Here is a 63,500-nt window from a genome sequence, read left to right as displayed (position 1 = left end):
AAATGTTTAGAAAATGGAAAGAGGGAGGCATATCTAAAGAAGAATATAATGCTGTCTGCAGAACCTGCAGGGCACAAATCAGATTATCTAAAGCTGAAAATGAATTGAGGCTTGCAAGAGATGTCAAAAGCAATAATAAAGGATTTTGGGGATATGTCAAAAGTAAAAGAAAAGTCAAAGATGCTATAGGATTTTTACAGGATGAAAATGATGAAATGGTAAGACAGGATGTTGAGAAGGCTGAACTTTTAAATTCCTATTTTGCATCTGTTTTCTCTCAGAAAGGAAATGTAACATCAACTGTTATTCACTGTCCTATTAAGGGAATAGAAGAATCCAGGATATCTATAAACAGAAAGATAGTGAGGAAACACTTAGCTAACCTAAATGAATTCAAGTCTCCAGGTCCAGATGAATTACACCCCAGAGTACTGAAGGAGATAGCAGAAGAAATTTTTGAACCCCTCTCCATAATCTTTGAAAATTCTTGGAGAACAGGAGAAGTGCCAGAAGACTGGAGAAGAGCAAATGTTGTTCCTATCTTCAAAAAGGGGAAGAAGGTGGACCCAGGCAACTATAGGCCGGTGAGTCTGACTTCTATACCAGGAAAGATCTTTGAACAAATTATTAAACAACATGTATGTCAATACCTGGATAAGAATGAAGTGATTAAACAGAGTCAGCATGGGTTTGTAACTAATAAGTCATGTCAGACTAATTTAATTTCCTATGACGGTATTACTGATTGGGTGGATCAAGGAAATGCTGTAGATATAGTATATCTTGACTTCAGCAAAGCATTTGACAAAGTCTCTCATACAATCCTTATTGAAAAAATGACTAAGTATGGAATGGACAAGGCAACTGTTAGGTGGATTCATAACTGGCTTAGTGATCGGACCCAAAGAGTGGTCGTAAATGGCTGCACATCCAGTTGGAAGAATGTCTCAAGTGGGGTACCACAGGGCTCTGTCCTGGGCCCTGTATTGTTCAACATCTTTATCAACGATTTAGATGAAGGAATTGAGGGTAAACTGATTAAATTTGCTGATGACACAAAGCTAGGAGGGATAGCTAATACTAGAGAAGAGAGAGAGGATTCAAAAAGATTTAAATAAACTGGAGAAGTGGGCAGCAACTAACATAATGGTTTTTAACAGGGAGAAATGCAAAGTACTACATCTGTGCAATAAAAATGAAAAAAGCATATATAGAATGGGAGGAATAGGGCTAAGTGACAGCACATGTGAAAAAGACTTGGGTATACTAATAGATCACAGACTGCATATGAGTCAACAGTGTGATGCAGCAGCAAAAAAGGCAAATGCAATTCTAGGATGTATTAACAGAAGCATACAGTCTAGATCACGTGAAGTAATTATTTCCCTCTACTCCTCTTTGGTCAGACCTCATCTGGAATATTGTGTCCAATTTTGGGCACCACATTTTAAAAAAGACATCAACAAACTGGAGCAAGTTCAGAAAAGAGCGACCAGAATGGTGACCGGTCTGCAAACCCTGTCTTATGAGGAAAGGTTGCAGGATTTGGGAATGTTTAGTTTGCAAAAGAGAAGACTGAGAGGAGACTTAATAGCTGTCTACAAATATCTAAAGGGCTGTCACATTGTAGAAGGATCAACTTTATTCTCATTTGCACAAGGAAAGACTAGAAGCAATGGGATGAAGCTGAATGGGAGGAGACACAGATTAGATATTAGAAAAAACTTTTTGACAGTTAGAGTGATCAATGAGTGGAACAGGCTGCCACGAGAAGTGGTGAGTTCTCCTTCAATGGAAGTCTTCAAACAGAGGCTGGACAGACATCTAACTGGGATGATTTAGCGAATCCTGCTTTGAGCAGGGGGTTGGACCAGATGGCCCAGGAGGTCCCTTCCAACTCTACGATTCTATGATTCTATCCAGACAATTTATTCTACAATCAGTCTTCTCTTGTTGGGACTGTTCCTGTATATATTATACAATTTTTTTTTATCCTTATATATTTTATTCATGTTTTGTTACATTTTTTTGTACACAGTTTTTTTGCTATGTCACTATCATGTTTGAGTGAGTATTATCACTTGTCACTTTCACTCCATCAGGGGTTAGTTCCCCACTTATATCACATTGTAACTGGCGCTCCCAAGTAGTGTCTATCTTAATAGTGTGACACCCCTCAGTTTATATTCTTCTAGGATCTGCACTCTTATTATGATTATCACATTCCCTTTTTACACCATTTAGTATAAGGATATTTTCCCATTTGCATCTTCACTTAAGTATAGCACTGCCTTATATATTATAGGACTTTCCCTTACTTGTGCCCACACTTAACAGGACGTTTCTCAGCGTGTGCGCATGCCTAGTGCAGCAGTTTCCCTGTGTATTTCACCCGTGGCTGCCATGAGTGACGCAGAGGGATAGTGACGTCACAAGGGATTTCCCTCCTTCTGGCTCACGTGAGAGATCCATGAGAGGGACCTGTGATGCAGTACACATGTGCCGCAATGGCTCTGATGAATTTTTACCAGCTGTGGCTTTAATATAAAAGATGCTCTTCTACCACACACAGGCACATGAAGTGTGAATTATATCCAACTCAGTCCAATCAACAAGTGAACCCTTACATCCACGTAACAATAGAACAGAATAATGATGTCACACCCTTGCAGAGTTTGATGGTGATTTTTTTTTTTTTTTTTTTTTTTTTTTAAACAAAGTGGTATTAAGTTAATCCAGGCTTAATTAGTGCAGTGTTAACCAATACCTTGTTTTAGTGCCTCACTATAACACTGAAAAAACAGTGACAGGAAACTTTGAAATGCATAGTTTATTGGTATAAATTACATGATCCCTAGATCCACTGTTCAGATGCTGTCAGTGAAGTTCAGTCTCCTTCCACAGGTGCACGCCAACACACCTTCAGATCTGCCTCCCCCTCACGGTTTTGAAGCATACCATCATTATCGGGAACGAAGACTGCAATCAACTGGCAAACCCTGTGAGTACGGAACATCTTAAATATAATCTGGAAGATCCTTTTCTATCACCTAAAGGAAAATGAACATTTCAGATTCTTGATGCCTGGTCATTATTAAACAAAAAATAAAGACATCTTAGATGCAGACTTACAACTGGATCATCCATGGGGCTATATCTCTTAACAACTTGACCCTCTTTGTTAATAAGGAACTGTAAGAATATTCATTCATAAATTGAAAGGAGCAGAAAGCAAGAATATTTGTAAGCAACATTAATTTAAGGGCCTTACCTTGGTAAAATTCCACTTAATTGCACTGGGGAAAGGGAAGAGAAAAAAAAAAAAAAAATTAAGTATATAATACTATGGAAAAAAAAAAAAAAAAAAAAAAAGCACTCATCTTGCCCAGATTATCCACCGCTAAAGCATGAAACAGATGCAAATTTTATGGAAAAGCTGTGGTTGCCTTGAATTGGTGAACAAACAGCATTTACTAAGTACAGGAGGAGTTTGCCTGCTGAGAACCCAAAAAGGTAATATAAGGGTATGCACACTCTGCGGATCCGCAGCAGATTTGGCCCTGCAGATGCGCAGCAGTTTCTGCTGCGGTGTACAGTACCATTATTCCCTATGGGAAATGGAAACTGCAGTGCAGATGCAACGGAATTTTCCGTGCGGATTTTCTGCGGTTTACCATCTCCTCCATTGAGGAGATGGTAAAACCACAGGATAATTGGCAGATTTTGAAAATCCACGCTGATCAATCCGCAGCAGATTCCGCAGTGTGTGCACAGCCTTAGACTTAGAGACGAGCGACTTTGCTTTTTTTTAGGGTCGAGTCAGGTTTCATGAAGCACGACTTTCTCAAAGTCGAGTCGAATGAAATCGGGTGACTATTGGAAAAAGTCGAAGGTCTGACTGAAACCCAATGCAAGTCAATGGGGAAGCAAAGTAAGCAGGGAGTGGAGGACAGTAAACACACCTACATACCGGACCGTTTTTTTTTTTTTTGTTTTTTTTAAAGTGCATGGCCGGCTTCACGCTGTGGTCGGGTTTCAGTTGGCTAAACGCAACTTTGCCATAAGTCGGCGACTTATGAATCTGGCCGACCTGTTTCGCTCAATTCTAGTTAGACTTGCACTGTAAAGATTCAGTTGGATTTTAAAGCTAAACATTGAAAATATTTGTACTTAGGTCTTACTGCCTGTGTAAGTTGGTGGTTTGAAAAAAAAAAAAAAAAAATCCTGGAGTGGAAAGTAAAGGTTTTAAACCAAAGAATTTTATTATATTCAAATGTCGTTATAATTACATTCAAGCACATCTTACAAATCATTTCCATTGCATATAGAGATTTACACGACATTCAATTTCCTCCCCGTCAAGAAGATAAACTAACCCAACCACCTCCCTCCTCCCCCCCTTCCCAGCTGCAATACAGACTCTCAATGTGATTGTCTCCACTGTAACCACATGGCCCAGAGTTTCTCAAAGTGAACTTCCGTATGTCGCCTTCTGTAAATTCTCTCCTCCAATCTAATTACATTATTCACACGAGTAACAAACTCCCCAACCGTTGGGGGTTCAGCATCGATCCATTTTTGAGCTATCAGCTTACGGGCAATATATAAGAGTTTTGCTATGATGGACTTATAGGCATTCCCCACCGACACCTCCTCCACATACCCCACACACGTTACCGGGTCCCTTCCTATAACACATCGATATATCTTCTCAACAAGCCCTATAACCTCCTCCCAGTATGATGATAGTTGTGGACAAGACCAAAGCATATGAAGCATTCCCGCAGGTTCAAATCCACATCTTGGACATTCCACGTTTTCCCTCAAGCCCATTTTCCTCATAAGTTCTGGAGTCTTATATGTTCTATGTACAATATATAGTTGCGATATCCTACCTGGCTCACTCAAAGAGAGTTTAGGTATATACTCTAAAATATACTCCCATGTGTCATCTACTATTTCCCCCCACTTCTCTCTCCCATTTAGATTTTACTGTTAAGGGAGACCCAGCCAAGTAAGAGTATAATAAGTCTCTATAGATGGTAGAACACCTCTCGTACCCCCAGACGCACACACAAAATCCAATACCACATCTCTCTGTACCGTCATATTCATTATCCGTTTCTGCGCTTGAAATGCATGCCTGAGACCAAAATATCGAAGTTCCCCACATGGGAGTCCAAACTCTTCTTTTAAAACAGTAAAAGACTTGATCTCAGACCCTTCCAATAGTTGCCACACATATTGCAAACCTCTCCTCTCCCAATCAATAAAGTCCCGCAGTTTGTATAGTTCAGAAAGGTTCACATTATCCCAGATAGGTGTGTATGTCATCAATTCCTCAACTCTAAGAATTTTGATATGCTGCCATATTTTGTGCATTAGTCCAAATGTGGGCATGTCCTTCCCTAATCTCCCGAAGTTTCCTGCTTCTAGACTCTGTACCAGTGTTCTCTTGTTGGTCATTTGGGCCAAAACTCTCCCCATAACGCTCAAATTCCCCTCTTCTCTCCAGCCCCTAAAGTGCTGCCCCTGGTTGCTACAAAGTATACCCATGGATTTGGCGCTGCCAACCCACCCTCTTCCTTCCCCCTTTGCAGTATTTCCAATTTAATTTTTGCTTGCTTTTTCCCCCAAATCAATTCCCTAAAAATGGTGTTAATTTTGTAAAATTTTTTCTTTGGGATCCAAACTGGGGCATTATGAAGGACGTACATCAACTGAAGCATCATAATCATTTTAATTAAATTTGTCCTCCCCACTATTGATAGTACTAGCTTACACCATGCTGTCATCTTAACTTTAAATTTAACTAGTAATGGGTCCAAGTTTAGTTCGAGAAATCTAGACACAGGCATAGATACCCATATTCCGAGGTATTTAAATTCCTTAACTACTTTCAAGTGTCCAGCTATCCCCCCTCATCTCGAACTCCCAGCTCTCTATCAACCCCCATGATACATGACTTGTCCCAATTAATTCTCAATCCGGAAGTGTCCAAATTTCCCTATAAGGTCCATGACCTCAGTCAGTGCTTTTCCGCCGTCTTTCAAGAACAGGAGTATATCGTCCGCGTATAGGGCGATCTTTTCCTCCAATTCCCCATATCTAAAGCCTTGTATTTCCTTGGAATTACGAATTTTAGCCGCTAACGGTTCCATCGCTACAGCAAACAATAACGGCGACAATGGACATCCCTGGCGAGTTCCTCTGAACAACCCAAATGCCTCTGAAGTCTCCCCATTAATCCTAATAAATCCTTTGGGGTCTACATACAGTAACTTAACCCAGGAGATAAATCTATGCCCAAATCCCATGCATTTTAGTACTGCCCATAAATACTTCCACTCTACCCTATCAAATGCCTTTCGTGCATCCAATGAGACCACCACCCTTTCCCCCCCGTTATCTGCTTGGATTTGAATATTTAAAAAAAGTCTTCGCAGGTTAATGGCGGTGGATCTATATTGTAAGAACCCTGATTGGTCTGGATGTATCAATTTTGGGACAACTCTAGACATTCTTATCGCCAACATTTTGGCTAGTATTTTAACATCTGATGTCAATAATGAGATTGGTCTATAGGATTCTACGGATGAGGCATCCTTCCCTTCCTTAGGAATCACCACGATTACAGCCTCCCTCATAGATCCTGGCAATACCCCTTTCTCCACTGCTACCTCAAATACATGCTTAAGTTTGGGTGCTACAATTCCTATTAACTCTTTGTACACTTCTCCTGGGATCCCATCAGATCCAGGTGATCTGTCATTTGTTAATGGATAGCCTTCTCTACCTCTTCCACAGTAAATAATTCTTCCAAGTTTTGTTTATCAATATCATCCAACTTAGGTAATTCTATCTCTTGTAAATATCTATCCATCTCCAGATCCGAGGCCCTCAATTCCGAAGTATACAGTTCTACATAGTATTCCTTAAAACAATCCAAAATCTCAGTAGTATCCTTATGGACTGCCCCATCTCTAGTGACAATTTTGTATATTTGTGAGGGTTGTTTCTGCGCTGTAGTAATCACTGATAAGTGTCCCACCTTTTCCCCCCTCTTCATAGAACAATGCTTTTTGGAATGCCCTTTTCTTATCTATCCCCTGTAGGTACAACTTATTTACTTCCTCTTGTGCTTCTTTTAATGCGTTTTGGGTGTCGGTATTAGGTCTATCATTTCCTCCTCTGCTCAGCCTATCTGCTGCCTCCTGATTTACTTGCCTCGAAATATCTCGTATGAATAATCCCCGCAAGTAAGCTTTCATGGTATCCCATACTATAAGTGGATCCGCAGTACCTTCGTTTAACTGAAAAAAACTCAATATCATTTTTAATAGTTCCCATGTTTAAACATTTGAGCCATTCCGGGTGGATTGTCCCCCCTGCTCTCTTCCCTTTCCCTATTCCCACTCTCAGACTAACCACAACTGCCCTGTGATCGGAGATAAGTCTCTGTAAGTATTCCACCGTCCCAACCATTCTGTCCATGCCCCTATTACCCAGTGCTAAGTCTATTCGTGATAAAGTGTGATACGAGGTCGAATAACACGAAAAGCATTTTTTCCCCTCATTGCGTACTCTCCATAAGTCTATCATGTCCATTTCGCTAACATATATCCCAAATGGAGTCATCTTGTCTTTCCTAGAGCAATTTCCCGCGGTACCCGCCCGGTCCCAAAACTCATTCATAACATTAACGTCTCCTAATATTAGCACTGGACAATCCCCTCTCCCCCCAATCCATTCAAAGCTCTCCTGCAGTTTCTTTTTCGAATATGGGGGTGGAATATAGAGGGCCACCACAATTATGCATATTCCAGAAATTAGACAGTGCAAAGAGACAAACTGTCCGTCTTTATCTATGCAAGAATCAATTTCTTCATAATGAGTACTATAGTGTATCAGTACAGATACTCCCCTTGCGTAAGCCGAGTACATAGAGTGATAGGCCCGAGCGATCCATTTTTTCCCCTCCCAACCAGTTTTCCTTTCCTTTAATCAAGTGGGTTTCCAATAAACATGTGATAGCTGGACTATGCCTCCTAATTTCTGCCATAACTGCCGCTCTTTTATTTGGATCAGACACTCCCCGTATGTTCCAACTTAGGATTTTTGCATCACCACTCATTATGTCCTAAAGATATAAAATATAACCGAGCTCCTATGGTCACTATATTATATTGCAGTATATGAACTACCCCATAACAAGGCCCTCCCTGTCTCCCTCCACTCCCCCCTCCCTCCCCTCTATCCCAATCTAGCTGATTCTCTTTCCAACGAGAGAGGGTACAGCCAGCACCCAGTTATTGCAAACCCATACAAAGCCACTGAATCTCCTCCACTCCTTTGGCGTCCATCGCTCCCACCATCAAAAACAAGAATGCTCAACAGTACTCATCAGGCCGCATAACATTTTCAAACAAGGATATTGCAATAATAATCAAAAACGTCCGGGGATCAATACCCCTAAAAAAATAGTTCTGAAAAAACCAGGTACCTCGGGGCACCACATCAAAAAGAGAAGAGGATATATGTCCGGGAGTCTCTACTTCATCCTTCTCTGTCTCTCTGCTCCCAGCTTGGAGCGATTGTTCTCCATCCATTTGACGGCTTCTTCTGGGGTCGGGAAGAACTGAACAGACCCCAACGCTGCAACTCTCAATTTGGCAGGATACATCATAGAATACTTTACTCCCAGCGCTCTCATTCCTCTCTTGACCTCTGCTGAATAGTCCGGATATATTTCTATACGGCTTCCATTAAACATGAGGTCCTGCAGCTTCCTGGCTTCCCGGAGGATAGTCTCTGTCCCTGCAATTTAGTATCCTAGCCAGCATAGTATGGGGAGCACTACCCGGTGGGAGGGGTCGTAGGGGGACACGTGCGCTCTCTCCACTGCGAACACCCCGGAGAGCGTGTCTGCCGATCTTGGATAAGATCCATTGCTCAATAAAGTCGGTGGGGTCGCTGCCCTCTGCTTTTTCTGGAAAGCCCACAAATCTAAGGTTGTTCCTCCTTGATCTATTTTCTAAGTCGTCCTGTTTTAAGTGCACTTCTGATATCTTTTGAGCATGCTGAGTCTGAGTTTTCTGCATTTTGTTTACAGAGTCTTCAGTGGTGCTAACCCTCTCTTCCACAGCACCCATCCTAGTATCAGCCTTATTCAGTGCCTCCTTAATGCCAGTGATTTCTTCTTTAATCTTATCAACCCGACTATTCAATCTAGTCAGTGTCCTTTTGCAAAACGACACCACCATAAAGACATCTTTCAGGGTCGGCTCTCTCTCAGGGGTCTCATCATCAGCTCCACTGTCTTCCTCCTCAGACATACACTCAGGGCCAGTGACTTCCCCTCCCCCTCTCCTCCTGTTATCAGCATCTCCTGTGGCTGCATCGCTCACTCCTCCCTCCAGCACAATACCTTCTCCGGTGTCCCCCTCCTCCTCCCTTGCAAAGCGCTGCAGCTTCTGGAGGATCTGTGACCGTTTACCACAGCTTTCAGACTGTCTCCGCGCCTCCTCCACTTTCCCGGCGCCATCTTGTGCAGTCACGCTGCCGACCTCCCCGATGTCTTTCTGCCTCCTCCTTCCCATCTCAGCGCTCCTCTGTACTCCCGGCGTCTCCCGACTCTTATGCACTTACTGTGCCAATAGATGTGCCCAGATCAGTGCTAAAGCGGCCTGATGAAGGATTTTTCATAAAGCTGATGGCAGAGCTCCTCTGCCTAGCGTCTGCTCACATCAGTGCTAGGCCATGCCCCCTGGAAAGTAAAGGTTTAATACTCATATTTAGTATCATGTTAACACAGCCTTTGGCCTGTTTCACATGTCCTGATAGTTACAGTACTGGGAAAAACAATACTGGAGATAGTGTGTAATACATGTGGCACTCGTGTGGCAACAGTTTGCCGATTCAATACCACACGTACCGGCACCTTAAGCGCTGTTCCCCTGATGCTGAAGCCTGCTATTCTACCCTGCTCAATCAGTGATCAGCATGATTTGGGGAGAATGATTAGCATTCAATTCAAGTGATAACAGTGAGAACAGGCAACAGCTGATGGGACTACTACTCCCATCAGCTACCACCTGCTCTTGCTGTTATGAGTTGATTATAACTTAACATTCTCCCCTGCTCACGCTGATCGCCAGCAGACCAGTGGAGAATGATGAGCCATCTTCAGTACCAGACACTGGGTAACAGCGCTTACTGTACCACTGTCTCAGACGCCAGTACGTGTCACAGTCATGACATCCCCGTGTGGGAATTTTTGCTACCCGTGCTGCTGTTAAAAAAAAAAAAAAAAAACAAAAAAAAAAAAAAACACAACATATTTTGCCCATGGAAACACACTGACATGTCCACAGACATTCACTTGAATGTGTCTATGTGTGTAAGTGTCTCCAGTACATTTGAAAACTGCCACCACATACTGGAGACCGGGACCTGTGAAAGGCCTTGGACTGAATTTGTGTGATAGTTTGCTCTTGGCATGGCTAGAGGGAGTGGCTGACTGCAGCTCCTGCCATGCCAACTGGTACTATTAGATATTTGAGGTCATTTTGTCTATATCAACTAAAAGCCACCCATGTAAACTATACCACTATGAAGCCATAAAAAATAAAAAGTGAAGTAGGCTTGGATGACATGCATGATGTAAAAGCATGTTCACACTGGCCATAAAAGCAGACAAAAAAGAAAACAAAAAAAAAAAAAGCATAAAGCTGTTCCACCAACAGCAAGGTGTACCTATTTGGGATAGTAACTACACTAACCAGAGTTAAGCACCTTGCCGTTTGTGAGATAGCTTTATGCTTTTTTGATCAGAACAGTGTTTACCAAGTACCCCATGTTCATTTAATGCACTTGCTTTACTTATTTTCATTAGTGTATATGTACACTGTTTTTCCCCCCCCCCCCCCACTGGTTTTGTTCACTATAAAGTCTTGTGCACTAGGAACAGCACACTACCCAAAGCTGGGAATAAGCCCTTAGGATTCCTGGAGCACTGCATTCGCCATCTTAACAGGGACTTAGAGTATGCCACTCACAAGTGACTGAATCCAAGGAGCTAGTCCACTGGCACAAGTTACAGTAGCCCCCCCCCCCCCCCCCCCGACTGACTGAGAAGGGTGGGTGGGGCAAACAATGCAGTTAGCCCAAGTCATTAAGAGTCTAGTACACAACCTTCAGCCTGAAGTGTACATGTTATTAATCTTCTCAGGTTAGTCTGTTACACAAGCCTATAATTTACAGTATGTTGTGAACAACTGACACTTACTCCCCAAGAGTGCCCCTCCCTTTGGGTTGAGCCTTCATCCATTTCCACAAAGGGTGTGCACCATCACCGTTGACATCGATCTTACTAAACATGTCAAATTTCACGTGGTAGGAAGCAGCAAAGTCCTTTATTTGAGCTTCATCCCCAGGTTCCTTACATGGGAGAGAAGAAAAATTTGCAGCTACACATTAATAACCATTTTCTATGACTATAGAATATGCCTCCATACTAAGACTTAATTGGTTATTAAGGAACAATTAATATAAGTCACCCACTTCAGCTGTATGCACACACTGACCATTTAGTAGAAAGTGGTTAAAGTATACAAGCTGCTCTGGGTCAGGGTTTTAGGACAAGTTCAAATGTCCAGTAGTGAAGAGTTAGACAAGATATATACAGTATATCCAAACAGAAAGTTGTGACTACAAAACTTTGCCAACTGACTGCTGCTGAATCTGTTTTTAACTATCACTACAAGCCATGTGAGTAGTACACAAACAAGGCTAGTACCACAGCCATATTATGTAATCCCATGCTAATCACTGAAAGCCTCATTCCCTAATCTCCAACATATCTGATCTAGAAGCTAGCGCACTGAAGTCTTAAGGGCACACCCTGAAGATTATAGCTCCTTTGCAATAGATGTGTACACTGTGCAAGTGTTTAGATTCTCTTCTGCACCGCAAATCAAAGCAGCCAGAACAGTGTGTGCACTAGAAGTAGTCGCTGAGGTAGAGAGGCAGATTTTTTTTTTTTTGGGGGGGGGGGGGGGGGGGAACGACTGCAGTCCATCAGCCAGGAGATTAGACAGACGAAATGTTTGAAGATCCCTTACCTTCTGGGATCCCCAGGGCTGGCATGACATTATGTGTTGAAGGTGGGAAGGCAGCATTACAGAGAGCAAGCCACTTCTGATGTACACAGACTCATACAATGTGTGAAGGTGATGATAGTACATATGAACCCATACTTTTTGTAAACCAACTATTGCAATGGGGCTAGAAAATATATTACTCACAGTGCTTCTTTCCCATTATATGCAAGCTTCTCTAGCAGGTTCCTTCCATATAATGTATTAAAAGAAAAGACAGTCTGTACCTGTTTCCCAAACTGGTTGCAAGGAAACCCAAGGATGCGTAAACCACTCTCAGCATATTTGGCGTGAAGGTTAACAAGCTGAGTGTAGTTTACTGGAGTTTTTCCTCATTTCGATGCTACATTTACAATGACGCAGACAAAGCCCCTGTGAAAAAGCATTACATAATTATTTGTGACAAGAGCACCATTGTTCATCAAGCACAAGTGACCACTAATCCCCAGCTCTGACTTAACCAATGGGAGGCTGGGCACATCTACAGCAAAACACAGGAGATAGTAAGCGACAGGTACCTGTATTTCTCCAGGGACACTGCATTGCCATCAATGTCTGTAGCAGAGAACTCGTAGATGCTTTTGGCATTCTTCCAGTCATCCACCCGAGCACACTGCAACACAAGCAAATATAAAGCCCACATTATTGTGTTACATAATGTTATCTGCCCTAGTTCTGAAAGTTCAGAATACCCCCACCTACGATCACTGCTCAAGTCTGCCAGCCATACATTTGGGGATTGTCCTAAAGGGATTTGCCAGTAGAAAAAAGTTTATTTTGGAACGTTACCAGACACTGCTTTATTAACCCTCCTGGAATCTCTTCACTGCTCCTGATGTGTTATTGTCTGCACTGTTGAGGTCAGATCAATGATACTGCAGCCAATCAGCAGCTCTATCCAAGTAGACAACAAAGTGGTTCAGAGCCACTGAGCTCGCAGATTGGCTGCAGCGCCATGGCAGTGACTGCAGACAGTAACACTAGAAGCAGCAGCGGGGACTTGGAGATAGGCACAAGGTGGGTAAATAAAGCAGTTTTTAAACAAAACCATTTTGTTTTGAGACATGGGTTTTGCTGAGATTACAGCAAGGATGAATGGGCAATACAGTACTATTGGCCTCAGTCATGGACCATATTATGGGTCACATACCGCTACTGTCAAATGGTTGCACAAAGCATTATATCTTGTGGATTCATGGCATGTATTGTGAAGGCAAGGCGACACACGCAGCTCCACAACACTCTGGGCTATCATGAGTCCCCGGTTTACTAAAGTTCAGGCGAATCCTACACGATTCATATAGAAAGGGAGGCGGCAGACAGACTTCCAGCTACACAGGTCTCACCTTTGGTACATCAAAGAGCCACAGAGCTATTAGACAGGCTTGTAGGATACTCTGGAAGGGAATGGAGAGGTGTGTTGTACAAGAGACGGTACTATCACATGGAAACAGTCCAGCCATGAAACGTTAGTAGGCAGCTATAACCAGTGTGCTACGTTCATATGACCCAAATAAGTGGATCCAGGATGAAAGACACTTATTTTCCTCAGCTGTGTTACATGGGACCATTAATGACAGACTGTTTAAGCCATGGGAAGATCCATCAAAACATAGCAAAGTGTGGAGCAATGTATGCAGTGTAACCACATTCTGCCTTCCCCAATGGGCAATGACCAGCAGAACGATCATATACAAATTAATGCTGAAAACAAAAGATGTTGGCCAGATGATCAGATCCTCATGAAGTGTCAGCCTTGTGTACACAAGTGTCGGTTGACTTCCTTTACTGATAATCGATGTTATTGCTATGAAAAGAGCTGCGTTGGAGGACCCATATGTCAGTGTCACTCAGCATTTGTAAGCCACAACCAGGATTTGTGGATGGGGAATATACAGTATATCCCTATGTGACCAGTCAACTGGAGAAGTCCATTGGTACACAATACATCCTATATTAAAGACCAGTGTATTGAGCAGGCTCAGCAGCCATAACCGGCAGACATCACACTAGAGCTGCTGTCATTTGTGACATGATCATGGGGTGCCAGTGGATTGACACTGCAGACAGGGGACTTTCTAAAGGCCACCATGGCTTCCATTTTAATCCTCCTGTGGTTGGGCTTCACAATGGCAGGCTATAGATGATGAAATTAAGCATCCACACACTGCAGAGCACACGGTCAGGGAGCGGATACAACACAAAGCTACCGGGGGGGGGCTAAGAAACCGTGTTTACTACCACAGCAAGGCTGAGAGTGGGCGTGGAGACTGCACAGCAGCCCAGCAAGGCCTCACAGCCCACCAGGGGGACACTCGGGTTACAGCGGAGGTATACCCCAGCCATGTGCAGCACTCAGCCCCCACCTCTAACCTCCGTGCACACCCCCTCCCCTATCACCTCACTGGCCCCTCAGACCGGGCGGGAGGGGCAGGTAACACGGGCTCTGGCTGCTCGGACTTTACCCTTCGCTCCCACACGAGGCCCGCAGACAGCAGGGCTGCACACCGTGCACGAGCAGCAGTCGGCCCACGCTGTAGCCGGCCAGAGCTGACAGAAACCTGCAGGAACCGCACTCCCCTAGACGGCGACCTCTACACAGCGCCAGGCGCAGCGTGCCACAATGGCGGTTACACCGGGAGGCACGCAGCCAGTACCGCCTTACCATGGCTCTTCTGCCGAGCACTCCGCTCACCGCGCCGAGCAGGACTGACCGCCCAGCGCCACCAAACAGCGTTTTCAACATTGTACCAACACGTTCCGCCCTTCCATGCTACATACAGACCAATCGCTGTGAGGGGCGTGGTCTCTGCGCATGAAGAACTCTAGTGGCGGCCAATCAGAGGTCACCGTCTGTTGTGTGGGAGTGGTCGCGCTGGCTGCGCGTGACGCTGCAGTTTCCCGACCCGTCAGCTGATCTCCCGTTATGTGTCTGGCTCAGCACTGGCGTCACGGGGAGGCCTCGTCTAGCTGACGCCATATTCTACTCACTGCAGCAGCACACCCACCTTATACAAGGCAGCTGGGGTCCGGACCCCTCAGCCTACGGTTACGGTCACACCGGCCATTCTTCCAAACAGATTTTGTCAGGCAGGAATCTTGCTGGCGGCTTCTAATTCCTCCGGTTTCTTATTTGTAATTTTTTTAAATAGTTTTATAACAGAAACAATCACAATAATAAGATACAACTCCGTGTGATGCCCGGATGAGACCCTCTCGAAAAGCAGCTACAAAAATGGGCATCAAAGGGAGTTTTCGAAAGGGTTAAATGACTTTGTGCCACTGATCCCACACCACCTATCCACAGATCGTGATACCGTGCATCCAACTCCGGTCACTCCAGCCTGACCCAAATGGGTTCTGGACATCAAACGGGGGAGAACGACAAATTTCATGGATTAAGTAACTGGTGTTTTTAAAGGGTTAAATGATTTGGGCCACCATGACATCACCGCTAGCACCGTGCGTCAATTCGTCATGGTGCGAGCAGTGGCATCAGTAAGTTACCGCAGTTAATCGGCCAGTTCACACAACGCTGCCCGTGGGAACAGCTGACTGTGACCGGCGGTAACCTCTATGACGTTACTGCTCATCACTGAAGCTGCGTCCTGGATTCGTGGCTGAGCGGTCACATCACGCCACCGCCCAGCCATGTAATCCAGATATAGCACAGCTGGAGCTCTTCATGGGACAAATGGATTATCATCCGACAGGAGAGGAATATGGTGTTTTATTATTTTTAATTTTACAGTAATAAATGGGAAAAAGGTGGGGAGTTTTTATTTCAAATAAACAACTTTATTCTGTGTATTTTTAACAATCTTACCATGGGGTTAGTAATGTGGGCCTTTTATAGACACCTCTCCTTTACTAACCCCTGGGCTTCATGTCAGCTGACATTACAAAGCTGACATCAACCCCACAAATAATACCCCACTTGCCATTGCCGCAGGGCAGGTGGGAAAAGTGGAGGCTAAGCACCAGATTTTGCAAATCTTATGGATGCTCCCTCCTCGCCACTACCGGAGCTACTGCCTCACCAACACCGGAGCTGCTGCAACCCCCCAACCTACTGTCTCCTTCCCCACCATCCTGTAGCATGTAAGCCCGAAAGGGCGGGATCCTCTCTCCCCTCTGTATCAGTGTGTGATTGTTAGTTTGTTTACTGTAAAGGCCCCGTCACACTAAGCGATATCGCTAGCAATATCGCCATAACGTCACTGGTTTTGTGACGCAGCAGCGATATTGCTAGCGACATCGCTATGTCTGATACTTACCTCCGACTGGCTCCCCGCTGGTTATCGCTGATCGCTCGAGAACGTCCTGGGCCGTTTCTCGTTGCCCGCTTCCTGCTGGGCTTCCTGTGGCGACGAGCGACGTGTGGACGCGGGCGGGAGGACGTCTTCATTGCCTCGTCTGACAGGTAAGTAGCGACCCCCGACCGCTGCTATGTCACTGATGAGATCTGCCTGTGTGGCAGCTCACTAGCGACCACTTAGTTGCACCAGCGATCCTGACCGCGTCATATCGCTGGTCGGGATCGCTGGTGCATCGCTATGTGTAATGGTACCCTAAGTGATCTGTAATTTGTATGTAACCGCTTCTCATGTATAGCACCATGGTGCTATATAAATAAATAATTTCTGGGGTGGCTGAGGAATGAAGTTCTTATCTTGGCAGGGGGCCAATATCCCAGGCCCCTTCCCACGCTATTAACCCCTTCACCCCTCAAGCCTGTTTTCACCTTCCTGACCAGGCCAAATTTTACAACTCTGACCAGTGTGACTTTATGACGTCATAACTGGAACATTTCAATGGATCCCACTGATTCTGAGATTGCTTTCTCATGACATATTGTACTTCATGACAGTGGTAACATTTGTTCGATATGACTCGTGTTTATTTGTGAAAAGAAACAAAAAAATTGAGAACATTTTGCAATATTCAAAGTTTTAATTTTTATGCTTTTCAATCACAAAGTTATGTCACACAAAATAGTAAATTACATTTCCCACATTTCTACTTTACATGAAACATATTTTTTTGTTAGGAAGTTATAAGGGTTAAAAGTTGACCAGCGATTTCTCATTTTTACATCCAAATTTACAAAACCATTTTTTTGCAGACCCCCTCACATTTGAAGTCACTTTAAGGGGTCTATATGACAAAAAACTGCACCCCTCAAGGTGCTCAAAACCACATTCAAGAAGTTTATTAACCCTTTAGGTGCTTGAGAGGAATGTGGAAGGAAAATAAAGCAGATTTAACTTTTTTTCCCAAAAATTTGATATAGACTCAATTATTTTTTTACTTTCACAAGGGTAAGGCTTGTTTCACACTAGCGTTCTCGGGCGCTGCACAGGGCCGCCGCTAAGCCCCGTCCCCGGCCGCCGCTAAGCCCCGTCCCCGGCCGCGCCTCCTCCGGTCAGTTACTTCTATGAGCGCATGACGCTGCATGCGATCAGCGTAACCTATATTTAGCGTTGGGTACACTGACCGTGCGCTGGTCTGATTTTGCTGGCGCTGCGCCCGGCGCACAAAAACGCGCTGTGTTGCATTTTTGTGCGCTGGGCGCAGCACCAAATGTTGCTGAGTAAAAAATGCAAGCTGCCGTTGTAGTGACTAGTATATGCTTCTTGAAACACACACCCGAAAGAAAGCAGAGTGTTAGGTTCCTGCATAGCAGGAATCCCGAGCCCTGCTCCTGGCAGTCTCCCATTCCTCCCCAGCTGCAGATGAGGTTGCTCAGCAAACTCATTGGTCCTGGCACTCTGCCCAGACCACCTCCGTGTGTTTGCTTGCTGCTGCCACCTCTGGCACAGCTATGGCAATGCAAGCTGCTCAGCAGCAAGATTATCCAGGGACTAAGTCCTTATGTCGGGCCACTGAGCATGCCCGTGGAGTGATCTCCCATTGGAGATCGAAGGTCACGTGCTCAGGTCCTGCTCTTGTTCGGATTGGCCCATCCGAGAAGCCAGGAAGGTCCCGGACACTCGCGGCTATAAAAGGTTTGCATGGCCGCTCGGCCATGCGCTAGGATAGACTGTATTTACAGACTACGTGGAGTGAGTGATGTATGCACATATGAATGTCTCTGGTGACTGACTCATTAAGAAACCCCTACCCTTGGTATGCATGTGTTGTGCAGCCTAGCCTGCTAGCGCCCAAGCTTAGGCATAGGTAGGTCAGAGGTTGAGTCAGGCATCTGGCCTCACCAGGGACTCGGCACGCCTCAGTGCACGTGCTCCATAGCCAGCGTCTATAGCGACGCCGTGCACTCAGTGGGCCTAGAAGGACTCTAACCCCGTGTCCTTGGGGTAGAGTTCTGTGGCCGTACACTGTGCACTCTTTTGGCCGGGCTTTCTGAGCTAAACAGGCTCCGGCTTCTACGGTCAGCGGTTGTGCGGCTCTGTGCATTAACAGAGTTCGCCCCTGTTCACATTGGGTGACGTAACCCACGTGTGACTGGTTTCACACCACTTAATTCTTCTGTCATTACTTAGCAGCAGTGTACCACCTCTGCACGGTGGACCCCGGGCTGCGAACGCACCTACTATTATTTTATAATTTGGTGCGTTCCGCCAGCCCTAACACAGAGTTGCTCTGGACGCCATCTGGCCTCTATTCAGCGATGTCCTTCTTTTTAGAAGTGACCAAAAATGTGGCCGATGGTGATTTTATGCTCGTCTAAAAAGGCGGAAACCACCGGATCACAGGTCCTATTGCGTCCACATTACCTTCATCTGCCTCATTACAGGGAATCTTCCGCCAAAGGTTCTGTCTGAATCACGTATTTTCAGAGATTTACACGAAAACCCCATTGTAAGCGCTCAGTGTAGAGCACAGGATAAATGTGCGCTGAGCCTTACTGCGATCTTTGGGAGGCAGAATAGAAAAATCAACAGCATGTGAAGAATTGTTTTTATTTTTTATGTCGTTCTTCATGCGTTATAACTGATTAGGCAACGTTATTCTTCACGTCGGTGCAATTACAGCAATACCAGATTTATAGTTTTTTTCTGTTTGGCTGCTGTCACACACTAAAAAGCGCTTTTTATTGCGCATTGCTATATTTTGAGAGCTATATTTTCCATATTTTGGCCCACAGAGTCATGTGAGGGCTTGTTTTTTGCAGAACAAATTGACGTTTCTATTGGTACCATTTTTTGGGACATTACATTTTTTGATCGCTTTCTATTCTGATTTTTGAGAGGCAGAATGTCACGGGGTTAACGAGATGGAGCGGAGCCAGAGGACCGCAGCGTCTGGTTGCTCTTACTCTGGCGCTGAGAAGTGCTTCTCCATCTATTTAAGCGTGTTTATTTCTTCCGACAGAACAGGAGTTAGTCGGCCATGCTGGAAATACCTGTTCTGAGCTTTGCTCCGTTAGCCACTCTTTTTCCCTGTGTAATCTGGGCTCTATTACTAATCCTCATCAGAGATAGCTTAATGCTGTATGGCTAAAGGAGGGAGAGTTGTTGCTTGATTTGTACGCTTGGTAATTCCTTATCCTTCCCTATTTTGGTCTCTTCCCCTTCCTGAACACCCCGGTGGATTTCTCTGTTATATGTGAGTGAATATTTTGTGTGTGTGTGTGGGGTTTTCAGTTACCCCTGGTCTTTCTTGCCCTGTTTGTCTGGTTGGTGTACTGCGGTGCACAGTAGCGCCCCCTCTTCCCTGGGTGGGGGAAGGGAACAGATGGAGGGCTAACTTAGTAGATAAGGCAAGGGCGATCTGTATAAATTTTTACAACTTTTTTACTTATTCCCACTATGGGACTTTCACTTTCTGCAGTCTAATCACTGTTATAAAGCATAGCAATGCACGGACAAGCACCTACCAACCTGGACGTTTGGATATGTCCAAGGTTGTAAAGGGGTTAATATCTGCCCACAGCTGTCTATTTAGTCTTTGCCGTTTAGACTTTATAGGGGGACCCTACGTCACTTTTTTTCTGGGGTCCCCCTGTAAACTAACCAGTAAAGGCTAAGCAAACAGCAGTGAGCTGTTATTAACAGCAAGGGAACCTTTTGAGATATTGTTCCTTTCCTAGATTATAAATATCAGCACCCAGCGGTCGGCTTTCCCTCTGCTAGTTATGAAAATTATGCAGTAGCCCACACTATTTTTTTATTATTATTTTACACATGATGCAGGCAGCGGGTGCTAAATACAACTCCCATCATTGTCGCTTGGTTTCACTGATCTCAGGGAGACCAGGCGGCAATGATGAGAGCTGCCTTCAGCACCAGGTGCCTGGGAACAGCGCAAACTGTACCGCTTTTCACAGGTACACTTATAGGGCACACGGGTGTCACACCTATATAATACACGGACACCGATAGGTCCAATACTGGTTTTTCCAGTACCGCAAATATCAGGACATGTGAAGCATGCTCTACAAAGTAAGTCTGTAGAGCACGAGGCTCAACACGATTCATGCTGCAAATTATTTAGGGATTTTCAGCAATGGAAACGTGAAAGAGAACCTGTCATGTCTATCTTACCTGCAGATATAGAGTTAATCTGCGGTTAAGTAGTGTTAAAAAATGCAGCTGATAAATAACCTTCCACACACCTATCTATATAGATAAACGCATTATCATGTCTGTCTGTAACTGAAATCGCGGGCCGCCGATTGGTCGCGGACGCCAGGCCCCCGCCAGGCCACAACCAATCAACGACAGGCGCAGCTGTTTGTAACGGTAAGCTGCGCCTGCCGCTGATTGGTCGCGGCCGCCAGGCTGCGACCAATCAGCGGCAGGCGCAGTCGGGCGCAGCGCTCAATCGGGCGCAGGCCTTAATCTGTAAAAAAGAGAATTAAAATTAAAAAAGAGGTTATTCTCACCTTCCGACGGCCTCCTGTCTTCTTTCCATGCGCCTGGCCTCGCGCTCCCAGTAATGCTTTGTGGCTTAGACCGCTGATGACATCACTCTCGCGAGAGTGAGAGAGAAGACCGACGTCACTCTCGCGAGAGCGAGAAAGAAGACCGACGTCACTCTCGCGAGAGCGAGAAAGAAGACCGACGTCATCAGCCGTCTAAGCCGCAAAGCATTACTGGGAACGCGAGGCCGGGTGCGTGGAAAGAAGACAGGAGGCTGTCGGAAAGTGAGAATAACTTTTTTTTATTTTTTAATATTATTTTTTTACATGCTAGAGGGCCGCGACGCTGATTGGTCGCGGCTACACGGAAAGGGGGTGAGGGGACCATGCATACCAGGAAAGGGGGGTGAGGGGACCATGCATACCAGGATTGGGGGGTGAGGGGACCATGCATACCAGGAAAGGGGGGTGAGGGGACCATGCATACCAGGATTGGGGGGTGAGAGGACCATGCATACCAGGAAAGGGGGGTGATGGTGAGCATACATACCAGGATTGGGGTGTGTGAGAACCATGCATACCAGCAAAGGGGGGTGAGGGGACCATGCATACCAAGAAAGGGGGGTGAGGGGACCATGCATACCAGGATAGGGGGGTGAGGGGACCATGCATACCAGGATTGGGGGTGAGAGGACCATGCATACCAGGATTGGGGGGTGAGGGGACTATGCATACCCCGAAAGGGGGATAAGAGGACCATGCATACCAGGATTGGGGGGTGAGAGGACCATGCATTCCAGGATTGGGGGGTGAGGGAACCATGCATACCCCGAAAGGGGAGTAAGAGGATCATGCATACCAGGATTGGGGGGGTGAGAGGACCATGCATTCCAGGATTGGGGGGTCAGGGGACCATGCATACCAGGATAGGGGGTTGAGGAGTAGCATGCATATCAGGATTGGGGGTGAGAGAACCATACATATCAGGATTGGGGGAGAGAACCATACATATCAGGATTGGGGGGTGCATTATTGCATTATTATTAAATCTTCAAAAATAAACTGCATACATACTCAAGAATACCCGATGCGTTAGAATCAGGCCACCATCTAGTCCTCCATAACGATCTAGTCACACAGATATGGGCAGTACACCATGCTGGCTTTCAGTCTACTGGTCACACCCATACTATTTGATCTGGTGGACTCCCCAGCACCCTATAAGTGCACCCCACAAGGACGAACATTCCCCCAGGGCTGTATTTGCCACTAGGCACTTCATGGCACGTACATAGGGGGATAGGATGCGGGGGAGCACCTGAGCAGGGTTGGTTTTTTTTATATAGTCCGGGGCCCGCCCACCTAAACCTGCTAACAGTGTTTTTTTTCCATTGCTGCAACTGCAAGTACCGCATTTGCCGGATCGTGGCAAAACTGCAAGTGCCGCACATATCCGCAAGTCCCATAGGGAATGAATGAGGCCGATGGAGACTCCAGTATTATATATTATTATTAGTATTATTATGAATTTATATAGCGCCATTTATTCCATGGCGCTTTACATGTGAAAAGGGGAAATACAGACAAGTATAATAAATATGTGTAAGACAAGGGACACACAAGTACATGAGAGGGGACCCTGCCCGCGAGGGCTCACAGCCTACAGGTATATATGATGAATAGATGCTGTAGAATCCATATTCAAAAATAGTATATGGCATCAATAAAGGATATATCACAAGAAAACCTAAAAAGTGTATAGAACAAAAATAATTATAAGAGAACAAGAATATTTAAACACACATGGACCCACCGAAATAAAATAGCGCAAAATATTTAAAGAAAAGAGTTGTAACTAACTTCTTTGTTAGATGTTTAAGTGCAATCGTATCCAACGTAATAATCTGTGTTTTTTTCTGAAGGTATTTTTGATTGATATTATCACCTCTGATACCTACAGTATGTAAATGTGATCAATGCCAGAAGCTACAAACACCCTAGGGTTACAGTTGTGAGCTTCAAAGAAATGTTTAGGCATGGTTTTTAATAAATGGGGGTCTTGGCATGTAATCACGTTCTTAATATCTGTAGCGCCTGCTTCCCTGCTTGTAGTTCCTCTCTCCTTGCAGAGACACCGGTGTACTCAACACCGCTGCTCCCGTCCTGCTCCTTCCGGGCAGGTCCCCAGGCACAGTTTTTAAGGTGTGCGCACACTTCCTCTTTCTTAAAGGGGCCGTGCGCGTTCCCCTAAAGTGTCCCTAGCCCATAGTTGGAGGTCACTTACTATTTATAGCACCTCCTCCAACATGGAGGTGCCTGTTCAATGTTGTGAGTTTGTTCCTAACACTCTTGTCAGTTCTCAGGTCCCAGTGCTTGTATATCAGCCTGCTGCACCCATCAGTGCTCACATCAAGGGCAGCCAAGCCTGCTACACTCACCAGTGCTCACCTCAACTGCAGCCAAACCTGCTGCACCCACCAGTGCTCACTTCAATGGCAGCCGATCCAGTTGCATCTGCCAGTGCTCATCTCTCCGTCAGCTGGTCCTGTCTGCTCCTGTGGTTCCTGTCATCTTCTCTGCCTGCATCTGTTGGACATTCCCTTGGGCTGCCCCAACTACCCTTTTCTTCTAGGAGTCAGCTGCCATCTACCCAAGGTCTGTCTTGGAGTAGCACCTGGACTACCTCCCTTGTCTCTCCTTGGATCTTGGTGTCGTTAGCCGCTGCAAATTCATGGTCAGATAGGGTGAGGCTCGTAGTCATACCCCTCCAGGTCTTCCTTTGGCTTCAGCACAGTGGTTCCATCACCCTGCCCTTTACAGTTTGCACAGGCCATGGAATCCGCTGGCTCCCAGGCGTCTTCCATCTCGGACAAGTCTATCCTATCTATGGAATGTGAACATCCGTCTAGACACGCTGGCAGTACCGGCCACTTCTACATCCCATCAGGCAGCAGTTACCACTATGGTGACCCACCAGGCTGCCAGTTATGTCCCAGGCTCCGAACCTCGTCTGTCGACTCCTCCATGCTTTGGTGGAGATTGCCCTTGTGTCGGGGGTTCATTAACCAGTGCACGCTGCACTTCGAACTCCTGGCTTATTAGTTCACCTCAGACTTAGCTAAAGTGGCCTTAATCATGCCACATCTATCTGTTGAGACCCTAGCATGGCTCAATACTCTTTGGAAGAGAGGAGATCCATTAGTATTGAACCTACAGCCCTTATTAGAAGCCTTCTGTAAGGTCTTCGACGAGCCTGGCCACATTTCTTCTGCAGCTTTTTCTCTGCTTCAGTTACACCAAGGTAACCTCTCCTTGGGCCAGTATGTGGTCCGTTTTTGTAGATTGTCTTCCTAGCTAGCTTGGAACAATGAAGCTCTGGTGGCAACCTTCTGGGAAGGCCACTCCGGGCGAATCAAGGACGAACTGGCTGGTCAGGAGATACCCACCTCTCTGGATGATCTGGTGTCCCTGACTAACCAAATTGACATTAGGATCCAGGAGCGGACCAAAGAGGTGAACCGCGAGAAGAGAGCGGGGTACGCTTGGCTCCCACCTTTCAACGACCAATCATTAAGCAAGTTACTGCTGCGACTTCTTTCCTTGAACCCATGCAGATTGACCAAGTAAAGCTATCCAAGCACTGCCAAGAGGTTCTTTGTGCTGAAGGAACATGCTTCTACTGCGGCGGCTCCGAACACTTTGTTTGTTCCTGCTCCGAGAGACGTGGAAACGCCAGTGCCTAGGGTCGGTAGGAGAGGCTACCCTGGGCAAGACTTCTTCCTCTCCATCACTAACCCTGACTGTATCAGTCTCCTGCAGCAAAGGGTCTTTTGTTGAGTTGGCCCACCTGGACTCTGGCTCTGCAGGCAATTTTGTTCAACAGGCTGTGGTTGAGCAGTATAAGATCTCCTCCCACACGCTCATCCACCAGGCCTCAAAGCGCAAGTCCGTCTCCGCCCGGGCAACAGATCGCTTCCAGTCCTGGCGTCCAATGCCACCGCGGAAGGATATGCTTCACGTCTCCATGTTGTCCGGCAATGGCGTCTCCTCTCCTGACACGCTGACTTGTTCTTTCAGGCTCCTCCCGTTCGTGAGTGGAGTCCCTTCTGGCTGATCCACCCATTTCCTCACACTCTGCTGGAAAGGCTGAAGCTTCTTCTTCGCCCGCACCCATTTCAGGCGTGCATTAGTCACAGTGGGATGGGGCCTCAACTCAGGCCATGGCCTCCTTCCTTTTGGCACCAATTTCTTTCCAGGACGCCCATGAAGGACAGGACCGCCCTCCATTTTTGCGCCACTGACTGTCTCCTTCTCGACAGTGTTTGGCACCATCTTGGACAATAACTGTGACGGACTCGGCTTCTGCTGAGCCCATCTTCCTTTTTAGAGTGGACCCTCTGGGCCGTGGCACCCACCCACCTAGGGCAAGCTGACCTAGTGAAAACCCACCACCTGTACAGGGAGTGTCAGGTGCAAGACCAAGGGGGTGAGCCACCACGACTGCTGGGACCAGACAGCCGGCTCAGGGAGACACTATTAAGTGTCTGACAACAGGACGGACAGGATACCAAACATAAAGCAAAGTCACAGAGTTTCTTCATGAACCGTGGTTTCACACTTTATTCAGGTGCAAGGCAAAAACAGGGAATCAGGTGCAGGGCACAAACAGAGAAACACGGCAGGATGCGTGCAAGGGCACACCAAATGTTCCAGGCATAAAACGTGCACGAAGAAATACCAGGGTCCAGGGCAGGATACGTGATAGGGATCACACAAGAGTTCCTAGAAGGGATGCGTGCTAGGACACGCCAGGATCCAAGACGGGGTGCGATGGCATCGGACTCCGGACTACTGGCAACGACCGACAGGGTCCAGGCATCAGGCTGCGGACATCAGCTCCGGACATCAGGCCGCAGTCATCTGGTTCCAGACCTCTGGCAACGGTCGGCAGGTTTCGGGAATCCGGCAGGCAAGCCAAGGTTCAAGGCAGGGTGCGTGCTTGGAGCCACGCCAGGGTTCAAGGCAGGGTGCGTGCTTGGAGCCACGCCAGGGTTCAAGGCAGGGTGCGTGCTTGGAGCCACACCAGGGTTCAAGGCAGGGTGCGTGCTTGGAGCCACGCCAGGGTTCAAGGCAGGGTGCGTGCTTGGAGCCACGCCAGGGTTCAAGGCAGGGTGCGTGCTTGGAGCCACGCCAGGGTTCAAGGCAGGGTGCGTGCTTGGAGCCACGCCAGGGTTCAAGGCAGGGTGCGTGCTTGGAGCCACGCCAGGGTTCAAGGCAGGGTGCGTGCTTGGAGCCACGCCAGGGTTCAAGGCAGGGTGCGTGCTTGGAGCCACGCCAGGGTTCAAGGCAGGGTGCGTGCTTGGAGCCACGCCAGGGTTCAAGGCAGGGTGCATGCTTGGAGACACGCCAGGGTTCCCAAAGCGAGACAGGGTGCGTGTGTAGAGACGCGCCAAGGCACAAGATACTAGACAGAGTCCTGCGCATGCAAAGAGGCATGCCAGGGTCAGAGTAAGAGAACAGGGTTAGGGCCTGTGCATGCAAGAGGGTACGACAGGATACATGGCCAAACCTGCACGTACTATTATAGAAGCACGGGGAGGTATGCCATGAGCAGGCAAAGGCCTGTGCGTGCCTTAGAGAGCACGGAAGCACAGTGCGGAAACAGCGTGAAGTGCAAGGAAGCCCAGAGAGCACGGCTGGGGCACTGGCTAGCTGATCGGGCTGCGGCACTGACAGACGGGCAAGACTCCAGCGAACCCGACTGAGGCATGGCATGTGACACAGCTGTCACTGACCGATGAGCACGGCTGAGGCACAAGCAGGCGGGCACGGCTAGGGCCGGCCCGGCTAAGGCACAAACAGGAGGCTAGGAAGGCCAGGCGCATGTAGAGAGCAACGAAGCAGAAAGGGAAGACAAGACAAGAAACCAGGCAGAACTTAGGCAGAGTACAGAACCAGGAACGGAAGCATAGGCAGAAACACGGAGCAAGAACAGAGCAAGAACAGAGCTAGCAGCGGAGCGTAGGCCGAAGCCCAGAGCCGGGCTAAGGGAGAGCCTTGGGACTAGCCTAGAAACGTGCAAGAGAGCACAATAGGAAAGAGTCTAGCAGCGGAGCGTAGGCAAAGCCCAGAGCCGGGCCAAGGCAGAGCCTTGGAACTAGACATGGAAAAGAGCACAAAAGGAAAGAGAGGAGGAATGGTGCGTGTGCCAGGGAGCACTACAGAGCACCATAGGAGAGAGAGAGGCAGAGCAAGCAAAGGCAGAGAACATAGGGAGAAACAAGGCAGAGCAAGGCAAGGTACGAAACAAGGCATGGCGAAAACAGGCAAGGCAGAGAATAACAGAAGGACTACAAGTCCAAGCAGGACAAAGACGAACATGGCACAACGGACAAACATAAGACAAGGCACGGGACAAGAGATGGAGTACGAGCACGGAGCGTGTGCAGAGATGGCATGACAGAGCAGAGTGCAAGGGCACAGAATAGAGGGAGCGCCCCACAGACCAAGCAGCCATGCAGGGACACCACACAATACTCAGACCCTGAGCATAGGAAGGGGCGGTCTGATATAGGGCATAGCACCTCCTCTTCCAGGTCAGGAACAGGGGAGCACTTCCGGGTTCAGATACTCAGGATAACAGAGCGCAGTCACATGATCGGGGTTTCAGACTTGACGAGATGATCACCGAACCAGACAGTGCAGGATCCTAGGAAGGGTCACATGATCAGAGTTTCAGACATAATGAGATGATTGCAGAGCCAGACAGTGCAGGATCTTAGGAAACGTCACATGATCAAGGTTTCAGACATGACGAGATGATTGCAGAGCCAGACAGTGCAGGATCTTAGGAAACGTCACATGATCAAGGTTTCAGACATGACGAGATGATTGCAGAACCAGACAGTGCAGGATCTTAGGAAACGTCACATGATCAAGGTTTCAGACATGACGAGATGATTGCAAAGCCAGACAGTGCAGGATCTTAGGAAACGTCACATGATCAAGGTTTCAGACATGACGAGATGATTGCAGAACCAGACAGTGCAGGATCTTAGGAAGGACACATGATCAGAGATTCTAGACATGACGAGAAGATCACAGAACCAGACAGTGCAGAAATGCAGGCATCTTGCAGCCCAACAGTCACAAGGTAAGTGTGCACACAGCTCCAGGGATCACACATGATAGCAGACATGATATGCGCGTGCACACCGCTCCAGGGGTTCATGAGGCAAAACAGACATGGCGGACATGACAGACATGGCGAGCATGACAATAACTCAATCATTAGTCCACAAGTCCCGGGAATATTTTCCACCAGTTCTGTAGCTGCAGGACTTCTGGATACGATCCTGCCGACTACGCCAAATGTGACAAGGTGGCACGGGGTGGTAGTCATGGCTGAGTCCTTTAAACAACAGTGAGCACCGCGGCCCTTTGTACATGGAAAGACAAGTGAAATCCTAGTCCTGTGGTACAGTCAGTTACCTTCAGCACACGCTCACTTCGGTTGCTGGCGTTGAGATCTCAGGAATCACCACAAGCCACAGTTCTGTTCCAACAGGAACATTTTACTGAACATGGTGCAAACAAGACAATGTTTCCTGTACTTTCTCTGACAGAGGGGAGCCAGGGTCATAGTCGTGGCTGACAAAGATTGCTCAATCACGCCCTGGTCTCCCGCAACATATATGCAATGTCCCCTTTGCAGCGTACCTTCTTTTACGTCTTCGGTGCCATCAGGGTCCCCTCAGATCTGCTGTAGAATCACTCCAATGGACTTCACACAAAGAGAGACAGAGTCCAGTTTCAACTTGTAACAGACAACTTTACTTGTATTCTTTCGCAGTATGTCCAGTTCAGTTACAGCAACTTCACAGGGAACATCACAGAACACATCCTTGTTTATTCCTGTGCTTTTCCCTATTTCTTCTAGAATGCTTCCCGGTTGTACCATTTCATCTGGTACTGCAGGGTTTCGACTGTCCAGCTTTACTACTTTCAGGAGTTCCCCTGTCCGTTTCACCCGAGACATAAGGGCATCTGCCAACGTAGCAAGCTGCCACATCTTGGTGCTGCCCTGCATTCTACTGTTGCTGAATCCTCCAGTACCCAAGCTCTGAATGACTGGGCTCTATCTTGTAAACGTTGCGGGGTCACTGTGCTGTCATATGCTCTAAAGCCCTACAAGACTGTCTGGGCTTCCTGGCCCTACTGACTACAATCAGGAAATACTCCTGGCTTACCCACAGTAGGCCCCTCCTATGTTGACTATTTATTATACTAGATTACCATTCCTACTATGCCCCCCTCTAGTGGCTAAATCTATAACTGCGCTGTCCCTCTCTAGACAACCCATAAATATATATATATATATATATATAATTATACAAACAAGGTAATAGCAACATGAGGAAAGGGAGTGGAGTATCAAATGGTCCCGGTACACCCCTTACACCTGCAACTTCAGTATGCTACACGACACCAGCTCCTGTCCTGGTTCTGATCCCCGAACTTCTCCTGGGGACGATCCCACAGAGCCAGTGTCCGTCCACATTGCCCGTGAGCCTGGGGCAGCCTTTATCCCCATGACTGGGGAATTCTCTGTAGTGCATGTCCTGCCATGGGCAAGCCTGCCTGGGCTCTGCTCTAACAGCAGGAAGTCCTTTTTGCTATACCCCAGGTTTTGCACAGTCCTCCTCCAACTCCTCCCCACTGTTTAACCCTTAACACTCTGTCCCTAAGCGAAACATGAACAAATGCATTCACATTGCAGTGAAAAACATTAAGAGAGCATATACAGCACATTACACATTACAAGAACATTAGAAAACGTCAGGAAGCCACATGTGACACATGTGCTCGGTATTCAGGAGAGAGAAAGCAATTGAGGGTCGCCGTCCCTTCCTCCTTTGATTGTGTTGCAGCCAATGGCATGGGAAACATTTCACAGGCAGAGGGAAGAATAGATTCATTACAATTTCAATAAATTCTTTATGCAAACATAACATAACTGTAAAAAATCTGTAGTTGAAAGGTGGCTTTCTTCTACAAATGGATAATAATCCTAAACGCACATCAAAATCCACAATAGACTACCTCAAAAGGCGCAAGGTGAATATTTTACAATTGCCATCACAGTCTCTTGATCTGAACATCAATATAAATCTGTGGCTAGACCTCAAATTAGCAGAGCACGCAAGACAACCCAGGAATCTCACAGAACTGGAAGAATTTTCCAAGAATAGATGAAAATGTTCATGACCAGGCCAATTTTTACAATTCTGACCACTGTACCTTTATGAGGTCATAACTCTGGAACGCTTCCATGGATCCCGGTGATTCTGACATTGTTTTCTCGTGACATATTGTACTTCATGTTAGTGGTAAAATTTCATTCAAATAACTTGCGTTTATTTGTGAGAAAAACGGAAATTTGGCGAAAATTTTGAAAATTTCGCAATTTTCCAACTTTGAATTTTTTTGCCCTTAAATCACAGAGATACGGCACACAAAAAACTTGATAACTAACATTTCCCACATGTTTACTTTACATCAGCACAATTTTGGAACCAAAATTTTTTTTTGTTAGGAAGTTATAAGGGTTAAAAGTTGACCAGCGATTTCTCGTTTTTACAACACCATTTTATTTTTAGGACCACATCACATTTGAAGCCACTTTGAGGGGTCTATATGATAGAAAATACCCAAAAGTGACACCATTCTAAAAACTGCACCACTTAAGGTGCTCAAAACCACATTCAAGAAGTTTATTAACCCTTTAGGTGCGTCACAGGAATTTTTTTGAATATTTAAAAAAAAATGAACATCTACCTTTTTTTCATAAAACAAATACTTCAGGTTCAATTTTTTTTATTTTACCAAGGGTAACAGGAGAAATTGAACTGCAAAAGTTATTGTGCAATTTGTCCTGAGTACGCAGATACCTGATATGTGGGGGGGAACGACTGTTTCGGCGCATGGCAGAGCTCAGAATGGAAGGAGCGCCGTTTGACTTTTTCAATGCAAAATTGGCTGGAATTCAGATTGGACGCCATGTCACGTTTGGAGAGTCCCTGATGTACCTAAACAGTGGAAACCCCCTACAAGTGACCCCATTTTGGAAACTAGACCCCCCAAGGAACTTATCTAGATATGTGGTGAGAACTTTGAACCCACAAGGGCTTTACAGAAGTTTATAACGTACAGCGGTACAATTAAAAAATCATATTTTTTCCACAAAAATGATCTTTTCACCCCAATTTTTATATTCCCAAGGGTAACAGGACCCTAAAAGTTATTGTGCAATTTCTCCTGAGTATGCTGATACCCCACATGTGGGGGTAAACCACTATTTGGGCGCATGGCAGAGCTCGGAAGGGAAGCAGCGCCATTTGACGTTTTTGGCTGGAATTGAGATCGGACACCATGTCGCGTTTGGAAAACCCCTGATGTACCAAAACAGTGGAAACCCCCCACAAATGACACCATTTTGGAAACTAGACCCCCTAAGGAACTTATCTAGATGTGTGGTGAGAACTTTGAACCCCCATGGGCTTCACAGAAGTTTATAACATAAAGCCATACAATTAAAAAATAATATTTTTTCCACAAAAATGATCTTTTCACCCTCAATTCTTATTTTTCCAAGGGTAACAGGACCCTAAAAGTTATTGTGGTGGTGATGTGTGGTGAGCACTTTGACCCCCCCAGTGCTTCACAGAAGTTTACAACGCCCGGGCGTGAAAATAAAAAATTCATATTTTTTCCACAAACATGATCTTTTAGTCACCATTTTTTTATTTTTCCAAGGGTACCAGGAGAAATTGGACCCCAAAAGTTGTTGTCCAATTTGTCCTGAGTATGCTGATACCCCATATGTGGGAGAAAACTACTGTATGGGCACACGTCAGGGCTCGGAAGGGAAGTAGTGACGTTTTGGAATACAGACTTTGATGTAATGGTCTGCGGGTGTCATGTTGCCTTTGGAGAGCCCCTAATGTACCTAAACAGTGGAAACCCCCCACAAATGACACCATTTTGTAAACTAGACCCCCTAAGGAACTTATCTAGATGTGTGGTGAGCGCTTTGAACCCCCAAGGGCTTCACAGAAGTTTATAATGCCCGGGCATGAAAATAAAAAAATCGTATTTTTTCCAGAAACATGATCAATTAGTCCCCGATTTTTTCATTTTCCCAAGGGTAACAGGAGAAATTGGACCCCCAAAAGTTGTTGTCCAATTTGTCCTGAGTATGCTGACACCCCATATGTGGGAGAAAACTACTGTATGGACACACGTCGGGGCTCGGAAGGGAAGCAGTGACGTTTTGGAATGCAGACTTTGATGGAATGGTCTGCGGGTGTCATGTGCGTTTGGAGAGCCCCTGATGTACCTAAACTATTGAAACTCCCCACAAGTGACCCCATTTTGGACACTAGACCCCCCACAGAACTTATCTAGATGTGTGGTGAGCACTTTGAACCCCCAAGTGCTTCACAGAAGTTTATAACACTCGGACGTGAAAATAAAAAAATCATTTTTTTCCACAAAAATGATATTTTTGCCCCCAATTTTTTATTTTCCTAAGGGTAACAGGTAGAGTTGAGCGAAACGGGTCGAAAAAATTCAAAAGTCGCCTACTTTTGGCAAAGTCGGGTTTCATGAAACGAAACCCGACCCTAGGATGAGGTCGGCCACGAGGTCGGCGACTTACGCGCCAAAGTCGCATTTCAAAAGTTTGTTTTGCGCTCTTTTTCAGCCAATCAGGATCCACCACCATCTTTCAGAAGGGCATGCAAGTGATTGGCTTGCTTAGGTGGGCGTCACAGGGGGTGCACGCCGACCGCCATCTTACTTCTGCCGATCTTAGCATAGGGAGAGGTTGCTGCTGCTTCTGTAGGGAGAGCGTTAGGCAGGGAAGAAGACCAAAAAACTGCTTCTGCTGCTAGCGATTTGGCCTGCACAACACACCAGTCACTGTGTGTGCAGTGCAAGGGGAGGCTATATAGTGGTGTATCAGTGGTGTTGGTTGTTGGGCTGCCTTCTAAGGCTTCCTGACAGGCTGGCATTGCTGTTTACCCACTGCTCCGCAAACTGCTTTTTTAAAAGCAATCCAATCTCACTTATCCTCTAGTCACTTTGGTCACAGCTGTGCCATCGAGCCTGTCACATAGCGCTCAGATATTCATTGGGCCTCACACAATCCAAAAGTGTCCAGTGTCCAAAAGTGTGTGCAGAGATTCAAACTCTCACTTATCCTCTAGTCACTTAGGTCACAGCTGTGCCATCGAGCCTGTCACATAGCGCTCAGATATTCATTGGGCCTCACACAATCCAAAAGTGTCCAGTGTCCAAAAGTGTGTGCAGAGATTCAAACTCTCACTTATCCTCTAGTCACTTAGGTCACAGCTGTGCCATCGAGCCTGTCACATAGCGCTCAGATATTCATTGGGCCTCACACAATCCAAAAGTGTCCAGTGTCCAAAAGTGTGTGCAGAGATTCAAACTCTCACTTATCCTCTAGTCACTTAGGTCACAGCTGTGCCATCGAGCCTGTCACATAGCGCTCAGATATTCATTGGGCCTCACACAATCCAAAAGTGTCCAGTGTCCAAAAGTGTGTGCAGAGATTCAAACTCTCACTTATCCTCTAGTCACTTAGGTCACAGCTGTGCCATCGAGCCTGTCACATAGCGCTCAGATATTCATTGGGCCTCACACAATCCAAAAGTGTCCAGTGTCCAAAAGTGTGTGCAGAAATTCAAACTCTCACTTATCCTCTAGTCACTTAGGTCACAGCTGTGCCATCGAGCCTGTCACATAGCGCTCAGATATTCATTGGGCCTCACACAATCCAAAAGTGTCCAGTGTCCAAAAGTGTGTGCAGAGATTCAAACTCTCACTTATCCTCTAGTCACTTAGGTCACAGCTGTGCCATCGAGCCTGTCACATAGCGCTCAGATATTCATTGGGCCTCACACAATCCAAAAGTGTCCAGTGTCCAAAAGTGTGTGCAGAGATTCAAACTCTCACTTATCCTCTAGTCACTTAGGTCACAGCTGTGCCATCGAGCCTGTCACATAGCGCTCAGATATCAGTGGGCCTCACACAATCCAAAAGTGTCCAGTGTCCAAAAGTGTGTGCAGAGATTCAAAATCTCACTTATTCTCTAGTCACTTAGGTCACAGCTGTGCCATCGAGCCTGTCACATAGCGCTCAGATATCAGTGGGCCTCACACAATCCAAAAGTGTCCAGTGTCCAAAAGTGTGTGCAGAAATTCAAAATCTCCCCTGTCCTATAGACACCTTGTACCTTGTTTTACATACTATATAGTTTGTTGGATTTTGTCTACATTTCTACCAAAAATGAGGAAGGCTGGTGGAAGAGGCCGTGGAATTGGGCGGGGGTTGGCAGCTGGTAATGATGGTGTTGGTGGTGGATCTGATGGTAGTGGCAAGAGCAAGATAGGACCGAATGCAGGAGGTGTTGAGCCTGCGTCATCGTCTGGCTACATAAGGCCTCGAACGCTTAGTTTTCTAGGAGTTGGCAAACCGCTTTTAAAGCCAGAGCATCAGGAAAAAGTTTTGTCTTACATTGCTGACTCAGCCTCCAGCTCTATCGCCTCCTCTTCTTCAGTTGTAAAAAGTAAAAGCACTGAGTCGTCATTGGAGGCTCATGTTCATGAACCACACCTTTCCTTGTGTCCTTCACCCCAACCAAGATTGAAGGATGACGCAGGCCATACTACTGATTACTCCATGGAGCTGTTTTCACATACCATGCCTGGATTATCAAGTGAAATGGTGAATTACCCAGGCCAAGATGAATCTGACATGGAGTGCACTGATGCACAGCCGCTGATGGATGATTCTGCTGGTACATTCACTCAGAGCACTACATTGTCCTCGCAGTGTACAGAGCCAGATTCTGACCCTGATGAGACTCAGGTGCCCCTTCCCGCACACTATACCACCATACACGGTGACACAGAGGAAGGTGCACATGACATAGAAGAGGAGGTGATGGATGACACAGTTGTTGACCCAGATTGGCATCCATTGGGGGAAGAGGGTGCTGCTTCCAATAGCTCAGATGAGGAGCATCCACAGCAGACATCGACATCGCAACAGCTGTTATCTGGCAGGCCCGGAGCACTCCAAAGACAGGTTCCAAACATCAAAAGAGTTGCTGGACAGCTTGTCCAGAGGGTCAAAAGATCACAGCGTGCTAGGCCGCAAAATGTCTGCCAAAGTAGGAAGAGTGCAGTGTGGCACTTTTTTGAACAAAATCCTCATGATCAGGCCAAGGTTATCTGTAAGAAGTGCGCAAAGACCTTTAGCCGAGGGAAAAATCTGAAAAATTTGAATACCAGTTGCATGCTTAGACATTTAACCAGCATGCACTTGCAAGCGTGGACACAACACCAAACCTCAAGTGCCACATGTGCAACTGATCACAACGAAGGTAGTCATCAACGCTACATTGTTTCCCCCACTGTAAGCCCACCGGTTAGCACAGCAGCAAATGTTGAGGTGTCATTGCAAGGCCACAGCAGTCGGGGAATCCCACTGTTATATCAACGAAAGACTGATTCTAGGCCATCAGAAAGAACACCAACTCCATCACCATCATCAACCCTCTCTCAGTCCACCCTGTCCACCGCTACTTCCACCATATGCAGCTCTCAAGTCCAGCTCACCCTCCCAGACACTATGAGTAGGTCAAGAAAGTACTCAGTCTCTCATCCGCGCACACTGGGTTTGAACGCCCACATTGCCAAACTAATCTCGTTTGAGATGATGCCCTTTCGGTTGGTGGAAAGCACAGCTTTCCGCGAACTCATGGCCTATGCAGTACCACGCTATGACCTACCCAGTCGCCACTTCTTCTCTCGCAAAGCCATCCCAGCCCTCCACCATCATGTGAAAGACCGCATTGTCCATGCACTCAAGCAGTCAGTGAGCGGAAAGGTGCACCTCACAACTGATGCATGGTCCAGTCGGCATGGCCAGGGCCGTTACGTGTCCATCACTGCGCACTGGGTTAATGTGGTGGATGCAGGGTCCACAGGGGACAGCGGTGGTGGGACAGTGCTGCCTAGCCCACGGTATAGGAAACAGTTGGCTGTAGGCGTTCCACCCTCCTCCTCCTCCTCCTCCTCCTCCAGAAGCGAAAGCTCGTCCACAGAGCGCAGTCGTACGAGCACTCCATCTGCAGCTGCCACTGTTGCACACGATGTGTCCCCCTATCGAGCAGCTAGTGGAAAGCGTCCGCAGGCTGTGTTGCAGATGATGTGTTTGGGCGACAGACATACCGCCGAGGTGCTGGCCGAGTACTTGAAGCGACAAACTGAGTCATGGCTGGGCAGTGTACATCTTGAGGCAGGCAAGGTAGTTAGTGATAACGGCCGTAATTTTGTGGCAGCCATAGCCCTTTCAAAACTCAGCCACATACCTTGCTTGGCTCACACCTTGAACCTGGTGGTGCAGTGCTTCCTCAAAAATTATCCGGAGTTAACAGCCCTGCTCCAGAAGGTGCGAAGACTGTGCGCGCACATCCGCCGGTCGCCTGTACACTCCGTTCGTATGCAGAAGCTGCAGCGATTGCTCCACCTTCCCAACCACCGCCTCATTATCGATATTGCAACAAGGTGGAACTCCACCCTGCACATGGTGGAGCGGCTGTGCGAGCAGAGGCAGGCCATAATGCATTTGTGGGAGGATACACGGCCAGGCACTTTGAGAGCAAACATGGAGTTGACAGGTGTGCAGTGGTCGAAGCTGAAAGACCTCTGTAAAGTCCTTCAGTGTTTTGAGGAATGCACACGGCTGGTAAGCGCAGACGACGCCATCCTAAGCATGAGCATCCCACTTATGCGTCTGCTCATGCAAACTTTGACGCACCTTAAGGAGCAGGCGTCTGCAGCCAATGTTGATGAGGAGGAAGAGGAGGAGGGAATCCTTGATGACATTCAGCCATTGTCTGCTCAGGGACCTCTCCTGGACGAGGTGGAGGAAGAAGAGGAGGAGGAGGATGATGATGGGGATGATTACTTAGGGGAGGAGGATGCATCTCGTGGGGCAAGTGAAAATGTTGGCGTGGCAAGGTCTGGTACAGGGTTTGTGCGTGACTGGAGGGATGTGGATTTGCCAGAAAGTGCTCCTCCAACCAGCACTCGCAGTGCATCATTGACACCTGGAACATTGGCCCACATGTCAGATTATGCCTTGCGGATCCTAAAAAGGGACCCCCGCATTGCCAAAATGATGAACGATGACGACTACTGGTTGGCCAGCATCCTGGATCCACGCTATAAAGGCAAATTACAAAACATCATGCCACAGGAGAACCTTGACCTAATATTGGCTAATAAACAAGCAACTCTGGTAAATCGGTTGCTTGAGGCATTCCCAGCACACAGCAGCGTGTGATGGTTCTCACACGAGCCGTACGGGCCGGGGGCAGCTTGGCAGAGGTGTTCGTGGTGCACACAGCAGAAGTGGCGTTGGAGACAGGGGTTTCATGACAATGTTGTGGACTGATTTTTCAAATACCGCTCACACAACTGGTAATACTGCATCGATGGAAAGTGACAGGAGACAGCAGTTGTCAACCATGGTTACAAACTACTTTTCCTCCCATATCGATGTTCTCCCACACAGGTCATTCCCCTTTGACTATTGGGCCGCTAAACTGGACACCTGGCCTGAATTGGCACAATATGCCTTACAGGAGCTCGCTTGCCCAGCTGCAAGTGTGCTATCGGAAAGAGTCTTCAGTGCAGCTGGATCAATCCTGACAGAAAAAAGGACCCGTCTGTCAACCCAAAATGTGGTTGATCTAACCTTCATTAAAATGAACCATGCATGGGTTTCCAAGGATTTTGTCCCACCTTCCCCTGATGACACATAGGGTGACAGAAAAATGGCTTGCTTTGGTCCACCTCTTCCTGGGACTTGACCTATTTCGCCTTTTGCATCAGCTGAATGTCCAACATCAACATATGCCACTTTCTAAAACTCCCTAACTGTGCTGCCTCCCCCCCCATGGCCAGGGTCACCACCTAGCGCACGACACCGTGCGAGTGCCGTTGCCCTGGACAGGTGGGTAGGCCGACTCTTGGGCGCGGGCACTGGCACAGGGTCCCTCATAGTGCAATCAAGTGTCTCTGACGGTGGTGGTGCAAACCCGCCGTCAGACACACCGCTGTACTATGAGGGGCCCAGTGCCAGTACCGACGCCCACGAGTGGGCCCCCCTTGCTTGGGCAGGGCCCCTGCATTTGCAATCTTTACTTCTCCCTGCTCCTCCGCTGTGTAATCTGGGCCGTCAAATCCATACTGTGCCTGACACCGTCTGAGCCTGCCTCCTGAGACATATATTTTGAATGTGTACGCTATCCATACATGTTATCCGGGGATACGGTACCCTTTCTAACCTTTGTGCAATCACGTGCAATCCATACTGGGCCTGACACCGTCTGAGCCTGCCTCCTGAGACATATATTTTGAATGTGTACGCTATCCATACATGTTATCCGGGGATACGGTACCCTTTCTAACCTTTGTGCAATCACGTGCAATCCATACTGGGCCTGACACCGTCTGAGCCTGCCTCCTGAGACATATATTTTGAATGTGTACGCTATCCATACATGTTATCCGGGGATACGGTACCCTTTCTAACCTTTGTGCAATCACGTGCAATCCATACTGGGCCTAACACCGTCTGAGCCTGCCTCCTGAGACATATATTTTGAATGTGTACGCTATCCATACATGTTATCCGGGGATACGGTACCCTTTCTAACCTTTGTGCAATCACGTGCAATCCATACTGGGCCTAACACCGTCTGAGCCTGCCTCCTGAGACATATATTTTGAATGTGTACGCTATCCATACATGTTATCCGGGGATACGGTACCCTTTCTAACCTTTGTGCAATCACGTGCAATCCATACTGGGCCTGACACCGTCTGAGCCTGCCTCCTGAGACATATATTTTGAATGTGTACGCTATCCATACATGTTATCCGGGGATACGGTACCCTTTCTAACCTTTGTGCAATCACGTGCAATCCATACTGGGCCTAACACCGTCTGAACCTGCCTCCTGAGACATATATTTTGAATGTGTACGCTATCCATACATGTTATCCGGGGATACGGTACCCTTTCTAACCTTTGTGCAATCACGTGCAATCCATACTGGGCCTGACACCGTCTGAGCCTGCCTCCTGAGACATATATTTTGAATGTGTACGCTATCCATACATGTTATCCGGGGATACGGTACCCTTTCTAACCTTTGTGCAATCACGTGCAATCCATACTGGGCCTGACACCGTCTGAGCCTGCCTCCTGAGACATATATTTTGAATGTGTACGCTATCCATACATGTTATCCGGGGATACGGTACCCTTTCTAACCTTTGTGCAATCACGTGCAATCCATACTGGGCCTGACACCGTCTGAGCCTGCCTCCTGAGACATATATTTTGAATGTGTACGCTATCCATACATGTTATCCGGGGATACGGTACCCTTTCTAACCTTTGTGCAATCACGTGCAATCCATACTGGGCCTAACACCGTCTGAGCCTGCCTCCTGAGACATATATTTTGAATGTGTACGCTATCCATACATGTTATCCGGGGATACGGTACCCTTTCTAACCTTTGTGCAATCACGTGCAATCCATACTGGGCCTAACACCGTCTGAGCCTGCCTCCTGAGACATATATTTTGAATGTGTACGCTATCCATACATGTTATCCGGGGATACGGTACCCTTTCTAACCTTTGTGCAATCACGTGCAATCCATACTGGGCCTGACACCGTCTGAGCCTGCCTCCTGAGACATATATTTTGAATGTGTACGCTATCCATACATGTTATCCGGGGATACGGTACCCTTTCTAACCTTTGTGCAATCACGTGCAATCCATACTGGGCCTAACACCGTCTGAACCTGCCTCCTGAGACATATATTTTGAATGTGTACGCTATCCATACATGTTATCCGGGGATACGGTACCCTTTCTAACCTTTGTGCAATCACGTGCAATCCATACTGGGCCTGACACCGTCTGAGCCTGCCTCCTGAGACATATATTTTGAATGTGTACGCTATCCATACATGTTATCCGGGGATACGGTACCCTTTCTAACCTTTGTGCAATCACGTGCAATCCATACTGGGCCTGACACCGTCTGAGCCTGCCTCCTGAGACATATATTTTGAATGTGTACGCTATCCATACATGTTATCTGGGGATACGGTACCCTTTCTAACCTTTGTACAATCACGTGTAATCCATACTGGGCGTGAGAACGGCTGGCAAGCTACAGCACCTGTAGTTTGCACACGTAAGTTTTTCATTTTTTCAGGAATGACGGTTAGGCCTAATTCCGGAACTGCAGTTGACCTGCACTTACTGGGAAATCATTGTTCGCGGGTAATAATTGTAATCACTCAGTGATCCCCATCACTAACGTTGTTCAGCGGGTTATCTGCACCTGTAAGCGACAAACGCTGGCCTTTTCAGTGTAGCGCACATGCAGCCACGGACATGTAAGGGCATGACACACCAGTTATTGGCCAATCTCATGTTCCAGAGCCTCACGTGTCCCTCTAGTAAGCCGGACTCGGACCGCGGGGCATGACGGAGTCTCGTTCGTTAACGGAATTAAGCTTGCAATGTGTGCATCTGTTCTGTAGCTGGCATGGTTGAGGTTTCCCAGGTGGAGTCGAATTTAACCGTAGGCTCCACTCCTGGTGGTGCCCTTCTGGACATTCTTTTAAGGTTCAGCTTTGCAACCATACTGCCCACGTAAAACAAACACTTTGCCTTCATGAACGCTGTTTGGAGGGTCATGACTCGTGGGAATAACGCCGCCCAATCAGTTAACCTGCTAGAGAGATCCTTCGTTGCTCCCAAGCATGACATCACACTCCCTAGGAGGAAGGTAATGCCACTGTGGCGACCGTACTCCTGGGGGCGACACAAGTGCACTGATGCCCAGCGACTGCTCGATGAATCTGCTGGTACATTGACCCAGACCACTACATTCCCCTCTCACGCTACACGGCCTGAATCTGACCCTGATGAAACTCAGGTTACCCTTCCCATATACAGTTCCATCTTACACGGTGACAAAGAGGAAGCTGCAGATGAAAGTGCAGGTTCGGCCCACCCGCCATCAGACACACCACCGTACTATCAGGGGCCCTGTGCCAGTGCCGTCGCCAACGAGTGGGCCCCCCCTGCTTGCTCAGGATCACAGCACTTGCAAGGTTGAAATACTGTGCAGTGAGATGGAAGATGGGGACGACGAGGAGTCCAGACTAGTCCAGGGATTCCCTAGCGAGGAGACTTATTTGATTGTTTTCAATGTTGGGACAGCAATTTTTGGGGAGCACTATACTCTGGAGAATGATAGATGGGGCCCACCATACACTGGAACATTCCAAAGGTGGACATCAGACACTGGAGCAGCATTTACAGGGCCCATTATACACTAGAGCATTAGAAATGGGGCCCATTATGTTTGGAGTATTATTTGGGCCCATAAGACAGTGGAGCTTCATCCATGGGGACCAACATATACTGTAGCATTATGTGGAGCTCATCATATACTGTTTCAAACATTATATGGGACCAATGATTCTGTATGGAGAAATAGATGGGCCTCGTCATGAGATGTAAAAAGTGAAGTATTTTTCATTATACTATACCGCTATTTCTCTGCCGTATCGGAGCATGATGAGTTGTGGTATGTGTTAAAGGGGCGCTCTTTCGCCCAGGGCACATGAAAACCTGCAGCCAGCCCTCCCCCCCCACAACTTTAGCCAAATAACCCCCATTTTTCAGTGCGTAACTTGTATTAAGAAGTTAATTAAGGTTGACAAGCTTAAGTAAGAAGAATTGATGCTTTTGGCATTCAAATGGGCACTGTAGGTGTGTTTCCTGTCCTCCTCTCACTGCCGACTTTTATTCCCCATTGACTTACATTGGGTTTCGTGTTTCGGGACGACCCCGACTTTTCCCTATAATCGGACGATCTTGCTCGACCCGACTTTTGGAAAAGTCGGGTTTCACGAAACGAAACGCGACCCTAAAAAACCAAAAGTCGCTCAACTCTAGTAACAGGAGAAATTGGACCCCAAAAATTGTTTTGCAATTTGTCCTGAGTAGGCTGATACCCTACATGTGGGGGTAAAACACTGTTTGGGCGCATAGCAGAGCTTGGAAGGGAAGGAGCACCATTTGACTTTTTCAACTCAGAATTGGCTGGAATTGAGATCAGACGCCATGTTGCATTTGGAGAGCCCCTGATGTGCCCAAACAGTGGAAACCCCCAATTCTAACTCCAACCCGAACCCCAACACGCCCCTAACCCTAACCCTAACCCTAGCCCTAACCCTAGCCCTAACCCTAGTCCTAACCCTAGCCCTAACCCTACCCTAACCCTAACCCTAGCCCTAACCCTACCCCAACACACCCCTAGCCCTAACCCTAGCCCTAACCCTAATGGAAAAATGGAAATAAATACATTTTTTTTATTTTATTATTTTTCCCTAACTAAGGGGGTGATAACGGGGGGTTTGATTTACTATTTATGGCGGTTTTTATGTTTGGCGGCTGTCGCACGCTAAAAGACGCTTTTTATTGTAAAAATAGTTTTTGCATCACCACATATTGAGAGCTATAATTTTTCCGTATTTTGACCCACCGAGTCATGTGAGGTCTTATTTTTTGCGGGACGAGTTGACGTTTTTATTGGTACCATTTTCGGGCATGTGAAATTTTTTGATCGCTTTTTATTCCGATTTTTGGGACGCAGAATGAACAAAAACCAGCGTTTCATGAATTTCTTTTGGGGGGGGTGCGTTTACACCGTTCTGCGTGCGGTAAAATTGATAAAGCGGTTTTATTCTTCGGGTTAGTACGGTTACAGCGATACCTCATTTAGGTCGTTTTTTTATGTTTTTGTCGGTTTTATGCAATGAAAACTATTTTATATAAAAAATAATTATTTTTGCATCGCTTTATTCAACGAGCTATAACTTTTTTATTTTTTCGCAGATGATGCTGTTTGGCAGCTCTTTTTTTGCGGGACAAGGTGACGTTTTCAGCGGTACCATGGATATTTATATGCGTCTTTTTGATCGCGCGTTATTACACTTTTTGTTTGGCGGTATGATAATAAATCATTATTTTTTGCTTTGTTTTTTATTTTTATTTTTTAAGGGGTTCGCTAAAGGGGTTAACTAATGGGACAGTTTTATAGGGCGGGTCGTTACGGACGCGGCGATACCTAATATGTGTACTTTTATTGTTTGTTTTTTTTATTATTTCCAAAAAATAGATTTATTGGGGGAATATTTTTTTTTTTCTAATATATTTGGCGATTTTTTTAAAATTATTTTTACACTTTTATTTATTTTTTTTTTTACTTTATTAAATAGTCCCAGGTGGGACATCACTGTCCTGTGACAGATCGCTGATCTGTCACATCACAGATCACTGTGACAGATCAGCGATCTGACACAGGCACTGCAGAAGGCTTCCTCATGCCTGTGCTTTGCAGGCACTGAGGAAGCCAGCTTCCTGCAGGCCCCCGAAGGCCCCCGTCGCCATCTTGGATTCGGGGGCCTGGAGGAAAGGAGTCCCCCGCAGCAGCGCTGCACATTGCGCTGCCGTGGGGGGCTCAGGGAAGCACGGAGGGAGCCCCCTCCCTGCCGATGCCTCCCTTTAACCCCCGGTACACCGCGATCGTGTTTGATTGCGGTGTGCAAGGGGTTAACGTGTCGGGGGCGGTCCGTGACCGCCCCTGACACATTGTGCCGGGTGTCAGCTGTGATAATCAGCTGACACCCGGCCGCGATCAGCGGCGCTCACCACGTGGGCGCCGCTGATCGCGCCGATGTACTATCCCGTCCATGGGCATAGGGGCCCAGGTCCCATGGACGGGATAGTACGTCGGATGGAAGAAAGGGGTTAAAGACTCTTGGCTGGCTGCAAAGAATGTTTACAAGCTGTAGTACTTTCAGAAGGGGGTGCTACTAGGTACTAACCTTGAAGGGTGCCCTTTTGCATCTGCCCATTTTCCTTTCAGTAATTTTTAAAATGTAAAAGATGAAAATATATACCGTATAAACTCGAATATAAGCCAACACGAGTATAAGCCGAGTCACCTAATTTTGCCACGAAAAACTGGGTCAACTTATTGACTCGAGTATAAGCGGGGTATGCATTGTCCCCTCATGCCTATCCTGGTATACATGGCTCCCCCGTCCATATCCTTGTATGCATGGTTCCTCCTGTCGCTGTCCTGGTATGTGTAGCTCCCCCCGTCCCGTCCTGGTATGCTTTGCTTCCCCCATTGCTGTCCTGGTATGCAAGGCTCCCCCCTCCCATCCTGGCATGCATTGCTCCCCCCGTTGCTGTCCTGGTATGCATGGCTCCCCCCCTCCCATCGTTGTATGCATGCTTTCTATTACTAAAAATACCCCATCCTACTCACCCTCCTCCGCGCCCTCGCATCATGTCATTGGTCCCGGCGCCCTCGCAGCATCTCGTTGGTTCCGGCTTCAAGCAGCTCTTCCAGCCGAGCGATCACGTGGCCCAGCTCATTATGGTAATGAATATTCCCTCCATGTCTGTGGGAGTGGAGACGCGTGCATATTCATTACCTTAATGAGCGGGGCCACCCACATAATCGCTTGGCAGGAAGAGCTGCTGGACGCTGGTACCAATGGGATGCTGCGAGGTCACAGAGGAGGGTGAGTAGGATGTCTTCTGGAAGTCGGCAGCTGCGGGTGTCACTGTGCGTGCTATGAGAGAAATTAATATTCATTTATCTTTAGCAGCGGCACAGGCTTTAGCCACAGCCGCCAACTCCTGCCTTTGTCACCCGCTGCTCCCCCTCCCCCACCGGCTTTCTGGGACAATTAACTCGTGTATAAGCTTAGGGGGACGTTTTCAGCACAAAACAATGTGCTGGAAAACGCGGCTTATACACGAGTATATACTTTTATTTGCCTAAAATATCAAGGAAATGTGTCAACTTTAACTTAAGGCTGTCATGATCCCAATGCAGGTTTTTGAGCTGCACACCGGGGTTAATGTCTGGAGCTCTGTGCAGGTTTTGACCTGCACACTTGGGGTTAATGATTGTGGCCTCTTTCTGGTTCTGGGAGAGCTTTATAAACCTCTGGGTAGCTTCAATCCCTGCCAGTTATACTTTTGCCTTTGGTCTAGTGTGCTGACCCCCGTTTGCCTGTTTATTGCTATAGCTTGTTTATATGGTTCTGACCCGGTTCTGTTTCCCGTTGTGAGTTTGCCTGTTGATTTTGTACTGCGTTATTATCTGTGTATGACCCATTGCCTGTGACCTGATTACTCTCTGCTCGCCCCTCTTGTACCTTGCAGCTATCTGTGTATGACTCATTGGCTACGTCCTGACTATTCTCTCTGTCTATGCCCCTTGGTAACTTTGTCTCACAGTTACTCTGCTAGGAATTGTCTTGCAGCTCCTAGCTCTGTGGAGTTTAAGCCACGCCTCTAGCAGTCACGTGCTTCAGGCCCTGCAGCTCTGAAGTACGCATCTATTCGGTTGCTGCCCGCTCCACAGGTAGCTTTGAGCACGCTTTCGCTTACTCGGGGCACGCGCACTGGCTCAGTGAGCAAGTTCAGTGCGGTGTCTCTGACATTATAACTGGCCTGCAATTTTTTTTCTCTCCTCACTTCTGCAGCATGGACCCAATGTGTGCTTTATCTGAGCAGGTGAGAAGCTTGACTCAGTCACTGCAGAAGCTTAGTTTGGAACACCAAGCTCTGGCCCAGTCCCAACGGCGGGTTGAGGACTCAGTTCAGGGGGTACTTTCCGCTGGCTTCCAGCAGGTGGGGAATAGAGTCCCACCTGAATCCCCGGTTAAATTGCCAGATATATTTTCTGGTAACAAGGATGATTTCAGGGCATTTAAGGAGGGCTGTAAGCTTTTTTTTTCTTTGAGACCCCGCTCCTCTGGGGATGAGAAACAGAGGGTGGGGGTGGTGATGTCCCTGCTTAGGGGGTCCCCACAAGCCTGGGCATTCTCGCTTTCCTCTTCTGCCCCTGAGAGAATGTCTGTGGATGCATTTTTTGAAGCCTTAGGGCTTATTCATGATGAGCCTGATAGAGTGCGGTTGGCTGAGGACAAAGTGATGAGTGTCTGTCAGGGGGAGCACTCAACCGAATGGTTCTGTACTGAATTCAGACGTTGGGCAGCGGAAATTTCCTGGAGTGACGCCGCCCTGCGGGGGCTGTTCCACAGAGGAACCAGGGGAAGAGTCTTGAGGAGATCATTTGCATATTCCCAGTGCCTTCTGGGATAAGTGAAGAGTCTCCGCGAGCTCAACGATCACTGGGTTTTGGCCGTTGCAGCTGAAAAGAGGAAATCGGAAAAACCACGCGCCTATCGGCGCGCGAATTTTGGCTCATCTTTCATCGTTTTTAAGAAATCTCAAGATGGAAGAGGCCAGGAGCCATTTGGTGAGCTGCATTTCTTGCTACATGTTCACAGATTTACCAGTGGAAAAGCCAAACTTCACATGCCACAAATGCAAGCTTGTGTCCCTGTTGGAGGAAAAGTTGCAAAATCTCGAAGAGAGGTTAGCTACGTTGAAGATCATTAAGGAAGGTGAAGAGTTCTTGGACAGAGCACAATTATCTCTTCATGTTACAGAAAGAGAAGAAATTCAAAGTGCACCTGAAGAAACAGAGGAATGGAGACATGTGACCCAGAGAAGCAAGAGGATCAGGAGGCAGTCAGCACCCATACTGCTCAGAAACCAGTACCAGGCTCTCACGCAGGAAAACGATGAAGAAATACATCAGGATAAGACTTTGCCCACAAACAGCAACCTTGTACGCCTTCTGAGTCCTCCTGGATGGAGAAATAAAATGTTGTGAAGAAGAAACGGAGAGTGGTGGTCATGGGGGATTCCCTGTTGAGAGGAACAGAGGCCGCTATCTGCAGACCGGATATAACTTCAAGAGAATTGTGCTGTCTTCCAGGTGCAAAAATTAAAGATGTGTCTGACAGGATATCAGGACTCTTCAGACCTAAAGATGACTACCCATTCCTGCTACTACATGTGGGGACAAATGACACCGCAAGAAACGACCTGGAAACCATCTGCAGAGACTTTGAAGACTTAGGCAAGAAAGTGAAAGAACTGGGAGCGCAGGTGGTCTTCTCTTCCATCCTCCCATTGGATGGCCATGGAACAAGGAGGTGGAATAAGATTCTGCAGGTGAACAACTGGCTACGTCGATGGTGCCGTCAGCAACGATTTGGATTTCTGGATCACGGAGTGAACTACTTATACGATGGACTACTTGCTAGAGATGGGGTGCACCTTACGAAGACTGGAAAGCATGTATTTGGAAGTCGCCTTGCTACACTTGTAAGGAGAGCTTTAAACTAGAACAACATGGGAAGGGAAGCAAAAGACCAGAAAAAGCCATACACCTGACAAATGCTATTGAGAACTCTGCTATTAGAAGTGGAAAGGAAGAACAAAGACGAAAGAATCTAATTAATAAAAATATTGGAGAAAGAGAAACCAATCACAAACTAAAATGCTTCTATACTAATGCACAAAGCATGGGCAACCAACAAGGAGAATTGGAACTACTAACACAGGAAAAGAAATATGATGTCATTGGAATCACTGAAACTTGGTGGGACAATACACATGATTGGAATACAAGACTAGAAGGATACAACTTATTTGCAAGAAACAGACTTGATAAACGAGGAGGGGGTGTCACATTGTATGTTAGAAACACGTATATCTGCACAGAGATTGAAGCTTCAGAGACTGGGAGTTCTGTGGAAACTGTTTGGGTAAGAATACAAGGACAGAACAATGGAAAGGACACCATTGTATGCATTTACTACAGGCCACCTGTGCAAGCTGAAGATATGGATGAACTCTTTATGCATCAAATGGCCAAGTTCTCCAAAAAATATGACATAGTTGTCATGGGAGATTTCAACTATCCAGACATTTCTGGGAATCTCTCTCAGGCAAAACTAACAGGTCAAGGAAATTCTTATCCTCTCTTGCTGACAACTTTATCTTCCAAAAGGTAAGGGAGAAAACAAGGGGAACTGCTACCTTGGATCTAATCCTTATAAACAGGGAGGAAATGGTTGAGGAGGTAAAAGTGGCTGGGATCCTAGGAGATAGTGACCATGCGATTTTAGAATTTTGGATAACTAGAGGCGGAAGACCTGTGAAGACTCAGACGTCAAGGTTAGATTTCAGAAAGGCAGATTTTAAGGGATTCAGAAAGAGAATTGGAGGGATCCAATGGCTGGATATCCTAAAAGACAAAAATGTCCAGGAGGGATGGGAAATCTTGAAAAATGAAATTCTCAAAGCACAGTTGTTAACAATTCCGAAAAGAGGGAAGAATAGGAAGCATTTAAGGAAACCAGGATGGATGAACACAGAACTTAAGCACATGCTAAAAAGGAAGAAAAAAATGTTTATAAAATGGAAAGAGGGAGGCATATCTAAAGAAGAATATAATGCTGTCTGCAGAACCTGCAGGGCACAAATCAGATTAGCTAAAGCTGAAAATGAATTGAGGCTTGCAAGAGATGTCAAAAACAATAATAAAGGATTTTGGGGATATGTCAAAAGTAAAAGAAAAGTCAAAGATGCTATAGGATTTTTACAGGATGAAAATGATGAAATGGTAAGACAGGATGTTGAGAAGGCTGAACTTTTAAATTCCTATTTTGCATCTGTTTTCTCTCAGAAAGGAAATGTAACATCAACTGTTATTCACTGTCCTATTAAGGGAATAGAAGAATCCAGGATACCTATAAACAGAAAGATAGTGAGGAAACACTTAGCTAACCTAAATGAATTCAAGTCTCCAGGTCCAGATGAATTGCACCCCAGAGTACTGAAGGAGATAGCAGAAGAAATTTTTGAACCCCTCTCCATAATCTTTGAAAATTCTTGGAGAACAGGAGAAGTGCCAGAAGACTGGAGAAGAGCAAATGTTGTTCCTATCTTCAAAAAGGGGAAGAAGGTGGACCTAGGGAACTATAGGCCGGTGAGTCTGACTTCTATACCAGGAAAGATCTTTGAACAAATTATTAAACAACATGTATGTCAATACCTGGATAAGAATGAAGTGATTAAACAGAGTCAGCATGGGTTTGTAACTAATAAGTCATGTCAGACTAACTTAATTTCCTTCTATGACGGTATCACTGATTGGGTGGATCAAGGAAATGCTGTAGATATAGTATATCTTGACTTCAGCAAAGCATTTGACAAAGTCTCTCATACAATCCTTATTGAAAAAATGACTAAGTATGGAATGGACAAGGCAACTGTTAGGTGGATTCATAACTGGCTTAGTGATCGGACCCAAAGAGTGGTCGTAAATGGCTGCACATCCAGTTGGAAGAATGTCTCAAGTGGGGTACCACAGGGCTCTGTCCTGGGCCCTGTATTGTTCAACATCTTTATCAATGATTTAGATGAAGGAATTGAGGGTAAACTGATTAAATTTGCTGATGACACAAAGCTAGAAGGGATAGCTAATACTAGAGAAGAGAGAGAGGATTCAAAAAGATTTAAATAAACTGGAGAAGTGGGCAGCAACTAACAGAATGGTTTTTAACAGGGAGAAATGCAAAGTACTACATCTGGGCAATAAAAATGAAAAAAGCATATATAGAATGGGAGGAATAGGGCTAAGTGACAGCACATGTGAAAAAGACTTGGGTATACTAATAGATCACAGACTGAATATGAGTCAACAGTGTGATGCAGCAGCAAAAAAGGCAAATGCAATTCTAGGATGTATTAACAGAAGCATACAGTCTAGATCACGTGAAGTCATTATTTCCCTCTACTCCTCTTTGGTCAGACCTCATCTGGAATATTGTGTCCAGTTTTGGGCACCACATTTAAAAAAAGACATCAACAAACTGGAGCAAGTTCAGAAAAGAGCGACCAGAATGGTGACTGGTCTGCAAACCCTGTCTTATGAGGAAAGGTTGCAGGATTTGGGAATGTTTAGTTTGCAAAAGATAAGACTGAGAGGAGACTTAATAGCTGTCTACAAATATCTAAAGGGCTGTCACATTGTAGAAGGATCAACTTTATTCTCATTTGCACAAGGAAAGACTAGAAGCAATGGGATGAAACTGAATGGGAGGAGACACAGATTAGATATTAGAAAAAACTTTTTGACAGTTAGAGTGATCAATGAGTGTAACAGGCTGCCACGAGAAGTGGTGAGTTCTCCTTCAATGGAAGTCTTCAAACAGAGGCTGGACAGACATCTGACTGGGATGATTTAGCGAATCCTGCTTTGAGCAGGGGATTGGACCAGATGGCCCAGGAGGTCCCTTCCAACTCTACGATTCTATGATTCTATGATTCTATGAGGCCTGTGTGAACGTCTGAAGGATGCTTTGGCACTTCATCCTCCGCCTGACTCCCTGGAGGATGCCATGGTCCAAGCGGTTCGCATGGATCGCAGGCTGCGGGCTAGAGGCATTATGCAACGGGAAACGCCCTTATTCTTCAGTGGAGATGAGACCCAGACTCTTCCTATGGCTATGGAGGTGAACGCTGTCACCTGTGAGGGAAAGGAAAGAAGACGCCGCCGGGAAAAGCAGTTGTGCTTCTATTGTGGGAAATCTGGACATTGGAAGAAGGACTGCCCCTCCTGTCCGTCATCCTCCAAGATGGCGGGAAACGACTAGGTCTGGGTAGTAATCGAGGAGGCTACCCAGACCTTCAGGTACAATTTTCCTCATGTGCAAAAATGGTGCTGCAGGTGGAACTGGAACTTGGTTCCTGTTCAGACTACTGCTTTTATTGACTGCGGTTCGGCTGTGAACCTGATTGATACCAAGGTTATGACTCTTTATAAGATAGGGACAGTCAGGCTTCACGATCCTGTTAAACTTGTGGCAATTGACTCATCTCCTCTTACCCAAGACGGTATCTGTTGCAGGTCTAAACTTTTTTCTCTAAAAGTGGGTTCCACTCATGTGGAGAAACTAAGTTGTCTGGTGGTAGATAACTTGCCTGCAGGACTAGTACTGGGGATGCCTTGGCTTCAACGCCATAATCCTACCATTGATTGGGTTACAGGGGAAATCACTCAATGGGGATGCAATAGTAAATGTGGTAACCGGGGACATCTTGTTAACGCTGTTAAATCAGTGTCTGTGTCGTCTGTCGATCTGGAAGGTATTCCGGAGTACCTGAAAGATTTTGAAGACGTTTTTTCCGAAAGTGAGGCTGAGGCGCTGCCACCACATAGACCCTATGATTGTGCCATTGATTTAGTACCCGGAGCCAAGTTACCTAAGGCTCGATTGTTCAATTTGTCTGGGCCTGAGCGCCAAGCCATGAAGGAGTACATAGCTGAGAGTCTCTGCAAAGGGCATATCAGGCCTTCTGTGTCACCTGTGGCAGCAGGGTTCTTCTTTGTGAAGAAAAAAGATGGTGGTTTGCGGCCGTGCCTCGACTTTCGGGAACTGAACAAGATAACGGTTAGGAGCTCTTACCCACTTCCCCTCATCCCAGACTTATGTAACCAGTTAGCTGGGGCCCAATGGTTCTCCAAGTTGCATCTGCGGGGGCCTACAATCTGATAAGGGTTCGGGAAGGGGACGAGTGGAAAACGGCATTCCTCACATCAGAGGGACTCTTCGAGAACCTGGTAATGCCATTTGGGTTAACTAATGCACCCGCTATTTTCCAAAATTTCATCAATGTTGTGTTTTCTGATCTGATAGGCCGTTTTGTTATTATTTATTTGGATGATATTTTGGTGTATTCCCCGGACAGTCAATCTCACTTGCAACATCTAAAGACTGTTTTCCAGAGACTCAGGGAGAACCAATTGTTCGCCAAACTGGAAAAATGTTCGTTTTTTGTACAGGAGTTGTCTTTTTTGGGGTTGATTGTGTCCTGTGAGGGGTTTCGTATGGATCCTAAGAAGGTGCTGGCGATCGCTGACTGGGTTCAGCCTCGAGATCTCAAGGGGCTCCAGCGCTTCTTAGGATTTGCGAACTATTACCGGAGATTCATTAAAGGTTTCTCACAAGTGGTTAAACCACTCACGGATCTTACCCAGAAGGGAGCTGATGTAAAAAATTGGTCTGTACTCGCTAAGGAATCCTTCTCAGCAATTAAGAAATGTTTTATGTCTGCCCCGGTGTTGGTGCAACCTGACCCGTCCAAACCATTCATTGTGGAGGTGGATGCTTCTGAAGTGGGGGTGGGGGCTGTGCTGTCCCAGGGTCCGGCCACCCTTACCAATCTCAAACCCTGTGCCTTCTTCTCCAAGAAGTTCTCTTCAGCTGAGAAATACTATGATGTAGGCAATAGAGAACTTCTTGCGGTCAAGCTGGCATTTGAGGAATGGAGGCACTTTTTGGAAGGGGCGGCTCACCCTATCACGGTTGTCACGGATCACAAAAATTTGGCATACCTTGAATCTGCTAAGAGGCTTACTCCTAGACAGGCCCGTTGGTCACTTTTTTTTTCACGATTTCAGTTCTCAATTACTTTTCGACCAGGATCCAAAAATGTTAAAGCGGATGCCCTGTCCAGAAGTTTTGATCCAGTGTCTCCCCCTGAGCCGCCGTCCTCCATTCTTCCCCCAGGGGTGGTAGTGGCGGGGGTCTCAACTGAGTTGGAACAAGAAATCCTAAGGGCTCAGGCCCTAGCTCCGGCAACCAGGCCAAGCGATAAACTGTTTGTTCCAGATTCATTGCGGCCTAGACTTCTGCAGGAGTTTCATGATTCTAGGCTGAGTGCTCATCCAGGTATCACGGCCACTAGAGAGGCAGTAACCAGGGGTTTTTGGTGGCCTTCATTAAGGGCCGATGTCAAGGAATTTGTTTCTGCTTGTGGCATGTGTGCCCGTTCCAAAAGCTCGCATAACCGACCGGCTGGGGAACTCATACCTTTACCGGTTCCTGATAGGCCATGGACTCATCTTTCCATGGATTTTATTACCGGTCTTCCACCTTCCAGGGGCAATACCGTGATCTGGGTGGTGGTGGACAGGTTTTATAAACAGGCCCATTTCATTCCCTTGGCAGCATTACCTTCAGCAGAAACATTGTCAAGGTTGTTTGTGCAGCATGTGGTCCGATTGCATGGGGTACCCCTGAATGTTGTGTCTGACAGAGGTGTGCAGTTTGTGGCCAAATTTTGGAGGGCGTTCTGTATGAAATTGGGCATCTCACTCTCCTTCTCGTCGGCATATCACCCGGAGAGCAATGGTCAGACGGAACGCACCAATCAATCCCTGGAACAAATTCTCAGGTGTCTGACCTCCGCCAGACAGGAGGATTGGTGTGATGCGTTATCGTTGGCTGAATTTGCTTTTAACAACCGGGTGAGTCAGTCCACCAACATGTCCCCATTCCTGATTAACTATGGCTTTAATCCGCATTTTGGGGAGTTTTCTCGGGTGGATTCCGGTTGTCCAGGAGCAGAGGGGTCTGTTCAACGGTTAAAAAACCTCTGGGCTGAAGTCCGGCGTAATATCTCTCGGGCCCAGGGGAGATACAAATATTTTGCGGACAAAAAGAGAGCCTCGGGAGACATGTTTCAGGTGGGAGAGAAGGTTTGGCTCTCCACGCGTAACATCAACTTGAAGGTACCATCAGTTAAGTTGGGACCAAAGTTCATTGGTCCGTACGAGATTATGGAGATAGTCAACCCTGTGGCATATAGGTTGCATCTCCCCGCCTCCTTAAAAATATCTAATGTGTTCCATAAGTCTCTGTTGAAACCAGCAGGATCTGTCAAAGAGAACTCTGAGACTGTTGTTCCTCCAGTGCTGGTGGAGGGTCAATTGGAGTATGAGGTCGGACATATTGTGGACTCTCGGCGGGTGCGCCGCTCTTTGCAGTACCTGGTCCACTGGAAGGGATATGGACCAGAAGAGCGCTCATGGGTCCCTGCTCATTCGGTACATGCGGATCGCCTGGTTCGGGCGTTCCATGCCAAGTACCCGGGGAAGCCTGGGGGTCCAGAGGCCCCCGTTGAGAGGGGGGTACTGTCATGATCCCAATGCAGGTTTTTGAGCTGCACACCGGGGGTTAATGTCCGGAGCTCTGTGCAGGTTTTGACCTGCACACTTGGGGTTAATGATTGTGGCCTCTTTCTGGTTCTGGGAGAGCTTCATAAACCTCTGGGTAGCTTCAATCCCTGCCAGTTATACTTTTGCCTTTGGTCTAGTGTGCTGACCCCCGTGTGCCTGTTTATTGCTATAGCTTGTTTATATGGTTCTGACCCGATTCTGTTTCCCATTGTGAGTTTGCCTGGTGATTTTGTACTGCGTTATTATCTGTGTATGACCCATTGCCTGTGACCTGATTACTCTCTGCTCGCCCCTCTTGTACCTTGCAGCTATCTGTGTATGACTCATTGGCTACGTCCTGACTATTCTCCCTGTCTATGCCCCTTGGTAACTTTGTCTCACAGTTACTCTGCTAGGAATTGTCTTGCGGCTCCTAGCTCTGTGGAGTTTAAGCCACGCCCCTAGCAGTCATGTGCTTCAGGTCCTGCGGCTCTGAAGTACGCATCTATTCGGTTGCTGCCCGCTCCACAGGTATCTTTGAGCACGCTTTCGCTTACTCGGGGCACGCGCACTGGCTCAGTGAGCAAGTTCAGTGCGGTGTTTCTGACAAAGGCCTTTTAGAGATTATTTCATCTTCAATTTGCTTAACTGTTCACAACAACGGTAATTTTTATCCCAGGTGCCCAAACTTTTACATGCCACTGTATCCCCCATTCTGGTATATATGTCCCTTATCCTGGGCCCCATTCTGGCTTATATATCCCCCATCCTGGTATATATGTCCCTTATCCTACCTGGGCCCCACCAGGCCCGGATTGCCCACTTACCCAACCGGGCATTTTCCCGCTGGGCCTCCATTTTCATGCAGTTATGGGCCGCTGGCTGGGCGCCCGCTCCTCTGGCCACTTGCCAGATAATGCGGCGGCGGCCACTGGCCTCTTTTTTCCTGCCGCCGGCCCTTTAAATTTGCTGGCAAGGCGGCAGGCAGCGGCACCCTAGGTGGTAAAGAGCGTTCCGCGCGACGTGACGCTGCACGTCGTCGTACGTTCTTTGAGGGCGGAGAGCCAGAAAGCGCACGCCTCTGCCCTCTGCTATGCTCTTCTTCCGTCACTGACTGCCTGCGCCAGGCACAGTGACTGGTGACTGGCCTATCAACGGCGTCGCAGCGGCCGCGTTCACCGACTCACCCAGGCCAGGAAGCAGGAATTTATACAGCCTATCCAGGGACCAGAGGAGGCTGGGCAGTGGTAGCTGCTGTGCGCGACTCGACTCCTACCCCTGCGCGCCGGGCTCAGGGCAGGCTGAAGTTCATTCAAAGCGGTGTGGTCCGGGGCCGGGGGTGAGTTAAAAGAGGCTGGGGGGGGTGCACTGATATGATGATGGATAATATATATATATATATATATATATTATTATTATTATTATTATTATTATTATTATTATTTATTGTTATAGCGCCATTTATTCCATGGCGCTTTACATGTGAGGGGGGTATACATAAAAACAAGTACAATAATCTTAAACAATACAAGTCATAACTGGTACAGGAGGAGAGAGGACCCTGCCCGCGAGGGCTCACAATCTTCAAGGGATGGGTGATAATACAGTAGGCGAGGGTAGAGCTGGTCGTGCAGCGGTTTGGTCGATCGGTGGTTACTGCAGGTTATAGGCTTGTCGGAAGAGGTGGGTCTTCAGGCTCTTTTTGAAGGTTTCGATGGTAGGTGAGAGTCTGATATGTTGTGGTAGAGAGTTCCAGAGTAGGGGTGATGCGCGAGAGAAATCTTGTATGCGATTGTGGGAAGAGGAGATAAGAGGGGAGTAGAGAAGGAGATCTTGTGAGGATCGGAGGTTGCGTGCAGGAAAGTACCGGGAGACGAGGTCACAGATGTATGGAGGAGACAAGTTGTGGATGGCTTTGTATGTCATGGTTAGGGTTTTGTAATGGAGTCTCTGGGCAATTGGGAGCCAGTGAAGGGATTGACAGAGGGGAGAAGCTGGGGAATAGCGGGGGGACAGGTGGATTAGTCGGGCAGCAGAGTTTAGAATAGATTGGAGGGGTGCGAGAGTGTTTGAGGGGAGGCCGCAGAGCATGAGGTTGCAGTAGTCAAGGCGAGAGATGATGAGGGCATGGACTAGGGTTTTTGCAGATTCTTGGGTGAGGAATGAACGGATGCGTGAAATATTTTTGAGTTGAAGTCGGCAGGAAGTGGAAAGGGTTTGGATATGTGGTTTGAAGGAGAGATCAGCATCAAGGATTACTCCGAGGCAGCGAGCTTGTGGGACTGGGGAGAGTGGGCAGTCATTTACTGTAATTGATAGGTTCGTAGGGGGGGTCACGTGAGATGGGGGAAAGATGATGAATTCTGTTTTGTCCATGTTGAGTTTCAGATATCTAGTGGAGAAGAAGGATGAAATAGTGGACAGACATTGAGGGATTCTGGTTAGTAGGGAGGTGATATCTGGTCCAGAGATGTAGATCTGTGTGTCATCAGCATAAAGATGATACTGAAAGCCATGAGATTCTATGAGCTGTCCCAGGCCAAAGGTGTAAATAGAGAACAGCAGGGGCCCTAGGACTGAACCTTGTGGGACTCCGACAGATAGGGGGCGAGGTGAGGAGGTGGTGTGTGAGTGGGAGACGCTGAATGTCCGGTCTGTTAGGTATGATGAGATCCAGGAGAGGGCCAAGTCTGTGATGCCGAGGGATGAGAGGGTCTGTAATAATAGGGAATGGTCCACTGTGTCAAAGGCAGCCGACAGGTCCAGGAGGAGGAGGACAGAGTAGTGTCGCTTGCTCTTGGCAGTTAAGAGGTCATTGGTGACCTTAGTAAGGGCAGTTTCAGTGGAGTGGTGTGACCGGAAGCCAGATTGTAAGCGGTCGAAGAGGGAGCAAGAAGAGAGATGGGAGGACAGTTCAAGGTAGACGTGTTGTTCCAGTAGCTTGGAGGCGTATGGGAGAAGTGATATAGGGCGATAGCTAGATACAGAGGATGGGTCAAGAGAGGGCTTTTTGAGGATAGGTGTGATGGAGGCATGTTTAAAGCTTGAGGGGAAAACACCAGTTGTTAGTGATAGGTTGAAGAGATGGGTTAGGGTTGGGATGAAGACTGTGGTGAGGTTTGGGATGAAGTGGGATGGGATCGGGTCGAGTGCACAGGTGGTGAGATGTGATCTTGAGAGTAGAGTGGAGAGTCGATCTTCTGTAATGGTGGAGAAGTTGGTTTTGAAGGTGGAGGGCTGGGAAGTCGGGAGGAAGGGCTCTGGGGGTTGTTGACCAAAACTGTCCCTGATGTTATCAATTTTCTGCTTGAAAAATGAGGCAAAGTCTTCAGCTGAGATGAGTGGGGAGGGAGGAGGTGCTGGGGGGCGGAGGAGAGAATTGAAGGTGTTGAATAACTGTTTAGGGTTGTGAGACAGGGAGGAAATGAGAGATGAGAAGTAGGTTTGTTTAGCTGTGGCGAGTGTGGTCTTGAAAGTAGTGAGGGACTGTTTGAATGCGATGAAATGCTCGTTGGAGTGGGATCTTTTCCATCTGCGCTCAGCAGCCCTGGAAGCTCGCCTCAGCTCTTTGGTCAGGCTGGTGTGCCAGGGCTGTCTGTTGATTTTGCGAGTTTTGGTATGTGTAAGTGGGGCAGCGGATTCCAAAGCTACAGCTATTGTGGTGTTATATAGAGCGGCAGCGTCATCCGCATTGTGTAAGGAACTTATATCTGTAAGAGGGAGGAGGGATTCGGAGAATGAGTGTAGGTCAAGGTGTTTAAGATTCCTGCGAGGGTGTGAAAGTTTGTGGGGTGGGGATTGTAGACATGGAGTGAAGAGGGAAGAGAATGTGAGCAGGTTGTGGTCAGAGAGAGGAAGAGGTGAGTTAGAGAGGTTAGATAGGGAGCAGAGGCGGGTGAAGATGAGGTCCAGTGTGTGGCCATCTTTGTGGGTGGCTGTAGAAGACCATTGAGTGAGGCCGAAGGAGGAAGTGAGAGATAGAAGTTTAGTGGCAGCTGAGAGGGAAGTGTCAATGGGGATGTTGAAGTCGCCCATGATGATAGTAGGGATGTCCGCGGAAAGGAAATGAAGTAACCAGGTGGTGAAGTGGTCAAAGAAGGTGGTGGCTGGCCCTGGGGGGCGGTAGATGACAGCCAGTTGGAGGTTGGAGGGGGAGTAGATGCGCACAGAGTGCACCTCAAAGGAAGGGAGGGTAACAGAGGGTGGCAGTGGGATTGGGGTGAAGGAGCAGGTATCTGACAGGAGAAAACCAACTCCTCCACCATGTTTGCTGCTGGGGCGGGGGGTGTGAGAAAGGTGGAAGCCGCCATACGAAAGTGCAGCAGGAGAGGCTGTGTCAGAAGGGGTGAGCCAGGTTTCGGTGATGGCGAGGAAGGAGAGTTTGGTAGTAACAAAAAGATCATGGATGTAGGAAAGCTTGTTGCAGACAGAGCGAGCGTTCCACAGAGCTCCAGTTAGTGGGACTGGGGAAGCGGGGGCTGGGTGAATGGGTATAAGGTTGGAGAGGTTACGGAAGGTTGTGATAGAGCGTGGATGGGAGGTAGAAATGACTGTGGGAATGTGGTGAGGAGGACCAGGATTTGGAGAGATATCACCAGCAGTGAGAAGGAGCAGAGAAAGTGTTAGCAGGTGGGAGCAGGAGAGGGCATGAGGGGGCTGTCTGTGTTTGGAGACAGAGGATTGTATGTTAAGGAACAGTTTTGAGGCGGAGGTGAGGTGGATGGGGAGGATTGAAGAAGAGATGAACAGTTCCTTACTAGGAGTAGGGATTAGGGGAATTAGCAGAAAGTGAAGGATTATTGGGGTGAAAGTGAAAACAAACAGAAACATTGTTTACAGTGACTGTGTCCAGTTACCTTCAGTTCCCTTCTGGTTCAATTCTGGTTTTAATTCTTAAATTAATCTTCACACTTCTAGCACACACTTATATATATATATACAGGTATATATATATATATATATATGTATATATATATATATATACATCACAGGTATTATATATATATATACAGGTATATATATATATACACTTGTATATATATATACAGGTCAGGACTGGGGGGGCCGCCATCTGCCAGGGTGGATGTATATACAGGGACTGGTCACTGGGGGGCTGCTATCTGCCTGCACTGATGTGGATGTATATACAGGGACTGGGGGGCCACCATCTGCTTGCGCTGATGTGGATGTATATACAGGGCAGGACTAGGGGGGCCGCCATCTGCCTGCGCTGATGTGGATGTATATACAGGGCAGGACTGGGGGGGCCGCCATCTGCCTGCGCTGATGTGGATGTATATACAGGGCAGGACTGGGGGGCTGCCATCTGTCTGCGCTGATGTGGATGTATATACAGTCATATGTTAAAGTTTGGGCACCCCTATTAATGTTAACCTTTTTTCTTTATAACAATTTTGGTTTTTGCAACAGCTATTTCAGTTTCATATATCTAATAACTGATGGACTCAGTTATATTTCTGGATTCAAATGAGGTTTATTGCACTAACAGAAAATGTGCAATCTGCATTTAAACAAAATTTGACAGGTGCAAAAGTATGGGCACCCTTATCATTTTCTCGATTTCAACACTCCTAACTACTTTTTACTGACTTCCTGAAGCACTAAATTGGTTTTGTAACCTCATTGAGCTTTGAACTTCATAGCCAGGTGTATCAAATCATGAGAAAAGGTATTTAAAGTGGCCACTTGCAAGTAGTTCTCCTATTTGATTCTCCTATGAAGAGTGGCATCATGGGCTCCTCAAAACAACTCTCAAATGATCTGAAAACAAAGATTATTCAACATAGCTTTTCAGGGGAAGGATACAAAAAGTTGTCTCAGAGATTTAACCTGTCAGTTTCCACTGTGAGGAACATAGTAAGGAAATGGAAGAACACAGGTACAGTTCTTGTTAAGCCCAGAAGTGGCAGGCCAAGAAAAATATCATAAAGGCAGAGAAGAAGAATGGTGAGAACAGTCAAGGACAATCCACAGACCACCTCCAAAGACCTGCAGCATCATCTTGCTGCAGATGGTGTCACTGTGCATCGGTCAACAATACAGCGCACTTTGCACAAGGAGAAGCTGTATGGGAGAGTGATGCGAAAGAAGCTGTTTCTGCAAGCACACCACAAACAGAGTCGCCTGAGGTGTGCAAAAGCACATTTGGACAAGCCAGTTACATTTTGGAAGAAGGTCCTGTGGACTGATGAAACAAAGATTGAGTTGTTTGGTCATACAAAAAGGCGTTATGCATGGAGGCTAAAAAACACAGCATTCCAAGAAAAACACTTGCTACCCAAAGTAAAATTTGGTGGAGGTTCCATCATGCTTTGGGGCTGTGTGGCCAATGCCGGCACCGGGAATCTTGTTAAAGTTGAGGGTCGCATGGATTCTACTCAGTATCAACAGATTCTTGACAATAATGTGCAAGAATCAGTGATGAAGTTGAAGTTACGCAGGGGATGAATATTTCAGCAAGACAATGATCCAAAACACCGCTCCAAATCTACTCAGGCATTCATGCAGAGGAACAATTACAATGTTCTGGAATGGCCATCCCAGTCCCCAGACCTGAATATCATTGAACATCTGTGGGATGATTTGAAGCGGGCTGTCCATGCTCGGCGACCATCAAACTTAACTGAACTGGAATTGTTTTGTAAACAGGAATGGTCACAAATACCTTCATCCAGGATCCAGGAACTCATTAATAGCTACAGGAAGCGACTAGAGGCTGTTATTTTTGCAAAAGGAGGATCTATGAAATATTAATGTCTCTTTTATGTTGAGGTGCCCATACTTTTGCACCGGTCAAATTTTGTTTAAATGCAGATTGCACATTTTCTGTTAGTGCAATAAACCTCATTTGAATCCAGAAATATAACTGAGTCCATCAGTTATTAGATATATGAAACTGAAATAGCTGTTGCAAAAACCAAAATTGTTATAAAGAAAAAAGGTTAACATTAATAGGGGTGCCCAAACTTTAACATATGACTGTACAGGGACTGGGGGGCCGCCGTCTGCGCTGATGTGGATGTATATACAGGGCAGGACTGGGGGGCCGCATCTGCCTGCACTGATGTGGATGTATATACAGGGACTGGGGGGCCGCCGTCTGCCTGCGCTGATGTGGATGTATATTACAGGGTAGGACTGGGGGGCCGCCATCTGCCTGCACTGATGTGGATGTATATACAGGGACTGGGGGGTCGCCGTCTGCATGCGCTGATGTGGATGTATATACAGGGACTGGGGGGCCGCCATCTGCCTGCGCTGATGTGGATGTATATACAGGGCAGGACTGGGGGGGCTGCCATCTGCCTGCGCTGATGTGGATGTATATACAGGGCAGGACTTCCTTTCTTTCTCTCTGTTCTTTCTTTCCCCTCTTTCTTTCTATTCTTTCTCTGTTCTCTCTCTGTCTCTGTGTTCTTTCTTTATTTCTCTCTTTCTCTCTCTGTTCTATCTTTCCCCTTTCTTTCTCTCTCTGTTCTTTCTTTCCCCTCTTTATTTCTCCCTCTCTGTTCTTTCTTTCCCCTCTTTCTTTTTCTCTCTCTCTCTCTGTTCATTTTTTCTGTCCCCTCTTTCTTGCTCTCTGTTCTTTCTTTCTCTCTGTTGTTTCTTTCTTTCCCTTCTTTCTTTCTTTCTTTCTTTCTCTCTGTTCTTTCTTTCCCCTCTTTCTCTTTCTTTCTCTCTCTGTTCTTTCTTTCCCCTCTTTTTTTTCTCTCTGTTCCTTTTTTCTGTCCCATCTTTCTTTCTCTCTCTGTTCTTTTTTTGCTGTCCCCTCTTTCTTTCTCTCTGTTTCTTCTTTCTTTCTCTCTCTGTTGTTTCTTTCTTCTTTCTTTCTCTGTTCTTTCTTTCCCTTCTTTCTTTCTTTCTTTCTTTCTGTTTTCTTTTTTCTCTCTCTGTTCTTTTTTCTGTCCACTCTTTATTTCTCTCTGTTCTTTCTTTCCCCTTTCTTTCTTTCTTTTCTCTTTCTTTCTTTCTTTCTTTCTTTCTCTCTGTTCTTTCTTTCCCCTCTTTCTCTTTCTTTCTTTCTCTCTCTGTTCTTTCTTTCCCCTCTTTCTCTCTCTGTTCTTTCTTTCTTTCCCGTCTTTCTTTTTTTCTCTCTCTGTTCCTTTTTTCTGTCCCATCTTTCTTTCTCTCTCTCTGTTCTTTTTTTCTGTCCCCTCTTTCTTTCTCTCTCTGTTTCTTTCTTCTTTCTTTCCCCTTTCTTTCTTTCTCTCTATTGTTTCTTTCTTTCTTCTTTCTCTCTCTGTTCTTTGTTTCCCCTCCTTCTTTCCCCTCTTTCTTTCTTTCTTTCTTTCTTTCTCTCTCTCTTTTCTTTTTTCTCTCTCTCTGTTCTTTCTTTCTTTTCCTCAGTACCAGTCAGTGTGCCCACAGTATCGGTATAATAAGAGTGGTAGGAAACTAGGTGGCACTGGTCACATTGATCCTTTCATACTTTTTACTGGTGTATAATCATATGCCCTGAGCACCCCCATAAAGTGGGCCAGCCCTAGACAACAGGGTACAAACAAATCACTATTACTATCAGTACAAGTGGACAATTATATACGTAAATTTAATGATGTCCCTGTGCCAAGCAGTGCAGAGGATCAGAATACACTGAGGATACCAGAGCAGAGGGGTATGGTGAGAAGAATTATATGGGGCCCATTATGCTGTATGAAGTAAAATATGGGGCCCATTATGCTGTATGCAGTAATATATTGTGCCCATTATACTGTATACAGAAATATATGGGGCCCATTATGCTGTATGAAGTAATATATGGTGCCCACTATACTGTATGCAGTAATATATGGGGCACATAATACTGTATGGAGCATTATGTGGGGATAGGGGATGACTTTCTGTTTGTTGTGGCCTCCGGTGGGACCCCATGATCCTGGGAAACGTAGCTTTGAAGAGCACCATGTAAATGGAGCTGTGGTCAATCATACGCACTGTGGTGCCATTCACCTGTGGCTCTTCAAATAACTCCTTTAAGAGAGTGATGAGGGGACGGCAAAGTATAGCAAAAATTCACTGATTGGGGCTGATGAGCGTTATAGTTTGTGGGCTGGTGGGATTTGTGTGTCAGGGCAGCTTTTTTGTCCCAGTCCGGCCCTGGGCCCCACCCTGGTATATACAATGGGTACAGAAAGTATTCAGACCCCTTTAAATTTCTCACTCTTTGTTTTATTGAAGCCATTTGGTAAATTCAAAAAAGTTCATTTTTTTTTCTCATTAATGCATACTCTGCACTCAGTATTGACTGTAAAAAACAGAAATGTAGAAATGTTTGCAAATTTATTAAAAAAGAAAAACTGAAATATCGCATGGTCATAAGTATTCAGACCCTTTGCTCAGACACTCAT

At 46.7% G+C, this 63,500-nt stretch overlaps 1 protein-coding gene across 2 annotated transcripts; it reads right to left on the bottom strand.

Moving 5' to 3' along the window:
* Positions 1–2,812: 2,812 nt before the first annotated feature.
* Positions 2,813–14,956, bottom strand: GPX4 (glutathione peroxidase 4). 2 transcript variants are annotated; one of them, XM_073547165.1, is made up of 8 exons: positions 14,824–14,926; positions 13,505–13,555; positions 12,677–12,771; positions 12,386–12,530; positions 11,288–11,439; positions 3,272–3,296; positions 3,133–3,192; positions 2,813–3,050 (listed from the first exon to the last, which is right to left on the bottom strand). In XM_073547165.1, exons 1-8 carry the CDS (start codon positions 14,902–14,904, stop codon positions 3,018–3,020), a joined length of 642 nt encoding a protein of 213 aa, XP_073403266.1. In that variant the 5' UTR covers positions 14,905–14,926; the 3' UTR covers positions 2,813–3,017. The 2 variants fall into 2 exon arrangements, with proteins under 2 accessions (XP_073403266.1, XP_073403274.1); XM_073547173.1 differs by lacking the exon at positions 13,505–13,555 and having other exon boundaries at positions 14,824–14,956.
* Positions 14,957–63,500: the final 48,544 nt, after the last annotated feature.

This window comes from Dendrobates tinctorius, unplaced genomic scaffold (genome assembly GCF_039654945.1).
Source record: "Dendrobates tinctorius isolate UK_male_01 unplaced genomic scaffold, ASM3965494v1 ptg000011l, whole genome shotgun sequence".
In the NCBI taxonomy this organism is placed as follows: domain Eukaryota; kingdom Metazoa; phylum Chordata; class Amphibia; order Anura; family Dendrobatidae; genus Dendrobates; species Dendrobates tinctorius.
Note: the sequence above shows the minus strand (reverse complement) of the source record. Positions and strands in the feature narration are given on the sequence as shown.